Source organism: Culex pipiens, chromosome 3 (assembly GCF_016801865.2).
Source record: "Culex pipiens pallens isolate TS chromosome 3, TS_CPP_V2, whole genome shotgun sequence".
NCBI lineage: Eukaryota > Metazoa > Arthropoda > Insecta > Diptera > Culicidae > Culex > Culex pipiens.
The window spans coordinates 122,849,522-122,917,941 of record NC_068939.1 but is presented as its reverse complement, the minus strand read 5'-3'; the positions used below and the strand labels follow the sequence as shown (position 1 = coordinate 122,917,941).

Here is a 68,420-nt window from a genome sequence, read left to right as displayed (position 1 = left end):
CATCGACGACTTGGGCACATAGGCATGAGAAGTATAAACCATATGGTGAAGAAAGGTATGGTAACCGGCATTAAACCAAACATTACAGACACTCTGGGCGTATGCGAACCGTGTGTTATGGGCAAACACAGTCGAGCCACCTTTCACCGGTGTGAACGCAGAGCTTCCAGACCACTCGAGCTAGTGCATACGGACGTGTGCGGTCCGATAACTCCAACAACGTGGGACGGCAAGAGGTACTTCGTGACGTTTATTGATGATTACACTCACTTTACCATTGCCTATTTGATCAGCACGAAGGATGAGGTCTACGAATGCTTGAAGGAGTACTACTCGATGGTCTGTGCTGGATTTGGCTCGTCCGTGGCTCGAATGAGATGTGACAACGGTGGTGAATACATCTCCCGGCGATGTAAGGAGTTCTGCAAGGAGAAAGGAGTTGTTTTGGAGTATACAGCTGCTTATACACCGGAGCAAAATGGCAGAGCCGAACGAATGAATAGAACGCTAGTAGAGAAGGCAAGGTCGCTGATCTACGAAAGTCAACTGCCGAAGGAGATGTGGGGCGAAGCGATTATGACAGCATTGTACCTGACGAACCGCAGCTGCACAGTTGCGCTGGATGACCTAACCCCGACTGAGCTGTGGTACGGGAAAAAGCCAGTTGTGTCGAACCTCAGAGTGTTTGGATGCCGTGCCTACGCCCATTTGCCCAAGTGCAAGCGCCGCAAGATGGACGCCAAGAGCGAAAAGTTGATCATGGTCGGTTACTCTGGCAACGGGTACCGGCTCTGGAACCCAGAGGAAAGGAAGGTAAAGCTGTCCCGAGACGTCATTTTTGATGAAGCGGTTCTCCCGGGAAAAGAACGTGAGCCTGATCAAGATCCAGTGAGTGAGCAAATCGTTGGGGAACCGGTTCCAGAGGAGAATGCTGTTGAGCACGAGATGACAGATGACGAAGAGGCCGCTACGAGTGACGACGAACCTGAAGGTGCGTCTGAAGCAGGTGCACCAGAAGCAGTTGAACGCGAAGCAGCCGCGCGCGAAGCGGACACGCGCGAGGCAGACACGCGAGGAGCAGACGCGCGAGGAGCAAACGCGCGAGGAGCAGACGTACAAGAAGCAGACGCGCGAGAAGCAGAAGCGAGCGAGGCAGGACGTCGCAAGTCCGAACGCAACAAGAAGAGACCTGTTTGGCACAAGGACTACCAAATGGACTCCACGGCACTGTTGACTAACGGTATCGAAGATGTTCCAGAATCGTACAACTCCATCGAAGGAAGACGGGACGCAGCTGACTGGTACGCTGCAGTTCGTGATGAGCTTAACTCGCTGACAGAAAACCAAACGTGGGATGTTGTCGATCTGCCAAGAGGAGCCAAAGTGATTACGTCCAAGTGGGTGTTCAAGAAGAAAGTCGACAAGAACGGAGATTTAGAACGCTTGAAGGCACGGTTGGTGGCAAGAGGCTTCCAGCAAACCGCTGGTGTTGATTACCACGACACTTTTGCACCAGTGGCCAAGCTGTCAACGGTGCGTTTCCTGCTGGCAGTTGGGATACAGAGGAGTTTCGAGTTCTGGCATATGGACGTAACCACCGCATTCTTGTACGGTGAGCTCGACGAGACGATCTTCATGAAACCGCCACCTGGTCTGGACGTCGAAGCTGGTAAGGTTTGCGAACTGAAACGATCGTTGTACGGTTTGAAACAGTCACCGAAGTGCTGGAACAACAGACTCCACTCCTTCTTGAGCAGTTTGAACTTCGAGCGGTCTGATGCTGATTATTGCCTGTATGTCCGTATCGCCCACACTGAACGCTTGTACATTTTACTGTACGTTGACGACCTCCTCATTTGTGGCAACAACAGCAGTGAGATAGCGGTTTTGAAGCAACAACTTTCCGCCGAGTTCCGCATGAAAGATCTTGGCCAGCTGGAATATTTCATGGGAATGCGTATCAGGATCGACGATGCGGCTGGAACGGTAACTATTGATCAGACAGCGTTTGCCGAAAGAATCCTGGAAAGATTCGGCATGGAAGCGTGCAATGCAGTGGCGACCCCACTGGAGCCGGGAGTCAAGTTTGATTCAGCCGAGAGCTCAGATGAAGTTCGAACAAACTTTCGGCAGCTGATTGGAAGTTTGATGTATCTGATGCTCGGAACCAGACCAGACTTGTGCTTCGCGATCAATCTGTTTAGTCGCTACCAGGACAAAGCAACGTGTGAACACTGGAACTGCGTGAAACGAGTGCTACGGTACATCAAAGGGACGACCGGAATGCATCTGATGTACACACGGAAGGACGAAGCAACCCCCCTGGTTGGATACGTGGATTCCGACTGGGCGAACGATCCAGATGACCGTAGATCAACGAGTGGCTACTTGTTCGAAGTTTACGGCAACTTGATATCCTGGACAACCAAGAAACAAGGCCTGGTGACCTTGTCGACTGCAGAAGCGGAGTATGTGGCAGCGTCGCAAGCTGTCTGTGAAGCAATCTGGTTTAAGAAGCTGTTCCAGGACGTTGGATATCCAGTTGATCATCCCATCCCGGTCTACGAAGACAATCAAGCTTGTATTTTCATCTCGAAGAACCCGGAATCAAAGCGGACGAAGCATGTGGAGGTTAAATATCACTACGTGCGAGAAAAGGTTTGGCGGAAGGAGGTTGAACTGCGGTACATCTCGACGAAGGAACAGAAGGCGGATATCCTTACGAAGCCCTTGGCCCGTGTGGCTTTCGAGAAGATGCGGTTGGAGCTGGGATTGGAAAGAGGAGGAGTGTAGGAGAAGGCTTTCCAATTTAACGTGTAACCCTATTTTGATTTAAGTTGGCACCCCTGTTAACGGAAGAGCAACTGTCAGTCTGGAAAATTCTACGAGCAAAACAACACGCAAAATATATTTGCTCTCACACCTTAAAGTATCGCGTTTTATTACGACTACACTCCTCTGCTTTGACCATTTGACATTTCCTTCTTCTTTTTACAAAACTCTTTCCCTTACCTCATCGATCATCTCAGAAATGGAGTACGCTAACGCGGTGCGTCAACAACCGACAATCCCCCTAGTCTCCGTTACCGGAAGTAGAATTCAGCAACGATACATCCATCTCTCTGCCACTGGAGATTCGTGGCCTGATGTACTGCCTGGAACTGATGCAGATACCGGTGGAGAATTCGTTGGTCTGCACGTCCCAGGAGTGCACCAATACGCCGATCAGGGTTGACGATTGCGCGGTATGGACGGTGGAGAATGAGCATCGGAAGCGGTGGCCCTGAAAAGGCAGCCCAACTTGCAGGTCGTGTCCCACATCATGCAAACTTTCGGCAACATTGTCCAACTCGCGCCCCTTATTCCCGTGGTTCCCCAGCTACGAAGTGAGCGGCCAATATTTTGGTCATTGAAGGATGACCTGTGTGAGCTGGGCCATTAAGTCGGCTTTAATTTAGCCAGCGTTCAATCTCTTGTAATAAAATGAAATGAAATAGCAACTTAATTTAGTTTTATGTTATAATTAAAATGTTATGAATTTGATGCCATTTGCTAAATGTCATGTCCAGGATCAAAAACCATGAATTTTGATACCCATATTGCCTCAAGTCAAATGGTTCGATAAAGTGGAACCTTCCCCAGTGTACTGGCCGCTCCAGGCTGTGGCAAATATACTACCAGTTTGGTCCCAACCCCATTGCCCCAAATCATTCTGGTTTCCCGGTGACCGTCCTAACAATCTTCATTATAACAGAATTCCTCCCAAGTTGGTGCAAAACCTGTGTCTTTCAATGTGTGCATGTGTGTATGTGTGTATTATTGCTCAAACACACACATACACACATTGAAAGACACAGGTTGTGCACCAACTTGGGAGGAATTCTGTTCTAATGAAGATTGAAGATTGTTAGGACGGTCACCCGAAAACCAAAATGATTTGGGGCAATGGGTTTGGGCCCAACTGGTAGGATATTGGCCACACCCGGAGTGGCCATGGCCCTGAGGGAAGGTTCTACCGGGAGGACATTTACGGAACCATACAAATTGGGGCAATATGGGTATCAAAATTCATGGTTTTTGATACTGGTAATGAAAATGTCAATTTTGACAGGATTGGTCATACCCGAAGTGGTTGTCCGGTAGGAACTTCTTCAGAACCTTCCCCCAGGGCAATGGCCACTCCGGGTGTGGCCAATACTGTCAATATGGCCATTTTCATCATTTTATTTCCAGTTTCAAAAACCATGAATTTTGATGCCCATATTGCCCCAATTTGTATGGTTCCGTAAATGTCCTCCCGAGAGAACCTTCCCCGGGGCAATGGCCATTCCGGGTGTGGCCAATCCTGTCAAAATGGCCATTTTCATTACCAGTATCAAAAACCATGAATTTTGATACCCATATTGCCCAAATTTGTATGGTTCGATAAATGTCCCCGGTAGAACCTTCCCTCAGGGCACTGGCCACTCCGGGTGTGGCCGATATCCTACCAATTTGTTCCCAATCATTTCGTAATTCCGGTGACCGTTCTGGCAACCGTCAATAACTTCTTGGACCTCCTCTCAAGTTCCAACGTAAGGTCCGTTTTTGATGAAAGTCTGATGGACACTAAATTCTCCAGAGGCTAACTTTTAGCTTAAATAGTTGGCACGGCATCCACGCAACAGAAACAGAATGTCACGCCGAGGGCATGCGACGGTAACGCTACATTTTCGAAAAAATTTGCATTGACACCGCAGATAGAGCTTTAAGACAAAGTCCTTTGTCAAAAGTTACACAAAATCGGTGCATCCATGTTGGTATCACTGAAATTTCTTACGCATATGCCTTGGGGACTCTAACCAACAATATTTGACCAATACTTGACCTCCAATAAAAAAAATCGAGCAAAATTTATCAGATTTCTAGCTTTCTTTGAAATTACCCCAAAATCCCCAAAAGCTGGAAACCCCGATACGACCAAAAATAAATCTTTTCTTTGTACAATTTGTTATGAAAATACAGCAATACATTGCCTGAATACGAATTTGAGCAATAAACAAGGCAAAACATTTTTTTTATAAATAGGCTGTTTATTACCCAATAGGTTCTAACATTATTTTTTCAATCCTCTGCCACATTACACCATTACATTTTAAATCATTTAAGAGTCAATCACATTGTAGTTTTCTGAACAAGTTCCATAAAAAATAGCAGTTTTGGTTCAATATATTGATATACCAAATTTCCTTAAATAAACATTGGTCAAATATAGTTGGTTATAGTCCCCAAGGCATATTCATAAGAAATGTGAGTGATACCAAGATGAATGCACCGATTTTCTGTGACTCTTTTGAACAAATATAGGGGAAAGTGGGGCAAGTGTAAAAAGCTAAGGAAAAGCTCGTTATAACCCATTAAAAACGTTAAAAAATCTGTCGGATTTTTTAGAATCATCTTATTCCAGGTCTTGACTGAGACTTTGATAGAACAAGTTTTTAAAAAATTCTGTTTTTTAATGTAAAAAATTGATTTTAATTTTTTTGATTTTTCGTGCATTCTACTCAACTAGTGGGGCAAGACGAACAACCCGTTGGGGCAAGAGGAACAATGCATGAAAAAAAACATGCTAATTTACTAACAATTAAACTATTATCACTTAGATACATCAGATTAGGATGTATTTGAAACGTTTCTTTCACTTTTAGATTAAAAAATAATATTTTACTAAAAATTTGTCCGTTTTTACGAAAAAAAAATATTACTTAGATGATAAATAGTAAATTTTCATGATATTATTATATCGTATATGGACAATTTTTTAAACAATTGTTTATCAGTTTTTAAGAACTTTTATGTTTTTTTTTTCACAATAAAATATGTTGCTGCAGCAATTCGTATTTTTTTCCATACTAAAAATCCATATGGTACACTTGCCCCACCTAAAAAAAAAAATTTAAAAGCTCTCTACAAAAATAACCAAAACATAAATAAATCATACTTTTTAATACGTGCAAGTCATTGGTAGGGACACTACTGATCTAGGAAAAATAGCATTTTGATAAAATGAGCCTTAAAACGAACCCTACCCGAACAGACGGTAATAACTAAATTATGCTATTTCAATAACAAATACTGTTAAAATAACAAAAAGTGTTATGGAATATTCTTACAAAATCCATTTTTGCATAAAAAATCAATAACAGTTTATGTTATCATAACAAAATCTGTTATCGGTCTGATATTGATTGAAAGCCAGAACAACTTGAGAATAACATTTTTTGTTATGGAAGAATACCGCCAACTGTTATTGGGATGATCGGATTAGTTGTTAAAATAACAAAAAATAATAACAAAGATTTATTCGAAGAATAACATAAAATGTTATTAGTCTGTTATTACAATAACAATCCAATAACAAAAAAAAATCATAACGGCGAATAACAAATCTTGTTATAAATAACATAAAATGTTATTGGCCTAGTATTTTCAAATATCAAAAAATGTTATTCCCGCGATTCCCGTCTGCTCGGGTAAGCCTTAATTTCTTGACTTTTTTTTGATAAGGTCCTATAAACAAATGTAAACATTGAGTGTATCCCGCTTACTCCGATGGACTTTGACATAAGGTGTGAAAGGGATAAACTCAATGTTTACATTTGTTTATAGGACCTTATCAAAAAAAAGTCAAGATTTGTACTTTCCAAATATTATAAGGAAACAAAGGTTTTGAAAAAACGCCATTAAATCTTATGCCCCGTGGCGTTTACGTCGTTTTGGCGGTTATGTGGTAGTAGAATCAGCTAATTGCATTGCTAGCAACAATTCCTCATACTGGAAATAATCAAAATTGTAAAAATTACGGCCTTACGAGCGATTGTTCCTCTTTCCCCATATGGTCGTCTTGCCCCACCTTCCCCTACCATAAAATCGAAAAATAATCTTCAAAACAAAAAGTTGCTCTAGACCCCCCGACGAAATATTTCGGTATAGGTACCTCGCAAAATGTCAGAAAGAGCCCTTCTTTCAAGGTGCCAATTTTCAGACATACCGATTTTTTTATCATCAGTTTGTTCTACAAAACACACCGTGAGAATAATGGAACTGTTTTTTACGATTATTTTTGTTTTCTGATTATATTAAGACTATCGAATAATCGCATTTTGTAATTTGGCGGAGGCTAATTAGTCTTACACTGAAATAAAAAAAAGTACAAAATTCCTTTATTCTAGAATTTTGCCTCATTTGCCTCCTTTCCTTTCTTTAATTCCTTTCGGGCTTTTCGGATTACTAAATAAGGAAAGGAGGCAAAATTCCTAGAATATAGGAATTTTGTATTTTTTTTCATTTCAGTTTAAGAATTGGTAAGTAAAAAGAGAAAACGTTTTCGTTCCATTCCATTCTCCAAAAAAAAAACCCAAAAAATTATTTTATTATTTTTCGTGTGTAAGAAAACATTGCTCCCAACATCATAATCTATCATTTAAGAAGTGAGCACCTAGAATTCCTTGGCATGACCTCAAAATGGAACAGGCTAATGTAGATTTCATTATTGAAGGTGGTCAATACTGATAAAGTTTCATATACTGTATTTTGTAAACTAAGAGTTTACATGTCTGAAAGAGAGTAAATTAACTGTATCAATATACAAAGCAAAGCTGAACCAAAATTTTACGGGCAAAGTGAGGAAGACAAAATGCGGTTTAAGGGAGTTCCTTCATTCTTGATCGGACCACCGAAGAGAGTGTTTCGCACCAGGCGATCTAATCGGACTAATTCGTAGTCCCCATCAAACTCTGGAACCAGCCTTTGAAATATGCTTCGATGTTCACTGGCATTGCCTAAACCAACTTAACGACGGTGTTCTGAACAATGTAAGGCTCTTCAACCTCAAAAAGGTTTTCGAAACAAGAGGAAAAGCTTCACAGCAATTCTGAATAGTGCGATAACCATGGTTCTTGCCTATGCAGACGATCTACTGGTTCCTAGGCGGAAGTATTGCAGTTATTCCTGTTGCGTGCCATGCCAATGCTTCAAACTTAAGCGCCACATACTCATGGTTTGACAACAGATCAAAAATGCTCATGCTGCTAAAACAGGCCATCATTGACTTAGAACTTAGAATGTGCTGATAGCATGATTTGTTCTTTCAATATTCATTTCGTTTAGGTTTTGCGAACGTAGAGCGATGAAGTCCGTTTTAGAAGCGACATTTCAATAAAATATTTGGTTTTTGCAATTGGGTCCTAAAATGAAGCTTAGATTGCTGATATTATTGTTTACAGCGATAAAGCTTATTTTTCTGAGTACAATGACCCTTTGTACGAGCACAAAGAGTTTAAAATGGATTTTTAAATCAATTTTGAAAAATTAACCTCACGGTCCTTCTTGACAGAAAAGGTCCTACTTGACAGCTCGTTCCAAGGGGACCATAGTTGATCCATCGAAAAAATGTTGTCTTGTTAATATTTTTTTTTGCATTAAAATAAAAAAAGTGATCAGATATGGTTTTCAATCATGTTTTTTTTATCTTTGTACATAAAAATTGACATGGGGCTTTAGTACCCAATTAAAATCCCACTAAATCTATGAACTGATCCTTCATTAGAATCAAGACGTAATCCAAGTAATTATTAAAACAATTATCACACACCCGGTCGGAAAAAAATCTGGAAAATTTGAGTGTCTGGCGCAGGCGGACGTTTGTCGTGCAGTTCAGACACACTTGGCACATTTCTTTTAGCCAGGTTTTGCGTGACGCCCGACGAATCTGGCGAAAATCTGGCGGGATAACTCACAGCTGTCTGGCACAAAAACCAATCGGTTCAATCGGTTGAACCGTGCACGACCGGTTTGTTGCATATTCGCCAGAATTCTGGCAACATTCTTGGGCCAGTCGGGGGGAAAATCTGCCAGACGTCTTGCGCAGCTAAGTGCAGCGCCCAAGACAAAACGCCCGCCAGGCGCCCCCCTTTTCCGTCTGGGCAGTTAACGGCAACAACCAACACCATCTAATTACATTTCAAATTAGTTGCCTACATTCGTAGTTAAACTAATCTCGCTATAAATTATAGCTAACAAAACTCAGAACCCTAGCATAGACTCAAACCATCTTTGCCCTGTGGTAAAATATCATTATTCGCGCAGACGGTCTGTCATTGCTGGGAAACGTCAATGCGGCATGGTTAACAAAAACATAAACAAAACATCATAACAAACAACTTAGCAGTGCCGATCGCGAGAACCGTGCTCAGGAACACTTAAATTATTTTACCAAATTTATATACTAGATTTGCGCATTTTAAGACAATGACCAGCTTAGAGGAAGTCACCTGGGCCGATCTGGCCAACATTCCGGCCGATCCCCCGACAATGCGCGAGCTGTGCAAAAAGTGCGAGTGAGTATTTTCAAATCTTACTATCTTCTGTAACACTAAAACAATTCTAATACAATTTTAGACGTCCCGTTCAGGTGTGCTGGTGTTCGGCGTTGCCTCCAAAGCCGCTTGAGCCGCGGGGGCGAATCATCATCCTGCAGCATCCGGCCGAAGAGAAGCGATCCCTGCGGACGGCACCGATGCTTTCCGTCGGGCTGGCCCCAGGGAAGTGTCTCATTTATAAAGGTATGCAACTTATAATTTTGTTGAAGATTACACAGTTAAAAAATCATTGTAATATTGCTTCTGAAAAATAGTACTTTTTTATATTTTTCAATGTTTATGATAAACAGAAAAAAATAATGTAAATTTGGAAGCTTTTATTTTGGAAGGTTGAATATTACCTCTTTTATGATGTAATTTTACCTCAATTCAGACTGAAAAAGTGACATTACACCAGAAAAGTGGTAAAATTACACATTTTCAGAGGTACAATTACACCTTTTTTCTGACATAAAAGATGTACCCCTTCCCAGATGTAATATTACCATGATTTTTTTTTCTGTGTATGTTATTTGAAATTTATTCATAGCAAACCCGAGCAGACGGAAATAACGTGGAGAAAACATTTTATTATATTTAAAAATAGGGGAAATTCTCGTATGTTTGGCAGGTTAAGCACTCGCTCCTAACTCCATCCAATTTGCTGATATTCACTATTTAAACAACTAATTTTGCAAAACTTTTGATAGAAACTTGCTTGCTTACTTCTCATTGAGCTATTTATCACTCGATTTCAGTTGAAAACGCTTTTTTTTCTAATTGAATGTCAATGTTCTGATCTGCCAACATTAGAGGCATGCTGGAATTAGATACTGTTCCCCTACTAGGCCAATAACATTTTATGTTATTTATAACAAGAATTGTTATTCGCCGTTATGATTTGTTTGTTATTGAATTGTTATTCTAATAACAGACTAATAACATTTTTAGTTATTCTTCGAACAAATCTTTCCCGGGCAGACGGTAATAACAAAATTCATGCCATTTCAATAACAAATACTGTTAAAATAACAGAAAGTGTTATGGAATCTTGTTAAAACAGGGATGCTCAAAGTTTTTGGAGGCCGGGCCAAATTTGAAGCTCAAATGAGCTTGCGGGCCAAATAAGATATTTAAAAAAAAATTACGTTATTTTAATGTATTAGGCTGGAAAATACATCTATCATCTGAAGTTTTTTTTGTATTTGTTCAAAGTTTTCGTTAATTAAAAATAATAGAAAACATATTATGGCATTTTTCTATAGGTATTGTCGATTTTATTGTTTTTTGTATTTGAAAAAAAAAATGTTTTTATCTGAATTTACTTGTGTTCGCAATACAATCTTAAAGTTTTTTTTTATATTTCGAAAATAGCGACATGTAATCTGCCTTATTAATGTAGTGGCGTAATTTTATCTTTAGATTTAGTGTGAATAATAAAAAATCGTTTGAAAGCCACAATTTCAACATTTCAACGAAAAAAATGTTAGAACATGTTTTAAGCACCCGTAAAGTTGAATTGCAATAATTATTTTCAAAAAATGTAAGATTCAGCAAAAATCATTTAAGCCAAAATACATTTATTCATCGAAAATTCACTAACATATTTTTTTCATAAACCAGAGCATGCTCAAAATGATTCTAAACGCAGAGGAATGCATTTTATTTTGAAATTTTTTGAAATAATATTTTTGTCCGTGATTTTTCCAGTCAATTTTTCCAGACTTGCAACAGCAATATTTCTTCCTTTAGTCTGCCTAAGTCATGAAAGCCTGAATTTACAAAAATGTTTGATGAATATTTACAAGTTTCACTATTATCACACATTATCAACAAAAAATAAAAAGATTAGCAAAAATTTTGAAATACCTTAATTTTGAAAAAATATAAAATCACTTTACAAGAGTACAACGGGCCATTTTACATGATTATTCAAAATGGGTCCGCGGGCCACAAAAAATCACCTCGCGGGCCACGTTTGGCCCGCGGGCCATACTTTGGTCACCCCTGTGTTAAAACATCAATTTTCACATAAGAGTTGAATAACAGTTTATGTTATCATAACAAAATTTGTTATTGGTCTGATATTGGTTGAAAGCCAAAACAACTTTGGAATAACATTTTTTGTTATGGAAGAATACCGCCAACTGTTATTGGGATGATCGGATTAGTTTTTAAAATAACAAAACATAATAACAAAGATTTGTTCGAAGAATAACTAAAAACGTTATTAGTCTGTTATTAAAATAACAATCCAATAACAAAAAAATCATAACGATGAATAACAAATCTTGTTATAAATAACATAAAATGTGATTGGAACAGTATTTAAAAATATCAACAAATGTTATTCCTAAGTTATTTCCGTCTGCTCGGGTTGTTATTATTTTTTGTTATTTTAACAACTAATCCGATCATCCCAATAAGATTTGGAGATATTCTTCCATAACAAAAAATGTTATTCCAAAGTTGTTTTTGCTTTCAATCAATATCAGACCAATAACAAAATTTGTTATGATAACATAAACTGTTATGCAACTCTTATGCAAAAATGGATTTTTCAAGAAGAATCCATAATACTTTCTGGGAGAGAGAGCTGCACTGCTACGGGTCGGTCGTGTGTGCTGTCACGGGCATAATTTTTTTACGATTTCTATGTGAAAAATATTAAGTTTAACAGTGAAAAGTTATCCATCCGTCGCGGAAAATGTTTCTACGTACGAATAATGTGGAATTCAAGTGATTCTTGAGAAAAAAGTGCAATTTTTTGTGATTTTTGTTTCAATTTGGAGCAGGAGGAAAATGGCGTCATGTTTTAGCACTTGTTGGGCTACGCCATCCGGAGAGAGAAAACTTAGTGGTGTTAGTGTATCTATAATTTTCTCTCGCGAAAATGGTTGTGAAAAAGCAGAGTACAGAGAGAAACAGTTTTTTTTGCCGCGCGCTCCTGGCTCCTCGCTCTTCCCGGAAAAGAAGGCACATGAGAGCCGAGAGAACATGCTGGCGTGTATGATGGTGTTGGTGCTGGTGTAACGAAGGCGGCCAACAACAGCAGCTTGACTTGGCGGCGTGATTGCGGAGGAAGTTGCAGCTTGAAACCCGCATGGCGCTACTGCTCCGGACCCGGTGAGAGCGTTCTTTTTATGTTTTGTTTTGTTTCTCGTCTTGAATGGTGTTAGTGTGAGCAAGCGAATGATCGTGATTACGCTGTGAGAGAATGAGTGATTGGCTGTATGTGTGTGTGCTTCTCTTCCCGAATACCACAGTTGACTCACAGTAGAGGTCACAAACTCACAGATCAGCACTCTGTGGCGCGTTGCGAGGGCCATGCGTAGAGGTTCCGTTCCGAACGAGAGTGTGGAAAAATCGGACAAGTGGATATTGGATTTCGCCAAGAAGGTGTGCCCGGACTCGGTGCCGACACAACCATCATTCGACGTTGTTGATGGGAGCGATGCTAATCCTCCCTTCTCGATGGTAGAGCTCTCCATAGCACTATTGACGGGCAACAACACTGCTCCTGGTCCGGACAAGATCAAGTTCAGCTTGCTGAAGAATCTTCCGGACGTCGCCAAGCAGCGTCTGTTGAATCTGTTCAACACGTTGGTGGAGCAGAACATAATTCCACACGAATGGCGACAGGTCCGGGTGGTTGCCATTCAAAAGCCCGGTAAGCCGGCGTCCGACCACAACTCGTATCGTCCAATCAGCTTGCTGTCGTGTCTACGCAAGCTGCTGGAGAAGATGATCCTCGACCGCCTCGAACCATGGATGGAACGAGAGCACTTGCTGTCTGACACGCAGTATGGCTTCCGGAGAGGCAAGGGAACAAGCGACTGTCTAGCCTTGCTGGCCACAGGGATCGACATAGCCCGTGGTAAAAAACAGCAAATGGCTTCTGTCTTCCTAGACATCAAGGGTGCATTCGATTCAGTCTCCATCGATGTGTTGGGAGTAAAGCTGCGGCGGAGCGGTCTCAATCCGACGATGTGCAACTTCCTCATCAACCTGTTGTCAGAAAAACACATGCACTTTGTGCAAGGTGATCTGGCAATCACCCGGATAAGTTACATGGGTTTGGCACAAGGCTCACGCCTTAGTCCATCCATGTATAACTTCTACGTCAGCGACATCGATGATTGCTTGACCGGAGACTGCACCCTTATACAGTACGCAGATGACGCAGTGGTTTCAATCGCTGCCAAGAAAGAAGTCGATCTGCTAGAACCCTTGCAAGATACTCTGAACAACTTGGCCCATTGGGCAGTGGGAAAGGGTATTGAATTCTCTCCGGAGAAGACGGAACTGGTCGTTTTTACGGGGAAGCATGAACCGCCGCAGCTCAATCTTTCTCTCTCGGGAAAGACTATCGAGCAGTCGGACCACTTCATGTACATGGGTACCATCTTCGATCAAAAGGGAACATGGGGGAAGCACATTAACTACCTGAAGCAAAAGTGCCTGCAAAGAACTAATTTTCTGCGCAGTGTCTCTGGCAACCGGTGGGGTGCTCATCCTTCTGACCTGCTTCGACTGTACAAGACAACGATACTCTCGGTGCTGGAATATGGCAATTTCTGCTTCCAAACAGCTGCGAAATCACGCTTGTTGGTTCTCCAGCGGATACAGTACCGAAGTCTTCGCATTGTCTTGGGATGCATGCACTCAACTCACAACATGACCCTCGAGGTCTTGGCGGGAGTGTTGCCTCTGCGAACTCGTTACTACGAACTGTCTTACCGGTTCCTGATCCGGTGTGATTACAGGAATAAACTGGTAATTGACAACTTTGAAACGTTGCTGAACCTTCACGTTGAGTCTCGGCGCATGCTTCTATATTATGACTTTATGTCATCGTGGGAGTGGAGCCCGAGCACAACGGTACAGCGCACGCCTCCGTTAACCAGCAGCACCCTGATTGGCTTCGACACGTCCATGAAAGCCGATACTCGCGGTATCCCAAACCATCTTCTGCGGGGAGTTGTACCGTCGATCTTCGCATCAAAGTACAGCCATGTTCCTCCAAACAACAGATTCTTCACCGATGGCTCCAAGCTCGACGGCTGTACGGGCTTCGGTGTTCATCATGAATCTCATCAGCTGTTCTTTAAGCTGAAGGACCCGAGTTCGGTTTACGTCGCAGAGTTAGCCGCGGTTTACTGCGCACTGCGAATCATCGAGACCATGCCACCTGACCACTACTTCATCTTCACCGATAGCTTTAGCTCTGTTGAGGCTATCCGGTCTCTGAAGCCGACCAGGGAGTCTGCGTTTTTCCTCACGGAAATACGCAAGACTTTAAACAACCTGGCGGCTCAGTCCTTCAGCATCACGGTGGTATGGGTCCGCGCTCATTGCTCGATTCCGGGTAATGAGAAAGCGGACTTGCTCGCCAAGAAGGGTGCTGAGAGTGGAGACATTTTTGAAAGGCCAATTAGCCTACAAGAATGCTACGGTTTTCCGAGGCAGCGTGCGCTTCTGGATTGGCAAAATCAATGGGACGACGACACCAAAGGACGTTGGATGTATTCCATACGACCTAAGGTGCAAAGAAAAGCCTGGTTCAAGGGAATGGACTTGACGCGTGGATTCATCAGAACGATGTCCCGCCTTATGTCGAACCATTACTCGTTCAAGGCTCATCTTTACCGTATCAACATGAGTGATACGAAGTTATGCGACTGTGGGCAGGGTTATCAGGACATCGACCATCTCGTATGGGCGTGTCCAGATCACCATGTTCACAGAATTAAGTTGAAAGATACCCTCAGGGCCCGAGGAAGACCACCAGAAATTCCGATGCGAGACGCGTTATCTCAACTAGACCTTGATGTTCTCTATCCGATCTATCAGTTCCTCTTAGATTCCAAAATATCTATTTAGTTTTTCTTCCAGTTAGTTTTCCTTCAGTTAGTTTTCCTTCTGTTAGTATAACTCGCCTTCGCACAAAGCCGTCGTTTCTGGTTGCACCGGAAGCAAAGCAAGATCGCCCCAGCAGCTGGACACCGAGTTGCGGCTGAGGACAAAACGCAAAGGCCAGCAGAGCCAACCAAGACCCCTACACAATCCCCCTTCCCTTCCCACGCCTTGTCCTTAACATCAATCCCTTCCCTACTAACCCCGAGTAGGCCGCGGGTAATCGGCTCCCCTCCCACTAACATTTACACACAAGATCCTCTGTAATTATTAAGTCAAATGTAATTACAAAAGCCGACTCGGTCCTAACCAGGTCCCAGTACCAAAAAGGACCTAATAAAAATAATTTTATGAAAAAAAAAAAAAAAAAAAAACTCACAGATCGAATTCGTGTCAAATTCAATTTTTGTATTTTGAAGTAGAAATACGCCGCGTCTTTTGTATTTTAACAGTTCACGTCGCGTTCGTCGCGAAAGGTTTCCGTTGTCGTCGTTCGTTTTGCCTCGTTTTGTTTGTTTTTTGCTTTTCTTCGGTTAATTGTTCGGCTAGAGACACCAATGTAGATATTGCTGAATATAGGGGGAGAGGGGGTAATATGCACCCCCGGGGCAAAATGCACCCCCTGCTTTTCTCGGTATTTGGAAGAATTTACGGGGAAAAAATCATAGAAATTGGAAGCTTAACGTTGCTAAAACATGCTGGAAAAATTTGAGCATCGTAGTATAAAAACAGCTTGAGTTATTTGCAAAACTTTAAAATGTTGTGTTTTCATCTAATTTTCATTGAACTTTCATTATGATTTTTGGACATTATAAAAAGCATTTATTGTTATTGTAAGTGTTGAGGTGTATAGTTTTTGCCATAATCTTCACAATTCTGTAGATAGATGAGTCCAAAAACATCAAAAAATGCATTTTTATTAAATTTTCTGCAAAAAACGTGGTCGGGGCAAAATGCACCGCTGTGAAGCTCCTTTGTAAAAACAGCGGTGTCATCTAGTGGTGACTAGTGAAAACTGCTTTTACTCGGTGCATTTTGCCCCATGTTGTGGTGCATTTTGCCCCGTTGTTGTAGTGCATTTTGCCCCATTGTTGCGGTGCATATTGCCCCGCATGGTTGTTTGAAATGAATCAAAAATGTTTTTAGAAATTTGATATTTTCGAACAATTTTGAGGTTTTTTAAGACTTCTTTCTCATGGATGACGAAGAATAATAGTTGTTTTAGAACATCGAACAAAATTCTTCCACAGTAATGCTGTAATGGTTGAGAAATCACAGTTTTCCCTTAGGGGGTGCATATTACCCCCTCTCCCCCTAATAAATGCACAGTATATTTTCCCGGCGATTCAGTCTTTCCACAGCCGGCTGTCTAAGAATGAATCGATTTTAATTTAACACCAAATTTTCTCTTACTATTTACTCGATACAGCCGGCTGTATGAGTTTAAAACCTACTTAAACTTAAAATTGAAAATATATAAATCATTATTTTCCTCAGTACAGCAGGCTGACTGAGTATAATAATCTATTATTATAAACTTATAAATCATAAATCTTTAAATCATCCACATTACTCATTACAGCCGGCTGTATGAGTTTAATATCATAAAACATAAACCACTTTTTATCAACCCGCAATACCTTTCGAGGTATATCCTAGGGTCCTACCTTTCTACTAACATTGAGTCCAAAACCTCCCTACAAACATCTATACCACTAAGGTGACGCAGGGATCCTTGCGCACTTTAGATAGGTGTTTACTAACATTCCTTCCGCTCCCCAAAGGATAGCTTAGACCCGGCAAGGACCCCCTTATGCCCTGGGCTGTATTACACACTCATCAAAAGATGAAGACATGGTATCTCCCGTGTTGGATTATTGTTCCGGATGAGGGTCTAACACAACTACACCAAACAGTGGGATAAGCGTTGTGGAGCCATCCGTGGATAGGGCGTCCTAAAATGCTAATGCTAATGCTAAGAATCCATAATACTTTCTGTTATTTTAACAGTATTTGTTATTGAAATGGCATGAATTTAGTTATTACCGTCTGTTCGGGAACAGCGAAAAGCCAGAGTATTTTCAAGAAAGATGGCGACATCAAGCGAAAAATTCTGGCCACAAATAAGTGATGTACTGAGAGGTTTCAAGGTGCAGAAAAATGCAGCGCAAGAGAATAAAAGCAAAGATTTTGAAAATCTTTGCGGCAAATTTGACTCATAAAAGCTAGAAGATTTTTTTGACACGAGTAGCTTTGATACTAGCAACAGACAAATGAGTGTCCCTTCGAGGTATTGTTTATTCGACCTTATGCACATGATCTTATCTACGAAATCGGCCAATTTTGACCATTTTCATTTTTTTTAATTGGTTCAAAATTTGTAGAGGCCTTCCCTATGACAAAAGATGCCATTTTGTGTCATTGGAAATTGTCTGCACGGTTTCTTCTTTAAAAAAAAATACATTTTTTAAATCATAACTCGGCGGCAAAATTGTTGTCCATACTTCTCTATAGCTCAATAGTTGCGGTTTTGTCTCCTAGAACATATCAAAAAGTTTCAAAAATCAAAAAAATATGGATATTGGGAAATTGATTTTTTTGGGAAAAACAGTTATTTAATTTAAAATACCGACAACTTTGCCGAAGACACCAAATCGATCAGAAAATTACAGATTATCGAATATTTACGTACCATTTTTGTATGAACAGCTGCCAAAATCGTTGGCCCTTTTTCTAAACCTTTCATTTGGTTTCTTTTCTTTTAAATGAACACTCAACACCAAATCAAGATTTAATTTTTTTCAAAAACACAAATGGCCGACCGGGAACCTTTTACAGCCTTACGTAAGATCTTCCAAAATTTTGAGATAATATTATACTCGAGTAGGTGGAAATAGCTGGAAAAGTTCAAGTTCTGTAATTGCCAGGAGGTCAGAACTTGTTATTAAACCCAGATTTGCTGTTATAATAACACAATATAATATCAGAGATTTGTTAGAAAAATGAATCATTCGGTTTTCAAAAATTATTACAAGAAAATTTAATAACACAAAAAAGTGGTCCCGATAACTTCATTTGGTATTGGTGAGACATGTTTTCTGCGCAAGAAAATAACTGAATTTAATATTTATTTATTTCTTATTATTGGCTAATTAAAAAATTTCAATCTTATTGCTTGGTTCCAATTTAATCTTACATATTTTCAAATGCTTGGCTGAAAGCTTACAAATTTTGTTCAACATTTCAAAAATTGAGAAATTTAACAGAGACCCGGCAAAATATCCAAGTGAGCGAATAACCAAAATGTTTGAAAATTCTAGCGATAAATAAAAATATTTCGCTATGCTCAAAATTTTTGATCAAGCTGTTGATTTTTTTTTAAATTACGGTCATCTGGGGCGTATCGGGACACATGGGGCGAATTGGGACAGTTGTTTTAGCCAGGTTCTTGCACTACATTTTGATATTTTTAATTGATTTCGGTTAGAACAGATAAAGATCAACTAAATGTGTGCATCAATCAAGGGTCCTGATTGCTCCAAAAAGACTCAGTCACTCGCGAGCACAAATCTAGAGCGACGAAGAACTGCTCTGATGTTGTGGTTTGGTTGAGCGTTTTAGCAGAATGTATTACTGTGAATACAAAGAGACGAGTTGTTCCTTTTAATTCCGCTATATATCGCGGAATTAAAAGGAACAACTCGTCTCTTTGTATGCTCTGATGTATTCCTACCATTTGTCACTTCCAAACCAATCGCTACCGAACACTCTCCCTTGGCTCGGGTAGTACAGCGAATGGTTCGGAGAGACCGATTTCGTTAAGTCGCTCAATGCTGACTGAGAATACTTTGCGATCGGTTTAGCTTTGATCATTCAAGAAATTGCCTAAAATCAATGATATCAATATTATTTTTTGCAATTTTGTAGTTTACACAACATCATATTGTTTCGCTGAGTGAAGAGATTGAACAAGCCGCTGGCAGAGAGCGAGTAGTGTTCGCTCGCGAATGGTTGCCTGCTCCAGTCGTCAAAGATTCATTCGGTGATGAGTGAGTGATTTCTGATCTTTGAACTGAAAATCAGGACCCTTGGCATCAATTTCCTAATTTGAAGCTTTTGAATGCTTTAAAAACTGCTGCCCCTATTCAGAAATTTTTCACTTTTACAATAAGTTAAAAAAAAATAATGTCCTTGACAAAATTCGTAAAAAATTTCCCATAGTTCTGACCATATTTTGCAAAATAAAAAAAATAACACATTGGGTTGTGTAAAATTGGTCAAATGTTCCCATACTTAAAGTATCAATAAAAAATAATAACAAATAAGGTTATGACTGATGATTGTTTTGCCTTCCTCACCTTGCTGTGGATCAAAAATTTTCAAGATCTGACTTTCCTATCTAAAATTACAAGCATTTTAAAATATGATCTGAATTTACATAACCTCAATGTATTTCCTCACGGCGGTGTATTTACAATTTTGACAAAAAGTCTGTAGGCAGTCTGTTTTTTTTTTACTCATAACTTATTTTCATTATGACCTCTTTGGTGCTGCGATCACGTTAGAGGCGTTCCATAAACCATGTAGACATGTGTAGGTTGGAATCACGCTATAAATGAGAGGAAGGCACCAAGTAACGTTATTTTTAAATTGGAATATCACATGAATAACGCGATCAATGATTGAATGATTTTTCATATTCCATACTTTGAATTGTTATTGTCTTACTCTCTCATAAGATCTGATCAATAACAATTTTTAGTCTAAGTGTTGAGGATCCCGAGCTTTGGAAAAACATTTTTTGATATTTGAAAATACAAGGCCAATACCATTTTATGTTATTTATAACATGTTTTGTTATTCGCCGTTATATTTTATTTGCTATTGGATTGTTATTATAATAACAGACTAATAACGTTTTGAGTTATTCTTCGAACAATTCTTTGTTATATTTTTTTGTTATTATTTGAACAGTTTTTGTTATCGAAATAGCATGAATTTAGTTATTACCGTCTGTTCGAGATGTTATTATTTTTTCTTCTCATTACCGATGATCATGACTTTCTGATAACTAAATTAGATACTCTACCAGCACTTGTTATTGAAATGACCTCCGTTTTGTTATTCCCACCTGTCCGGGTAGTTGTCAAAAAAGTTGACCTATTCCGTATGTTTTAACATATCAAAGGCGTAAACCAAACAATAATTATTCAAAATCCCCTCTCAATCTCCATACTTCCAGGCAAACGTTTCCCCAAACTCGACTCCGACCTCGAGTCCATCCTCGCCGACGAAAAGTCACTCCTGCTCTACCCCAGCGCCAGCTCCGTCCCACTCGAACAGGTCGCCGCTTCGGACAGCGGTCCGTTCAACCTGATCCTCATCGACGGTACCTGGCCCCAGGCCAAGGCCATCTACCACTGCTCGACGGCGCTGCACACGATGCGCCAGGTCAAGCTGGTCAGCACCGGCAACAGCAACTACGTCATCCGAACCCAACCTAGCGATGGTTGTTTGAGCACGCTGGAAACGGCCATCGAGGCGTTGAGCGTGCTGGAGCGGGACAATTCGTACCGGGAGCAGCTGCTGCGGCCACTGCACGCGTTGTGTCAGTTCCAGCTGGACAACGGGGCCGTCACGCACCAGTCGAAGGAGTTTCTGATCAAACATAACCAGTATCCGAAGCTGATTGGGAAGAGGTTGAATAAATTGTTGCGAAACGCCGACAATTTGAAGGAGGAGAAGGAAGTGAAACACTGACACGGGGGTTTTGGAGATTTTATTCGTTTTTATTACCTCTTTATATATGAGTAATTCATATAACATAAAATATAGAGAGAATAATGGTTTTTTGTTTGTTTTATATATGATATATACATTTACACTACGCATTTCAGTGTTTTGCTGTAAATAAACTCACTATCGAAAATTAAATATGCGGCGGTTGTTGTTTTCTTTCACTTTGTTAATCCAATTCAGCAGTAGAAACTCTTATCGGCGTCCTTCGTTTGACAGTTTACGTTACCTCAATATTGATTCACATTGACCTGTTTCGATTCAAGGTACATCAACAATGAGGTAACGCAAATTTTCAAGCTGTCATTTGGAACACGCCGACAACGTTTTGAACAAAGTGTTTTGTTTTGTTTTCTTTTAATCTTTTAATTTCTCTTTTCAATTAAATTATATTTTTGGTAACGTAAAATTCATCAGATAACAGGCGTGTAACAAGTTTCTCTCAGGTTATATAAAGTGTTTAGCTTCCTTGTTTTTCTTTGGAATTTCCCCTTCTCTCCTCTAAATATCTAACACAATTTAATTTAATCATCTCAAGCCAGCTCGTTTTGTGCAGTTAAACTAATGCGCCGATTCGAAACAGTTAATGTTAGGGGGTGGTGCACGGTGTGTGTGTGGTGAATTTTATAGTGCAGGTTCAAACTTAAACTTAGTCGCTAGTACTTTTTTCTTTTCTTAATTTTGTTTCTTTCAAAGAGAGCACATGTTGCGCGAGAGGTTTTGCTACACTGGCTTAGAAAGTTACATGGTTTTTTGGTTACTTTTTTTTGTTGGGTGTTTGTTTCTACGGGTACATTTAAAACACGGTTTTTTTTTGTTATTATTTTTGTGTTTCGTTTGTTGTTTAATTTGAATTTTGCAGCTGATTTGCACGTCTTCTAGTTTGGTTTCATAGAATATTACCATTTTCAAGCTGTTTTTGTTTGGTCTTGAGTATATCAGAGATCTTTATCTATGTTTTTCCAATTGGTTTTCAATAAGATTTAATCTTATAATTATCAGTATTATTTTTACATTTTTTTCTTAAGCTTACCATCTTTATTATCCTTTCCGCTACCTTCATAACTTCTCACGCAATAAAAAGCACATTTCCAAAAATAATCTCTGCGTTGACTCTATGTAAAATGATGATCCATCTTATGGAATATTTTTGGTATTTTTCGTATTTTTTCCTCGTTTTTCTTCATTTCAATTTAATTTACGTATAGCTTCATTGAAGATGCAATCGGCTAATTAAGATATAATTTGTTGAAATGAACAAATAAAAACGATCTGATAGAACACTTCTTTCAATTCGTTATTTGAATGTTAAAATCAAAATTCATATTTAGTTTTTAGATTTCCTTTACAATTCTCGTTCAAATCATAATCAGTTTATTTTTTTAGCAGACATTTTCGATGCTTTTTAAACTTGATTTCTTTCCATCATTTAGATCTTGAGATTTTCCCCTTTTTTTGTTGACACTGTAAACATAGCCATTTTGTGGCGAAATGACGTATTGACAAACCTGACAAACAACGATGGAATTATTTCAAAATTGACATGGCATTAAAAGTTTGATTATTTAAACATTGTTTACAAACATTGAACGTTTGTAACCAGTGACAACCCATTTGGCGGCATCTGACGTTTCACCGATTGTCTGAGAGCCGTCAGGAAAACCAAAACATAAACAAAGTCAGTGACAGTAGATTGACAGAGTCAGAGATAGCGATTTCAACAACCGCACCACTGAATCGTGGTGTCAGAAATCATTTGAATGCGATCATGGGAGAGATGATCGGAATCTCGGTAGAATGTCACAGGACCGTTCCCGAGTGGACGGAAATAACTTGGGAATAACATTTTTTGATATTTGAAAATACTGGGTCAATAACATTCTATGTTATTTATAACAAGATTTGTTATTCTCTGTTATGATTTTTTTGTTATTGGATTGTTATTGTAATAACAGACTAATAACATTTTACGTTATTCTTCGAACAAATCTTTGTTATTATTTTTTGTTATTTTAACAACTAATCCGATCATCCCAATAACAGTTTGAGATATTCTTCCATAGCAAAAAATGTTATTCTCAAGTTGTTCTGGCTTTCAATCAATATCAAACCGATTACAAATTTTGTTATGATAACATAAACTGTTATTAAACTCTTATACAAAAATTGATTTTTGAAGAATATTCCATAACACTTTCTGTTATTTTAACAGTATTTGTTACTGAAATGGCATGAATTTAGTTATTACCGTCTGTTTATTTCTAGAGGCAAGTCAATGACTGTACGAGTGACTTTGCACAGCACTTATTCATTTGTGTGTGAAACGAATTGAAGTAGAATGTCAAAATCAGGTTGTCGTGGTGAAGACGATTGGAGTGTTCTGTCACCTATCACAAACAAACTCGAAATTTCGTAAGCACTCTTTTGACGTTTGGATCTAGATAAAGAAGTTGCAATGAGCACTCACTTAGAGAGAAATTTGAAAGAAGTCGAGAAACTTTTCTCTCATTTACTGGAACATATGCTTAAAATAACAATAATTATTGTTCAAAGATTTTCGTGTCGATTCGTGATCTCACAGCAAAGTGGATTCGAATTGAAAAGCACTCAAACGTTAAAACTGATTTGTCAAACTAATGTTTACGTTTCGACCCCTTTGTTCGTGGATTACCGAGCATGTGGTTTCATGCTTTTGAAAGCTGTCAGTCGAATTAACGAATTTGTATTCGCTCAATCGAATGCAATTCCATCCGAATTAGAGACTCCGCTCTGTTTATTGATCACATCAATATGTTTGAAGTTTGTAACTGTATGGCGAAGTTCCAATAAGCACTTTTCGCCGGTGAAAATTGTTTACTCGTGAAAAATGACATTTTGAGATTATTTCATCACTGTCAAAAACAAATGATTCCTTTTTCTCATTCGGACGATAACCCTTCCTTTCTTATCTTCTAATTAGCCACACTACCTTACTACTAGTGTGCACATCTATGCATTGAGTGTGTGTGTCAGTATTATTCGTTCGTCAAACACAATTTCTCCCAAATTTGCGAAAAATTCCCCAAGTCCGAAAATCCAATCAAAACACCCTGTAAAAAGTGATCCGGAATCAGTCCCCCCACTCCCATTTTATAAATGTTTCTTGTTTTGTTGTCAAAGCTTCAAGCCTTCCAAAGGTGTGTTTCTTTAGTTCTTTGGTTATACTTTAATAATTTGTTTGGTTTACCTTTATTTACAACGACACAACTGTGAGTTTGGGTGTTGTTTTGTGTGTTCTCTTTTTAATGTTGAAAGCATTTTTTCCTTCTCATACTTTTTTTTTGCAATAGGCTGGCACATATTTTTATCTTTGTTTTTGCTACGTTGTTTAGTTTCAGCGGTGCACTTGTTCGATCTAGTTGCCTGTGAGTGTGTTTTTTAAAGCAATTGCTTTGACATTTTCTTTCTGTCGCAACATTCTGAAATGGCTTTACTCATTTTGTATTATTATTCTGCAGTCAGTGATGGTTAAATATGGCTCTAAAATTTTGTTATTTTTTCTCATTCATTATCATGTTTTGTTTTGTATATTTGTATTTCGCTCAAAGGTGCGTTTTTAGCGTTGTTTTTTGTCATTACTGTTCTAGCACTGATTAAATGTGGTTAAATTTCTGTTTAGATGAAGAAGTTAGAGCTGTTGCTTGGTTATGATGTTTCGTGCTGACGCGTGTTTGTGTGTGTTTTCATATATAAGTTGCTTTGAAAGTGCTACTGTTTTTTTGTGTTTTTTCATTTATATTATTTCTGAGATATTCCGCACAAAATCAGAAACTCTAGTCGCTGTTTTTGTAAGAATTTCATTCGATTCAACATTTTCACAAAATGGCGCATTCGATTTGTCAGTTTGACAACTATCAATGGTGGCCATTTTGTTTCAAATGGGATCCATCTTGTATTCGAAAGTTGGGCTGAAATGTCTTTACAAAGCTAGAATTAACTTATCGTAACAGTCAGATCATTTCGTAAGAAAGTCATCTTTTCAAATACTAAATAAAGTTTCCTTGTTTTTTATGTTGCATCCATTCACAAAACATAACCTCACTTGTCAGTTCAAAACTCAAAAAACCCCAATCCCAACTTACTCCCTCAGCTTGTGCCAGTCGGCAATCTGTCGGCGCGGCGAGTTGCACACCTCCTTCCAGTGGTTCAACGCCGACCCTGTGCTGCGGGGTCCGCCCAGCTCCAAACGCCCAATGACCTCATTCTTCGTAACCCGGTCCCAGTCCAGCAGCATCAGCTCGAGCGAAACGCCCTCCAGCGTGGCCCCGGTGCCCTCCGTGGACGGGATATCGAACGCGAAGCTCTCGTTAAACACCGGACTCAGCGTTCGCTTCTTGACGTGGGTCTTCTTCTTGGCGATCCGCTGCCCGTTGTACAGCAGGTAGATCTTGACGTACGGATCGGCCAACCCGGTCACGTCCATCCGCGGTAGATTGCGCGCCTTCAGCAGGACCACCGTGAGCCGGGCCGCGGCCGGTTGCCAGCACAGCGAAATCAGCAGCTCTCCACGGCCTTGGGCACGGATCTTCAGGCTGCGCGGTTGAATCTCGCGGCTCAGCGCCACCTGTTGGTTCTCGATCTGCTGCAGGTCGATTCCGGCCAGCGGGCACACCACCTCGCCGATCACGTCATCCCGGCTGTACCGGTCGAAGCTGAGCACGACAAAGTGCAGCGACATGCCGGCCAGCTCTGTCAGCGTCAGCCCGTAGAAGGTAAAGTCCTCGTCGTAGACCGGGTTGCGCGTGTTGCGGACCACTCTGGAAAAGAGGGAGGAAAAATCATGGTTAGCAACAGTCCTCATGAAAATATTCGTAAAAATCATTTAATTTAAAAATAAATAAATAATAAGCTTTTCTAAAATGTGATTCTTGGATTTCATTTGAGCGAGACGGAAACTTTTTTGTCTTCATTGTCGATATGCCCTGATAAAATGTAACGACTGATTTGTGCCCAAACTCAGTCGAATTCAAAGAATCATCTTTGCTTTAAAATTTAGGCAGTAGGCCTAGCCATTTAAAAGAGGATGTTGAGAGTAATTGGCCTACACAGAAAAAAAATGATGGTAATATTCATCAGGAAATGGTGACAGATTTTGTGGCAAAAAAAAATGATTAATTTTACCCCAGAAAATGATGAATTTTCATCAGTTTTTGATGAGTATTCATCAGGTTCACATTTTTACACATTTTTTATGTAATATTACTCAAAAATAGAGTTAATATTCAACATACCAAATTTTCAACATTCCAAAATTCAACTTTTTTTTTCTGTGTAGTATTCTACAGGATACTTTTGAAATACTATCGGGATCGTGAAAAAAAATCTGTTCGCAAAGTCATGAATAAGTTCCGTTCAACCTTTTTTGTAACGTAAATGGAAATGTCTTGGTGAATCTCAGTTTTATGAACGAGTATTGTTATTTTGAAAAGGTTTTGTTTGTCCCAGAATTAGTTTTTTGTTCTATTGTTTTTTTATCTTTTTAATCAGGTTTATTATGCTTTATTAAAATAGAGACAAAAATCGATATCAACACCGATTAGGGAGAATTTAGTCGTGTCGAAGAATTAACTAACGAAGCATTACACCTTCTAACTAGCTAAGAGTTGTTCTAATCCCGGCGTCGAGATGAAGTCCATTTCAACTTTTCCGTAATTACTTGTTGACCCAACTCGATTAATTAGTATGCACGAGCTGGTTCCAAACATTCAATATTACGCCCATTTGAAATGTTAGTCTTGATTTTAAATTTTTGAAAATATTTTTTTCGAAAAGATCAGAAAATTTCACGAATGTTTCATGTTTTAACATTGTAAATCGGACCTATAGTTGCTGAGATATCGACATTAGAAAATGTTGGGTTATTTGGGTGAGACTTAGAAAACATCAATTTTCCTGTTTTTTAACCTTTGCATGGCAATATCTCAGCAACTATGGGTCGTATCGACAAAGTTCAATAAAGCAAAATATAGAGAATTTTCTCAGCTCTTCAAAAATATTTTTTTCAAAGATAAGCAAACATGGGCACTAATTTTAAAAAATGAAAAACTGCGACTATTTTCAAAAAAGTTACCTAAAATTGGTTATAACTTGAAAACGGTGCACTTTATCAAAAAATCACTAAAGTACTTTTTGATTGCAAATTTGATTTTCCATCGAAAAATGAAGTTGAAAAATTTTTGCGACTAATATTTCGATTTTTTGAAAAAATCTGTATTGATTCAAAAAATCATAACTCGGTCAAAGATTTTTTGCCCATTCTGGAAATTTCTGAAAAGTTGGCATTTTATGTCCTCTAAAACATATCAAAAAATAAAAAAAATTAAAAATAGTGTTTTTTTGCAAATCAAGTTTTAGTGACAAAAAGTTAAATAAAAAATCACCAAATTTTTTTTTACCGTGTACCATTTTTTTTCAGTGTAGTCCATATCCATACCTACAACTTTGCCGAAGACACCAAATCGATCAAAAAATTCCTTCAAAAGATACAGATTTTTGAATTTTCACATATCATTTTTGTATGGACAGCTGCCAAATTTGTATGGAAAATTATATGGACAAACTAATGATGCAAAATGGCTTCTTTGGGCATACCGAAGGCACCAAAAAAGTTTCAGCCGGATTAAAAAATACAGAAAAAATCGAATGACCGAAATCTCAGAGAATTGCTCACACGCGAAGCATTTGCAACCCACATTGACACACGTATACAGTCATCCCACATATTCGGAACACCCACAAATTCGGAACACTTTTGTGATAATTTATCAATAACATGGCAAATGCAGCTTTTCTGTCGACCCTACTTTTTTTAGGACCTTCATTTGGACATTCTCTTGATATTTCACTAGTAAAATTAGTGCTTTTTGAACAAAAAACCTCATTTCAAGACAATTTTATCCAGAGCAGAAAAACACTGCCTCCAAATTGCCTGTTCCATAATTGTGGGATGTTATTGTGCCTCCCACAATTGTGGAACACCTGAATTTAACTGATATTTTCACAAAAAAAGTTATCAGACCATTCATAAAACATAACTAAGCTTGAGTTTCGTTGGTTTCAGTGCGTGAAGTAATTATTTTGTTGAAAATTATTTACTCATGGAGAGAACCAAAGTTTGTTTACATCCGTAAGAAAAAAGTGTTCCGAATTTGTGGATTTCAAGGGTCAAAATTTTTCTTCAAAAACTTGATATAAAAGTAAAATTTGCAGTTGTTCGATACATCATTCGAAAGATCGCAAGAAAAACTTTCAAATGAGATAAAGGGAATCATTAAGTTCAATTATCGATTTGCTATGATTGTTTGGGCATTGGCCGATCTGTAAACCGTTCCGAATATGTGGGATGACTGTAGTCACACTTTGTCGTGAATTTCTTGAATCCAAAGAAATGCTCGGGTTCGCAGAATGTCATAGAAAGGTTGAAGTTACCGAATTTGAATTTGTGACCTTAGTAAGGTCAAAGGTTTTCAATTTTCCCATTTTACAATTTTATTTATGTGTCAGTTTTTTTCAATGCACAGAAAAGTTCCATTCAAAATCAAAATTCATATTGTTTGCTCTACACGGAGGAAAAAGATTTCCCAAAATCGTGAACAAGCGTTCATGAAAATCGGAACAACGAACAAAGTATTTAAATTGCATGGTACGCAAAAATGGTCCTTTTCGGAAGCTTATAACTATTCAGCATAAAATATTAAAAATATGGTGTCTTCGGGAAAGTTGTTCCAAATTCAACAAAGGTCCTGCATTTATTTCCTGCTTTTCTCTATACATTTTGGCGGTTTTTCCCATACAAACTTCAACGACTTAGAGGGAGGTGATCCCGTGGTCAGAATGAGCTCAAATTACCGTATTTTTTCGAAAATACTGAAATTTTCAAAATATGCAATATGGGTATCAAACGACGCGAAATTTGACTCGCTCTTTCACATTAATGGAGTTTTTGTTGGAAAATATATTTTTTTTGAAAATTTTCTTTTTTTTCACAATGAGTTTGAGTCAATTTCGCGCAACTTTCTAAAACAATGCTATTTTTTTTACGAGATACAGGCCAGCGATCAAGGGTCCCCGGGGATCGAGTCTCTCCACTTTCCCTTATTTATGCTTGGAAACTTACTGCATTTTCAAAAAAATATTCTAAGTGAAAGCATTGCAAATTCAAAATGATATGGTTACATTAATCAATTTTATAAAGATTTAAAAAATGAGTTATCGTCCATTATCGGCGATAAGATTTTCGAAATAACGAAATAATCGTCAGAAGAGAATATTATCGACGATAATTTTATCGATTAAAAATCGCGAAAACTCGCAAACCTCTTTTACCGTTTTTTAATACCTGAGCAAAAAGTAAGTTTGATCCACGAAAACAAAAATTACGAAGGTCCTTACATTTTTGGCAGGCTGCTCAAACGAAACCATAACAACGTTTTTACCTAGGTATTTAAACGTGGGTTTTATAGAAAACCTAGATGTTTGGTTATCAAAAGATCGGAAATTGTATACCCTTTCCGATGCCACATAGGTCGACTTGTGAATCGTGGACCGGTTTGGATGCCGACGGTTTTTCCGACGGCGTAATTCCGGGTTGGTATGAAATTCCAACGAAAAATCTATTCTATCGATACAAAGACCCCCAGAATGGTGTTATATCCACTCCAAAATGTTATTATTTAGCAATTCTACACCCAAACGGCGGTCGCATGATTGTGATACATGGCAGCATGAAAGTATATCAGAATCTGCATGAAATCTGTCCTCATGCATTTTTTGCGATATAGGAGTATGAATTTTTTGCCCGTTACCAACAATTATCGACATTACCGACGGCCTTTTGGTTGTATTTAACAAAAATAAAACACTTAGAAGAACGAGGATTGAACCACCAACTTCTTGGTTATTGATTCGATACGCTACCACCGCGCCGTGGACGCTTGATGAAAAGCGAGTGAAAGAGCACCAACATATGCTTCTCTTTGAAGTGTTGCTCGGGGACGGATCAGCATTATATGTGTTGGTGAGAACTGCAGATCGCTGAAATGTTTACACGCGGGCAAAAATGATCTACGGGCTTGCTGCAAAAAAATTAATAAAATGTGACATTTTCTGCAGTAAATCCACTGTTGCAGATTTTGAGATATATGTTTCCTTTGGGTGGTAATATATTGACATTTAGTTGAATTAAAAGTTTGCAAAATTAAGTTTAGATAAGTTTTATATAGAATTTTCAGAGTTATATAATCTTTTATACTAACTAGTTAGTAAACTTTATATTCAATCCAAATTATTTTTTTAATCAGTCAAGGATGTCTATTTGGACTTCGGAGACTGGATTTATGGTGATTTGTCAACACATTAATTTTTCGAAAGGCGTACAAACTTTTTTTGCACCTTTTTTTTATTTTTGTAATAGTATTTGTTATAAAACTTTTTATAGAAATCATCTTTTCATGAGCTTTTTGTAGCAAAATGTTTGGCATGAGTATCTGAACGAAACGTAGTACTAGGTTTCTGTCAACATTATATTTTTTAGATGTTTCATCACAATATGTGCATAGTGCCCAAGGGGTGTAAATACTTTTTTTACATACTGTAGATTCGAAAAGTACATTAAATTTCCCTTAAAATTACATGTTCCAAAAAATTTTACAGTTGAGAAACGGAAATGGCAGAGTTTTTAAAACATTTTTGCAATTCCGTTGTGAAACTACTTACTTTTCCTGTCATTCTTGAACGACGAAATTGACGACTTTTCTGTACCAAAAATAACAGAATCGAATAGCAACACTTTTCAAAATAAATGCTGACTTTACTAGCACTGAAATGGGTGCTGAAAAGTTGAACTTTTCAGCACTTGTTTCGAAAAGTAACACTTTTCAAAAAAAAATATTTAAACGATTTATTGACAAATACATGAAAATTCGACTTAAAATTTCACTCAATGGGTGTTTTTCGAAATTGCAAAAAATGTTGTATGGAACTCGTTGCAAAACTTGATTTTTTCAGCACTCTCGTGTTTATCCAACTCGGTGAATCTCGTTGGATAAATGTACGACTCGTGCTGAAAAAATCCTCTTTTTGCAACTTGTTGCATAAACTTCTATTTTAGCGTTTTTTCGATGAAAAACACGGTTTTTAGCGAAATTGAGCCACTCCATCACGAGATATCAAAAAACGGACCTCGGATTCGTGATTAGGGACAAAAGTTACCCCTCAGGACAAAGTTTCACGCAAATCGAAGAGGGGTCGGGGCAATTTTTCCCAATTTCGTGTGAGTTGGTAGAGAATTACTTAAAAATAAAATAACAAATAAAATTTTGTTTATCGCAATGTTTTATCAACGCCATTTTGGATATTAAATTTTTAACTCATTTTAGAGCATTTTTGGGCTCAACGACCCGAAACAAGGCAGCTTTTTTTGTAATTCGATAATCTATGTGAAAATTTTCTGTTGACTGTATGCCGAAATCTGGGGCGAATCGGGAAACATGGGGTGAATTGGGATAGCTGTTTAAGCCTTTTAATGTACAATTTTTGAATATTTTTTTGCTGATTTCGGAGAGAACAGACACATTGTTCCAAATTTCATGCTTTTGATTGCTCTTAATACTGCTGTCCCTATTCAGACTGTAGTCCCGATTTGCCCAAGTTGACAGTCGTTTTAAAAAATACATTTCTTGACTTTTTTTTGATAAGGTCCTATAAACAAATGTAAACATTGAGTGTATCCCTTTCACACCTTATGTCAAAGTCGATCGGAGTAAGCGGGATACACTCAATGTTTACATTTGTTTATAGGACCTTATCAAAAAAAAGTCAAGATTTCAATTCCAATCCAACCAACGGTGTCAAGAAAAGCGAAAAATTATTTTAAAAAAGACATTCAAAAGCTCTGCGGAAAAGGCACATTCCTCAATGAACCGGATTCTTGGAAAAGTGGGAAAGGCATGAGTCAAGGTGGTACAGTAACTTGACAGCAATGCTGCTTTTTGTACCCCGAAAAGAATTCATCATAATATTTTTGCGTGCTTTCAGATCCTTTTCAAAGTTCCCAGACTTCTTTTTCGTCTGCCTCTTTTGGAAGTGGAAGTCCGCCACCCACTCAGAGCTTGGTGCTGCACGATGAATTTATTTTTGGATTACGAACACACTTCCACCTGGATTACCTCTGGTGGATGGTTCCAGGTGGGGTGGTTCCGTTGATGCTGACAGGAGAAAAAAAAGGCTCAGGTGGGAAACGGCGCAGAATGTAACGAATGACGCGACGGGACGTGACCAAGTGGAGGACGCTTTTTTTCTCGTTTTTTTTTTTTGGAAATGGACCTAGAGGAAAAATATGTCCAAAATCCACCGAATGAATGATAGAGGGAAAAGGTTCCTGTCGGAGATAATTTCGACCGTTGGAAGATTAATGCGTTATGTTTATTCGCAAACATAAGACAATAACAGAAGGTGAGCTTCAGTGCGCATTAAGCTTATGTTGTATTTTTTGAAAAGGTTCTATCAAGGGATATATCATATATAAAAATCGATCAGCATTTTCGGCAACAATGTCTTCACATAACCTCGAAAAATTTGGCTCACATCCACCAACTAAAAAGACGTGACCCACGACAGTTTTTCGCTTCCGCTTCCGCTGATGCACATTATATTCCCATAAGTTGCCATTTTCTGGCTCTTATCACTCCCCCCACTCTTCCCAAGTACATCCGGCATGTAGTGCAAATTGAAAAGTTACAACGCTCTACAGGCGCGTGGGAGTTGGGAAAATGCTTTGACAGTTTCCAGGTTAAACTTCCTTTCCTTCCTTTTGCTTTCACCATCTTTTGATAGAAACACACAAGATAGCATTAATCTGGGACAACTTTCAACGTGGGAGAAAAGTCAAGCGAAAAGTCGCTCCCCCTTTTATGTATCAAAGCAAGCCGGAGTTGAAATAAGGTGTGCGACTATTTTTATCGCTTCGCCAACCGGGTTTCGCCACAATCGTAGCAACCGCCGGTGCTAACGAGAGGATGTCCTCAGCAAAACAAAACTTGGCAGGACGAACGGATTCCCCTTCAAAGTTGGCACAACATCCGGGTTGGCCTTGGCCCTTGGTGGGGAAGAAAATAATCAAGGATTATACACCAGAGCAAATCGGCTGGAAAAGAAGGTTGCTCCTGCATACACGGGGGACCGGTACTAATTGATTGGGTTTTCCTTTGCTGGGGTTCAAGATCAATCCACCTACCTGGTCTTAACCTTGTGCTGCTTGTCGGGCAGCAGCTGCAGCTTCACGTACGGATCGGTCGCATTCTGTTTGACGTTTCCATTTCCGTTGCACAGCGGGCCGGCTGGCAGTGCTGTCAGATCGGTGGTCGTGGAGTTGTGGTTCTTTCCCGGAAGTCCACGACAGCGCACCACCGAAACTACCAGCGCACTTCGATCGGCCAGGAAGCGCAACTTGAACACGATCGATCCAAGGCGGCCGTACTCGGTGAGGTCGGAGTTTTCGTTCCCATCCACGACGGAGCTGTCCCCGTCAGCGGGGGATTTCGGTTCCAGCTGGACCTTCCGGGACGGGGTCAGTTCGTTCTCTTCGCTGTACTTGGTGGTGGTCGTGTTGATTGGGGCCGGAATTGAGTTCGTTGAGATGCAGCTCTGCTGTTCCGTTGGGGATTGCGCCGGAAGGTGACCGCCGGGGGGTGGTTTGATTCCGGTTGGCGACGGGGACTTCTTCAGATATTGGGGTGGCTGACCGCTCGGGGATCGTACGGCTCGCGGGGGTCTTGGCGGCTGGAACGGCAATCCGGACACTTCGAGACTGCCGGACTTTTTCTTCTGGCGGCGGATTCGCCGGGCACAGAAGCAGGCCGTCACGGCGAGGATGGCTGCCGCCGTCAGGCCCAGTACGGCCGGAACGACTGAAATTAGAACAACGTAATCTACGATCAATATGGTACAGGCCTCGGGGCGGCGGAGTCGTTGCATACATTTAGGCGGGGATAGAAAGGACTCCGTGACAGAATAACATTGCCACGATTCCATCCTTTCAATATTAGGTGGGTGGGAACGGTTCAATGTGTAAATTACATGAACTTGCTTCCGCCGGTTATAACCGAAGTATGAAATGTTGCAATAGCGAGAGAGACTATTTTTAGAATGCTAAACTAATTCCTTCCCCGGGAGCAAACTTAGTAGACGGAACCAAAATAGACGACAACAGAGGTCATCAATGAAACGTGTCTTGAGATCGATTCAACTATTCATATTAAAGCAACTTTTATTGAAAATATAAATCATTTAGTTATTTGGTTTACGTTTACTTATTGTTATGTAGACTATATAATCTCGAGTCCTATTAAATAAAAGTCCCTTTTCGAATAATCGAACTGTGAGTTTTTGGAAAGCTTTGGAACCCCTGCAACTTTAAATAGTTGAACGCTCCAAAGTGGCGCTTAATACTAATTAATCTAATAAGTAAGACCGATAGAATGATTCCAGACCACTAAGCCACGTAGAACACGAGCATTTTAAGGCGTTCAAATTTGAGTAGTTGATTGCACTTTAAACTCCCAACATAAAATATTTGAACGTGCCTTCTGTACTTAGTTGAGTTGATTCTTTATGAAATCCACGAACCACGATCTTAAACAACTTAAATTGTAAATGCATTGATCAGATATTTCGTTATTTTAAATCAATTTGAGTGCTCAGAAAAAATGCCGCCCTGCTCCACAATCAGAAAGTTATTTCAAGCATCTGTGCTAATTTTGAGCGAAATTGGTTGAGATTAACACGTTAATATCCGAGCCTGACGTTGGTTAAAGAATATTTTTCATACAAAAATGACAATATTAAATCACTAATAACTTTTCAGGATCGAATTTTACAGGCTTCGTCTCATTCTTGGAAATATTTGGATGAAATTTGTGTACCTTGTAGACGTAACCGTAAAAGGATCGCAGATGAGCAATTCTCTACGGTATCGGTTTTTTTATTTTAATTTTTGTATTTTTTAATCCGGCTGAAACTTTTATGGTGCTTTCGATATGTCCAAAGAAGCCATTTTTTATCATATATTTGTCCATATAATTTTCCATACAAATTTGACAGCTGTCCATACAAAAATGATATATGTAAATTCAAAGTAGAATTTTTAGATCGATTTGGTATCTTCGGCAAAGTTGTAGGTATGGATAAGGACTACACTAAAAAAAATATACACGGTAATAAAAAAAGGTGATTTTTAAATTTACTTTTTGTCACTAAAACTTGATTCGCAAAAAAAAAAAAAAAGACCTGAGCCAAAGGCAGCTGGCAAACTGGCTGGAAGCAAGAGCTTCGAGTACCGTAAAAAGTGTTGAAATTTACAGTGTTTTAAGTAACAAGCGAATATTTTGTCGTCGGAATATGGCTTCGAACGTCGCGTGTGTGTTGCAAATAGTGAACGATTAATAAAATGAACATTTAAAGAACCTTAAAAGTGAAAAAAAACTGGTGACTTCGGCTGCTTTTTCGTCGAGTGTGTTGCAACAAAACACACATGCATCAGCCGCGAGCCTCCAGAACGAAAACGGAGCGGCGCTTTCCTGCAGGGATGCTGATTTTGGTGCTGCCATTACATAGCGTTACAGACGTATCGAGGACTCAAACCGAAACCGTTTGAGATGCGGCAGCTTCCACTGAGAAATTTAACGCTTTGATCGACCTTACATCAGCCTTATGTTATTCAGCCATCAGACTGATCGGGGCTTTACATTTTTCAGAGGGCTGGTTTAATTTGGTGAGATCAATCCGATACTATATTCTAATCAAAATAACCATTTCATATTTAATACGCACTGGGTCTTTGTGAGACGATCTTGTCAACCCATCAATTGAAATCTTGTGTTTATAAGAGTTTTAATAATGTTCTTTCTGTCACCAACAGTGAGCGAGTTGTGGCGCTATAACCACGGCAAATAGTGTCCAGGGCATTTGTGGAAATACAGTGTCCCATCCATGAGGGTCCCGGAGCACCAAAACTTCTTAGCATGGTGCTCCCAACGATTAATTGCTCTAACAAACAGGAACGTGAGCGGGGGATCCCCACGTTTCTTCCTCCCCTGTAGATTCAGAACTGAATTGTTGTTTGATCATTTATGCTCAAATTCAATCCAATTCAATGAATCATCTTTGCGGTAAACTTTACGCAGTTGGCCTGGCCGCTTTAACGTTTGCGATGTTTCAATGCAATTTAATGTAATGGGGCACTGCAAATGTTAATAATGACAAGAAGATGCTAGGCGTTAATCAACCTAAGGCATTCTCCAGGATGCTCCGAAAGACTGGCTGCGATAGGGTTAGATTAGATTAGATTAGATTAAAACTTGATTCGCAAAAAAAAAACTATTTTTATTTTTTTTATTTTTTTATGTTTTAGGGGACATTGAATGCCAACTTTTCAGAAATTTCCAGGTTGTGCAAAAAATCTTTGACCGAGTTTTGAATTTGAATCAATACTGTTTTTTTTTTTTTTCAAAAAATCGGGGTATTAGCCGCAACAATTTTTCGACTTCATTTTTCGATGTAAAATCAAATTTGCAATCAAAAAGTACTTTAGTGAAATTTTGATAAAGTGCACCGTTTTCAAGTTTAAGCTATTTTTAAGTAACTTTTTTGAAAGTAGTCGCAGTTTTTTTTTGATTAGTGCACATGTTTGCCCATTTTTGAAAAAAATATTTTTGAAAAGCTGAGAAAATTCTCTACATTTTTCTTTTTTGAACTTTGTTGATACGACCCTTAGTTGCTGAGATATTGCCATGCAAAGGTTTAAAAACAGGAAAATTGATGTTTTCTTAGTCTCACCCAAACAACCCACCATTTTTCTAATGTCGATATCTCGGCAACTAATGGCCCGATTTTCAATGCTAAAATATGAAACATTCGTGAAATTTTCCGATCATTTCGAAAAGAAATTTTTCAATATTTAAAATAAGATTAACATTTCAAAAGGGCCAAACATTCAATATTGCGCACTTTTGAATTGTTAAAGTGTATTGTAAAAAGTGAAATTTAAAATCATTTGCTGAATTATGATATTTTGAGATATTCTACATGTATGTAACTTGGTTCTTGGTTGGTTCAACAAATTTCTTAAAAGCTCAATGAAAAATACTCAAATTTAAGGAATATTGAAAAATTACAAAGAAGCGCTTAATATTAATTAATCTAATAAGTATGACCGATAGAATGATTCCATGCTGAGATCTAGTAAATATTATTGAACGAGGAATTCCAGTATTATGCAGAATTATCAATTTTGTAAAAAAAACATACATTTTAATTGAATTAACAAGCAAACTTATTTTGAAAGTACATAATACTTGTTAAGATATTCGATCTCATGCATTTTTGGATCCGTTTAAAACATCACCTTTTTCATGAGTTTCACAGTCAAAATCGTACCAAAAGCAACAAACAAATCCATCCGGGAGAAATTCATTACCCTAAGATATCTTCCCCGAACTCATCCAGCAGCAACTGATAGGCCATAGAACCGACGTGAAAAACGATGCTCTTTCGCCGGCTAGCAGCCGGCGTTGGTCGGAATGACGTCAAACGAAGGAAAACAAGCCCACAGTTTTGCTGTGGTGGCACCTCCCTCTAGAAGAACATGGGGGGGGGAGGGGGTGCTATGAATCCGAAGGCCGGCCGAATGGACCAACATCTCATCGCATTTTATTACCCACGAGCACCACGATGGACGATGTAACTACCTTTTTTCGTGAAAATATCAGGGTACTTGCACTACAGTGGCTCTCGAGGGGCACCCTGATGCTCATTTGGACAAGCCGCGGGGGTCACGTGGTACGTGTAAAGGGACTATCAAGGGTTTTTTTTGTAGTGGAAATTTTATTTAAATTTAACAGAAATTTCCAGCGGACCACCCTACAAGCTACCTTGAAATCCGAAACTTTTTCTTTGCAAAACCGTTGAACTACAGCTGCTCAACAAGCACATTTCTGAGCAAGAGAAAAAAGAAACATTTTAAATTTAACTTTTCCAACGAGTTTTCATCATCAGAGTCCGACCACCTTCTGCCATTCGGCTGTGCAAACAGAGCAGTCAGTGGCCATGCTGCTAGAACTATGGCGCGTGGGAGTGGTCATAAATCAAACTCCGGTATCCTGGCGAAAGGACGCAACCCGCGCAAATCCTACACTTGAAGGTTGGGTTTGCTGCTTGATGGGGGTGCTCCGAAGCTAGCTACCTTACCTCGATACGGGATAATAAGGCGTGTAGGCCTACAAGATCTGATTGGATACATTGATTGCGAAAATATTAGCTGGAATCGTGTAGGCTTGGTTGATAAGAATACATGTGTTTCGTTCTGTAATTGATAATTTTTTACATCTTAGAATTCCTGAGTTTTTTTTAAAGGTCCTATAAACATATGAAACACAACAGCTTATAGGACCTTTTCAAAAAAAAAATTATAGAATTGTTAATGTCCGTTGCTTAAAGAATGAAGAAAATTTACAGAATCATCCATGAATCTTGCAGTTACATTGTGAAATATTATCACAGCTTAAACCGGTCGTAACGCCCGATGTTTTATGTGTGGGAGTTGCAAATTGCAACTTGCAGTACACCATATGCTATTGTCGTAAAAGAGGATCTAATATGGAATGTATAGCAAAAAAAAAAAATGAGTCTTTGTTAGTTGTCGGAGCATTAATACGATAAAAATGTGAAAACAGACAGTGAAGAACTCATTTTATTCATTGATTGGGTGACTTGGTTTCGAATTCTGCAGCAATTTTAAGGATTTCGTAACATTTAATTCAAGAAAAATAATTGCAATTAAAACCAAGTTTCAAATCCATGAAAAAAAGTTTGTTTTAAACCGAATCATCAACTGCGACGAAAGGAATAGACTTGCAGTAAGTAAATCTTTCCCAGTTCCTGAGGGGAACACCCTTGAAGAGTATCGGGGCCGGCATTTACAAAGCGGATTCAGTGGCAGTTTCATTCTCAACTTAATGTTAACATGTTAAGGTTAATGTTAACCAGTGTTGCAAATGAGTGATAGAAAAGCTATCAATTGATTATCTCTGCACCAAAAATATCCGAGAGTATAGCGGCTGTCACTATAGCTTGTGAGATCTCTCCTTGTGTCTCGTGATTCCCAGCGATTTCATTCTCTCTCTATCACTCCTCCCCTTTTCCTCGACTATGCGCTTTCACCGCTGAGTCTCTCAATCTCTCCGAAAACTGCAATGAGAGAACGTGAGATGGCGATTAGGAGCCGACCACGCATGACGTCCCGTTAAACTGCGTTTGCGAAATTGGTTTTATGACGACTTTTGTGATTAAACGCTGTTGCGGTATGATGATCGTGGAAGCGAGAATGAGAGAGAAAAGGAAAATGTCAATCACGAATGTGTAAATATGAAAACGTGTTCGCTATGTTCGGCACTGAGAGTTTCAATAAGGAGAGAAAAGCAGTTGTTTTTTAGGCATGGATATTCAGGCGGGATAATTGTAGTTGCTGAGAGCTGATATTTTGATATTTTAACAACCCTGATGTTAACATTCCATAGGTCGCCTCCCTAAGGTGTCGTGATAAGGTCCAGTTTGTGACGATACACTACCTTCCCTTTACTAAGCAATCGATTCCAGAAGGTAAAAGATCACCAGTTGTGTTGATCCGAGCCGGGATTTGAACCCCGATCTACCGCTTATGAGGCGGAAGCGTTACCACTGGGCTACGTGGCTCGTATATATAACAAATAATATTATATTATAACTAAACTAATAAGCGTTGCCTAAAGAGTTTATGTTTATGACCGGGTTTTGGAAACAAATGCAATCACAAAACAGCTTACAAGTCTGTGTTCATGTTCATAGTATTCAAAGACCGATTTACATGTCAAAAACTAGACTTTTGTAAAATTTGGCTCACTTTGTAATAAAAATAACCTAAACAAATTGAAGTCTAACTTTTGAAAAGGTTTACAAATGTGTTTTTGAATTCTTTGGCAAAATAAAATGAATAATTATATAATTGGTTCAATTTTAGAATTTCGTTAGGGTGGCCCCGTGCACTTGTCCCTTGAAAATTTGACATTTCTAATGACGTTATCTCAAGTTTTAAGAAAAATACACCTGAGATTTCAACAAGGCGCATAAAAATTTGGCCTGCGCTTTTTCGAGATATTTAAGTTTTAAATTTGCATCTTTTTTACCTTGAAAAAGGCTTTAACTTTTGACCCTTAAGGCTCTGAAAGACATCATTCCTGATCGGCCATTTGGCGGCCATGTTTGTTTTAGAAATACATTCAAATCTTGATTCAGAATGTTTCAAACAAAACATAGTTTTCTTTATGTTGTTTGTAGAAGCATTTTACATATTGTGATATTTTTTTACATTTCAATTTACTTTTTACCCAAAAGTGAAAGACACCATCTACGACCTTAACTCCAAATTGACTTGTCAAAATAAAAGTTGTTTTTAGAGCTCAAAAATTGCCTTGATCATTAGTTTTCTCTAAAATTTAATCTTAAATTGCTAAGTCCAAAAACTGATTTTTGAAGGTTTGCTCAGATGCTTTCTCTGAATTTGGTCGATACAGAAAACAAATGATAACAATCTTTCAAAAATAATTCTTGAAAAGCATTGCTTGAAATTAATATTTTTACTAAGCAATTCCGTTATAAAATACTTGCTTTCTCTGACATTCTAAAATGGCACAATTTTAATTTTTGAGTTGACCATACACACGGAAACCAAGTAAGAAGGAAAAAGTACCAGTCGTGCTGAAAAAATCCTAAATTTGGAACTCGTTGCAACTCGCCTGTTGGAGTGAGCAAGTGCTGCCAGGAAACTTTCGCTATAAATGCTACTTTTCGTGAGTGTTCGCTTAATATTTCATCAATTTTGGCAGCTCAAAGCAGACCCAAAAGAGCGCTGGAAGAAAAAAAGAACTAAGCTGAAAATAGAAAAATGGGCGTAACCCAATGCACTCGACTGATTAGAATGCATTTTTGAAATATTTTTGCCTTCCTCACCTCAATGAGGAAAGGCTATAAAATCACTCGAAAAATGAACTTCTTAATTCGAACCCGTAGACCCACCTTCACGTATACCTATCGACTCAGAGTCAAATTCTGAACAAATGTCTGTGCAAATATGCACACGATTATCTCCGGACTGGCTGAACCGATTTGGACCGTTTTGGTCTCATTCGATCCGTCTTGGGGTCCCACAAAACCCTAGTTAATATTATGAAGTTTAGAAAAGTACTTCAAAAGTTATGCTAAAAAAACGATTTTGGCGTACGTCCGGAAGATTGTAAAAAGGGTGGTTTTTGCAAGAAAACCTATCATGTTATACATTTTCAGAAAGGTATTAAAAAGACCTTTCCAACGAGCCCAAAACATTGAAGATCTGACAACTCTATCAAAAGTTATTAGCACTTAAGTGTTATTTATACACTTTTTGGAGGCCGGATTTCAGATATTGTGATAGAAATAATATTGTCTGAATCTTCCATGCGAACTATCGTTGGATAGGTTTTTTATCAGAACATGCCGATGAGCCAGAAATATTGAAGGTCTGCGAAAAAAAAGTTGATTTGTTAAACATGTTAAGGTGGAATCTCGGGGGGAATGTTGCTATTTTTACTGAATGTATTGACTTTATGAATGTGAGGAAGGCACCAACCACCTAAAGGCAGATTAAGTAACGTTTTTATAAATGCTTGTAAAAGGAAAAACATAACTTTTAATAAAAGTGAAAATAAACAGAAATGTTCACAAAAAGTTGCTCTACTCGTTGGTCTTGGTTTTAGTGAATTTCAAGGAACAATCCAGATTATCCAGCATCATTCAAACACGACCGCTTATTAGGTTTAAAATGGGCATATTTCCCCTATGCTTTGATCTATTCTTTCCTGAATGCCACTTGATCGCTGAGTGTGGCAGAGACGAATAAAAATTTGAATGATTGGGTTTAGTCGTCAACTTGCTGCGATCTGATTAGGGGAAGGTGGGGCAAGACGACCATATGGGGCAAGAGGAACAACTTATAAACAATTGTTTAAAAAAATTGTCCATATAAAATATAGTGATATTATGAAAATTTACTATTTATCATCTAAGTAATATTTTTTTTTCCTAAAAACGATAAATTTTTTAGTAAAAAAATATTATTTAATCTAAAAATGAAAGAAACCTTTCAAATACCTTCTAATCTGATGTATCTAAGTGATAACAGTTCAATTGATAGCAAATTATCATGTTTTTTCATGCATTGTTCCTCTTGCCTCAACGGGTTGTTCGTCTTGCCCCACTAGTTAAGTAGAACGTACGGAAAATCAAATATTTTAAAACCCATTTTTACATTAAAAAACTGGATTTTTAAAAACTTGTTCTATCAAAGTCTTAGTCAAGACCTGAAATAAGATGATTATAAAAAAATCCAACAGATTTTTTAACGTTTTTAATGGGTTATAACGAGCATTTCCTTAGCTTGTTACACTTACCTCACCTTCCCCTATAATTTTCCCCGTTTAACACCAGCAGGTTGTTAAGCTAAGAACAAGATTGTCCGTTCGACGCAGTGGTGAACGCAGAACGCTGTGCCAGTTTGATTTTTCCATCAACTGTCAGTCGAACAATCTGCAGGGGTTGCTTTGTTCAATGGTCGATGACAGGCAGGCTATGATGACAGGCGAAAAATTTTGCGTTTGCGTTCAGGCCTGACGGACAATCTTGTTCTTACCTTTACAATCAGCGATTGTAATGTACACTTCTCGACTGTTTTTTGATTAGGTCCTATAAACAAAAGTAAACATTGAGTGCATCCCTTTCACACCTTATGTCAAAGTCCGTCGGAGTAAGCGGGTTACACTCAATGTTTGCATTTGTTTATGAGACCTAATAAAAAAAAAGTCTAGACTTGACGAATGACAGCTAGTCGTAGCAATTTGAGAATCAAGATTAAGATATTTAATATTAACAAAACTTCATTTGACTACCGTAAACTGGGGTCAATCGGGACACATGGGGCGAATTGGGACAGTAGTTTTAACCTGGGTGATGAAAAGAGAGAATGCGTAACGTGATTTTCGAATGATCCCAAATTGTTTACATCTGCAAAGTAGGATACTGTTCAAGCACAAGCATGACTTTTTTCTTGCTGGTAAATGAGCTGTTTTATAATCGATTGTATGTGATTTATTTTCTCTAGTTTTTTACTTTTTTGCTGGAAAATTGTGTGTGCTTTCGATTTCGATCGGTAAGAAGAGGTTTTTCTATTTTACGTGTGACGAAGAACTGCTGCGAGAGTGTCATTCTGCGATGTCGCAGATAAATTTCCTGGCTGATTTTGGAATCCTGCAGCACTTCCTGGTCCAGCGAAAAAACATCGCTAATTCTAGCGAAGCTGATCCAACAAACAGGGAAGATTTTCACTAAACCAGTAGGTTTTCAAACGAAATCAAACAATTAATCAAACAGCTTCTAGATGGATACTACCGCATCGACTCCCTAAACAACTTCTATTCATAATTATCAAAAATGACGATCTGGCCTTCAACTTTCTTAAGATATCTTAAATTCAACTCCAGGTCCTTAAAAGCCACAAATTTTCATTCATTCGAAAAATAAACAATAAAATAATTATAATGATCGATAACAATACTCTCTATTTTTGGCGAACAGTAAATTGGTTCCACTTTGACAGTTCAAAATTGAGGCCGTTTTGCGAACCACTATTCAGCACCCAGGTTTTAACCATGTTGGAGCACAATATTTTGATTTTTCTGGTTGGTTTCGGTTAGAACAGACTCAGGCCAACAAAATGTGTACATCCATTTCCAAATTTAAAAGCTTTTTAAGTGCTCTGAAAACTGCTGTCCCTATTCAGACTGTAGCCCCGATTCACCCCAGATTACGGTACTTTGACTTAGAAAAACAATTCCAAAAAGCTGACGTCAAACTGTTCTAATAAACTGAACAAATTTACCCAAATAAGCTCACATTTCATACCAAAGTCACGTTCTCCGAAAAACTCCTCTTCTAGTTAATCCACCTTTGCGTGTAATCGCGTGTGAGTGTGTATCTCTTCCAGATCACCTCCTCAGGCAAGATCACTCTGTTTTAGCCAGACATAACATAAACATACCCGTCAGGCAGACAGTTTGACGCCAGGACTCGTGGTTTTTTTTGCGTGATGACGCTCTCAGACCAGAATAAACGACTCTACTTGTTTCGTGAAGTCGTCAGTGCTTTGAACGGTACACGCGTGACTCACGGCAGTTTGACGTTGCTAACCCTCTACTGATTTTATTTCGTTTTTCATGTTAGGAAGTTGAATTTCATTGTACATGAGGTTTTTTTGTTAAAGGTTTTTAGAGCTCCACTTTACATTTTTAGGATCAAATATATTTAGAAATTGTGCAATTATGATGTACTGTAGAGGGTTAACGAAGGACGAGCAAGAAGAGACCTTTCAGAGGATGTTGGCAGAGGATGAGGATGTGGGTTGCGACGAGAGCAACATTACAATTTATGATCACGCGTCGCATTCGATTTGTTCGACACGTGTCTGTGCGTGACGTAATGGCGTTCTCGGCATATCAAGTGGTTTTGCACCACCCCCAACAACTTTCTCTCGCGCAACTGGGGATCAGAGTACGCAGGTTGATTGATATGTTTAATTCATGAGATGCCTCGGATCGGGAGGAAAGAACTTTCTCGTGTGGGATGATCTGGGTAGAAGAGTTGAACGAAGCGAGATATTTTTGCTGTGAATGACGGTTTCATATTTTCAAAAGCTAAGAAAGTTTCCTAGAATATTTATGTTTGGAATTTGAATTTACTTTACTTTTTCCGATGCCTTGTGAGTTGGTGGAGAATGACCAATCCCCAGAATTACGTTGAGTCACTGGAAAATGCAGACTCCAGTAGAAATTTACTACCACTTGCTCAGCTCTAACTCAGGCTTCAGAACAAACTCGATAAATTATGCACTTTTCCAAGGACCCGTTCTTCAATAAGCAGACGAAGAAGCTTGGAATGAGAGATGGAACAGTTCTGAACAAAAGCTAAATTATGTTATGACTTTGACCATCGGGGGTGAAATTCTCCCACGACACTGGTGGTGGAAAGAATTCAATCTCCCTGGTTTGGCCAACGTCCAGCTTTTCCGATCGAACAAACTCAAAGCGCTTTCGTCCCACTGGGCACATGTGGACACTAGGTTAGGGTGACTGTAAGTTTAAAACTTGAAATTTTTATCCGAGAAGTATTTTTTTCACCCATACCTATTTGAAATTTATGCTAAGCCAGTTTTAAACAAAACTAAATAAATAATTTTTGAAAAAGACCACCCCATCAAGCCACCAAGTGCTGCAGCAAGGTGGTGACGTCCGTAATCCTTGAAACATTATGGCTCCTCTGAACGTGCGCTCTCAACGTGACATCGGCAGAGAAAGCATCCTTGGTTGATCTTCTTCTGCTTCTTCTTGCTCCCGATATTGTTCTTATCCTTTTGTTATCACAAAGTTCAGGACGCTGTAGAGTACCCTCCCTGCCGCACCCTCTTTCCTGTCACATAAAAAACGACCAAGTCCGATTATGGCGCAGTTGACAGAAAAGCAGAAGCAAGCAGCGGGCAGGAGTTTGTTGTTGTTTTTTGATGTCTTTACATCGTCGTGATTGTGCTATCTTGTCAAAATTCGATTTCAACTCTGAGATACTCAACAAAACCCAAAAAAAAACTCCGTGCATTGTTCTCACTTTTCATATGAAAGAAGTTTTAATCTTTTCGTGCTTTCTTGACACACCCTGAAAATTGCTGTCAGTCAGATTTCAGGTCAGAACGCGTTTGACACACGTACATGCCCGACTACCGTAAACGTTTTGCCTTCCTCACTGAGGTAAGGCTATAATCCTGCTCGAAAAATGAACTTTTGAAAAACAACTCGTAGACCTATATTCATGTATACCTATCGACTCAGAATCGAAAACTGAACAAATGTCTGTGTGTGTGTGTGTGTGTGTATGTGTGTGCGTATTCACTTTGGTGCTCAAAATACTTGCCAAGTTTTCTCGGCACTGGCTGATCCGATTTGAGTCAAACAAGTTGCATTCGATTTGTTTTGGTGCCCCATACTGCACTATTGAATTGTTTGAAGATCCGATAAGTAGTTCAAAAGTTATGTATAAAAAAGTGTCAGAATTGCGAATCAGGTGCTGGAATTTTGATGCCGGATCTCACTTATCTATATGAAAACTATGTCCGGATCTATCTTCCGACCCATCGTTGGTTAGGTAATCAAAAGACCTTTCCAATGAGTCCAAAACATTGAAGATCTGACAACCCTTTCTCGAGATATGACCACTTAAGTGATATTTATGTACTTTTTTGAAGCCGGATCTCACTTAAATGTATGTAAACTATGTCCGGATCCATCATCCGACCCATCGTTGGTTAGGTAATCAAAAGACCTTTTCAATGAGTCCAAAACATTGAAGATCTGGCAACCCTGTCTCAACTTATGACAATTTAACCCTCTACAACCCAACCCCGCCTCTAGACGGGCTTCGATTTAAAAAATCGCCAAAAATCCATTTTTCAACCAATTTTTGATCTTCAAAAAGCATTGGAAAGAAGAACTTTTAAAATTTTGGAAAATTTTAGGGTTTGAAGTTTGACTTGTTTTATGTGACTTTGCCAATGTTTTTAAAAATGTAATTTTTTTAGGGGTCAACTTTGGCTGTGTTTTTTACTAACATTTCCTATATTTTAAGTAAAAATAAGTATGCAGTAATTTTTCTAGTGCCCCAGACTATGCCTCTACGCATTTATTTACAATTTAAATGATAATGGTTCCATTTTATAGCAGAAAATGTGAAACACATGCAAAAAATTGAAAAAGCTACTGTAAAAACATGAAAAAATTAGATAGGCAAAATGTAATGATAGGAGGTAGTAGAGTAGGCCAAATACTACCAAAAACAAACATAAACTAAACAAGATAAATGCAAATTAAAAAACTAAAAATGAAACAAGAAAAACATAAAACAAGAGAAGTTAAGTTTTTCGTAGAACAAAAGTTGCTCAAAATGACCTCCTGAACACGGGAAAAATAAAAATTTTCGAAAAAAAAATTTTGGCGGTAGAGGGTTAAGTGATATTTATGTACTTTTTTGAAGCCGGATCTCACTTTAATGTTTGTAAACTATGTTCGGATCCATCATCCGACCCATCGTTGGTTAGGTTTGAAGATCTGGCAACGCTCAGTCTCAAGTTATGACCGCTTAAGTGACATTTGTGTATTTTTTTTATTGAGAAATTGGTGTCCAAACCCATCATATCACCAAATGTTTGTAAAAAGTGAGGAAGGCGCCAACCACATAGGTGGATTAAGTTAGTTTTTAATTATAACGCGAAAGTCCGGTGACCAAATTCAACCAAACAAATCGTGTCTATTGTTTACATTGCGTGCTCTAGTTTTTGTTTAATCAAGGTCAAACATTAAAACATCTCGGAACGTCAACATGCGACGTGCGACAAGATAGCACGAGCACGTCGACATGAGATTGCACAGACAGTTCAGTAGGATTTAGTGAGACATGAAGAAAGGGGGTCACTTGGATATGTTTTCGATGGAGACGCTTGATGTATTGTTCTGTCAGAGCTTTCACTGAGCCGCTTAAACGTCGGCAACAGATGAAAGCTTAGCACTCGTTTGACAAAGCATTCATCGCTGTTGATGTATAGTAAACTAGAAAAAAAAACATTCGAAAATGATTACATTTTGGCCAGGTAAAAAATCGCCTATAAAAAAAGCTTGATAAATTAATTAAAATCGAATATCCCTAAAATCTCTACGAAATCGGCTGTTTTCGACCATTTTTATTTTTTGTATTTTTTTATTTGGCTCAAAATTTGTTGGGGCCCTCCCAATGTCCAAAGAAGCTATTTTATGTCATTGGTTCACCCATACAAGTCTCCATACAGTTTTGGCAGCTGTCCATACAAAAATGGTACGTCAATATTCGAAAATCTGTTTCTTTTATATGCGTTTTCTTCTTTGTGATTTAGAGAACTATTAAAATTTTCGAAAATTTCAGGGTTGGAACCTTTCCAATGTTTTTAAAAAGATTTTTTTCTGGCGTCAACTTTGGCTGTGTTTTTTACTGACATTTTCAATATGTTAAGCAAAAATAAGTATTTTTTTATTGGTCCAGACTTTGAATCTACAAATTTTTTACTATTTCAATGGTAATGGTATCATTATATAGTTGAAAACGTGAAAAATTAGCAAAAAATTGAAAAAGGTGTCTGTAAAAACATGAAAAAACTCAAAAGGTAAAGATAGGTGTTGGTATAAAAAGCCAAAGACTATCAAAAACAAATATAAACTTAACAAGATAAATGCAAACAAAAATACTTAAAAAGCAAGAAACAAGAAAAACAAAAACCAGAAAAAACAAGAAAAGTTAAGTTTCTCGCAAAACAAAAGTTGCTTAAAACGACCTATAAACATGGGAAAAATACAAAGTTTTCGGAAAAAATTGGCCATTAGAGGGTTATTTTTTTTTTGCCTTTCTCACCTTACTGAGGAAAGGCTTTAAAATCACTTGGAAAATGAACTTCTTTTTTCGACATCCTACCCACATTGTAACTCAACTATCTCGGCACTGACTGAACCGATTTCAACCGTTTTGGTCTCATTCGATCCAACTTAGGGTGCCAGAAGTCTCTATTAAAAATTATGGAGATTAATTTCAAATTAAAAGTATTTCATTAGTTATGTTAAAAACCTTTTTAAAGAATGTCCGGCGTGATTTTTGTGTTTTTGAAAACCCATTAAGTATTTAAAGGACCTATTTAATGAGCCTAAAAGATTGAAAATCTGATAACCATACCTAAACTTATGAGCACTTAAGTGTTCATTAGAAGACCTTTCTGATAAGCCATTCAGATTGAATACCTGGCAACCCTATCAAAAGTTTTGAGCACCTAAGTTTATGCATTTTTTAAAGTAGGACCTCAGACATTTTGATGAAAAAACTGTCAAAACCTTGTCCAAGTTAGAAAACAAAAAATATATTAAAGAATGATTGAAAATTGATGATCCCTTCTTTATTGAGTTTTAAGTTTTCGAAAGTTATGCATAAAAATGACTGTGCATTTTTTTTATCGAATTATTTATATTTCATTAGGAATTACTATTTAAATGGGAGAAAGGTACCCTCTATTTTGATAGTTTTGATTGATTTCGGTTATAATAGTTACAGATCAACTAAATTAGTGTACTGATTTGGAACTTTTTAATGCTTTTAAAACTGCTGTCTGTGTTCCCAATTTGCCCCAGTTGACAGTATCATTTTTGTACCCATAGTCACCCCTACTCTGATGCTTCTTTTGAAATAATAATAATAATCTCCATCTACATGTATAGTTTAGTTTTTGAGAGCAAGCTTGTCCAAAACAAATCTTTTATTCGTTGCTAATACCAGCTCTGTCACTTTCCTCGGCAGTGCCAGCCATAACATAACGGGAGATAATCCAATCAACGGTGCGGTAAAGCAATTTTGCTAGATTTGCTAGAAGCTGCACGGTACTCATTGCGTATTTTTTTCCTGACCCGTACAATGTGTTAAGCAAAAGTGACGTATGTGCCAAATAAATTTATTAGGTTGCTTTAAAGTTACGATTACAATAGGGTCCTAAAGTCCTGTATAAATTTGTATGTACAGCGATTAAAAACACACTTAAAAACCATTTCGGATCACTTTTTTTTATTTTAATGCAAACTAAAGTTGAAGAGACAAATTTTTTTCGATGGATCAACTATGGTCCCCTTGGAAAGAGCTGTCAAGTAGGACCTTTTCTGTCAAGAAGGACCACGAGGTTAATTTTTTTGTGGTCGTACAAAGGAAAACAATAATATCAGCAATCTAAGCATCATTTTAGAACCCAATTGTAAAATCTGGTAAGATAAAGTTCAAACCATAAATCAGGGAGTTTTTTGTATGGTTCAATGTCCCAAATTTCCTTTTTTTTTTGGTTTTTGGATGTTTTGAAATAATTACAAAAGAAAGATTCGAAAAAAGTTAAAAAATGATAATTTTGGTTAATGGATATTTTCAATAAAACGATAACTTACTAATCGTACAGTAAGTATCCAACAGATCGAAAGTGATTGTTGTCAAACATAGATTCGTTTATTTAAATTGAGCATCAAATCAGAATCTATATTAAATTTCGTTTGATCAAACCCTAGCCATTCTGTCGAAAAATCGATCCCCGACATCACAAATGATAGGACTAATCATTTGCCATTGATGTCTCTCATGTACACTTGTGCCGTTCAACTCACAAAACCTAGGCTTATTCTGTCATCCTACAGAAAGGCCAATCACATCAAAGCCGGCGGCGGCGGCGGTGAAATGCTTCCCAATTTCTAGATAAACCTCCCCGCCAATAGACTCCGGCTTGCTTTGATGATGGCAATTGTGCGACTCCGTTGAATTGGCAACCGTTTCCCGGGGTAACCGAGTCCACGGTGTCTACCTGGATTTGCTGCGATGGTTTTCTTCCAGGTACGACGTAATTGGCCACAAACCGAGCAAAGGATGACAGATAACGCGATTTTAGAGGTTGGCGCACTTGAGGTAAAATTGGGTAACTAGAAGAAATGGTATAATCTAAGAAGGTCGTCGGGATCGATATTGGCACACGGCAAAACTTGAAAGAAACCATCAACGGTGCCAAAAATTACCAATAAGTGTCGAATGAGGCTAAATTTACCACGGCGTCTCGGCGTAATTCGCCGTAATGTGGTAGGTTGGGCAAGACCTTGGCGGTGAATGCTATTTTTGACCTTAACAATTCTGAACAAAATGGTTTTTAAAATGCCTGCGATTTTTTTAATAAAAACGTCACATATTCCAAATAATTTAAAAACTGTTATGATTGAATAGGTCGAAAATAGGTACACCCTCACTTTCTTTGTTGCCCGTGTTCTACCTCCCGCAGAAGAGGCCCATTTTTGGCAGCGATTTTCGGTGGCAATGTTATCGGAACGGTAATTTTCGTCGTTCTCGAGCATGAACCGGGTGAAAATTAGATTACGGGCTTTTTTTTACTTGTTTTCATGACCGTACTTTACGATGCACGCGTCACGGTACTACACGTTTATTAATTTACGCAGGAGTTTATGTGTGTGTGTGTGTGTGTGTGTGTGTGTGTGTGTGTGTGTGTGTGTGTGTGTGTGTGTTTGCATGTGGCCATACCAACGTAACGTGTTAATTCGCCGGGTGACCTTTTCGAAGATTGGCATTAGGTAAAATGAGCATAAAATGTGGCGGATCATGTTATGGTTTTGGCATTTTAGGAGAGAATAAGCTGCTAAGAAGGGTTTGCTGATAAAATGCGTAATTATTATGATTTTTATTATTTGAGAATCTCAAAAATATGTTCACGCATTTACTGTAACATTCAACCATGGACAAACAGACATAATTTATGGAACAACTCGAAAATCAACAATCACTCCTCACAAGAGACTTCTATAGTCACGAATGCACGCACCGCATTTTATAATTATTTATTTAACATTAAAATGCAGTTTCAGGCAATTCAGACATTCAAAATAACCGTTAAATTTCTGATTGGTGGTTTTTGAAAAGGGGACAGGTCTGTTTGTCTGTGACTCAACCTTTAACTGCATTAAATAAGAGCAAATTTTAAAGATTTCAGTTTTTTCTGCATGAGATTTTTATTCATTGTCAAATTCATGCCTTTTCCATACAAAAAAATGCAATCGTCTTACACTAGGACCGACTGGGCAAAGCAATTTTTCAAAAACATGATTTACTTCAAACTCAAACGAAAATCGAACCAATGATTTTTATCAAGTTGATTTCTGTAACAGACCGTATCTTAGCAACCCCAGTTGAATGGCCATCTAAATTCAAACAGAAAAATTATTATTATTAAATTGTTGCTTTTTTTTCTTCGAGAAATATGTTTAAACATAAAAATCAACTACCTAAGCCTAACATTCTACTAATTGACTAAAAATACATAAAAATTGAATACACAATCTTTGTAATAAATAACAATCCATTGATAAAGTGCATCCATTTTTTTGCCCCTTAATTTTCGGGAAATTTTGAAGAAATGTCATAAAAATTTGTGGAAAAGTAAATGAATAGTTAGAATTATGTCCTTAATCATAAGAAACATATTTTTTCATGAAAATTTGAATTTGCATTAGAGTTGGAACTGATTTTTCTCATTACTAAATTTGTTGTACTGAAAATTGCCAAAATTTTAAAATATTTTTTAAATCTTAATTCAATCACACAAACTTCTCGTTAAGAAAGAAATTTTATCTGCTCTTTGTAGAAAATTGTCCAAAGATTTAGTCTATTCATTTCCATTGAGCTAATTTTATCATTTTATAAGTATTTAAGTAATACTATTTTTACCATTTACCAAACCCAAAAGATTTAAAATGTCAAAACCGAGATGGGTTCCGAGAACATTAAAATAAAAAATTCGGCAAGTCTATTATTTGGCACCATGAAAGAAGGGCTCTTTCCCGACATTTTGCGGGGTCCAGCGAAATATTTCGTCGGGGGATCTAGAGCAACTTTTTTTAAAGATTTTTTTTCGATTTATAAGGATTTTTCCTCAGAAAAGTCGATGGAAATCGATGGGTTCATGTTTATTCAATTCCAATTCAATTAGTGTTTATTAGTAAATAATCAATTTACAATTTTGTGTTTCTTATAACCTAATAGAGTTTTGGAGTTCCTTTCAACTATGGTTTACACTATAATTCATTTAGATGTAATTAGATATTCTAACAACAGATTTGGCAAGAGAAGGAAAAATAAAAAAAAAACCTTCGAGATTTGCTAAGGAAAAGGATAGAAATAGAAAAAACTTAAAACTAAATCACAGTTTGTGTTGTCTGTTGACGTCGAAAAACTTCGCTGCACAATACAGCTTATCCGTTGTAGATGTACTTCATCATCAGCTCACTGAGAGCTTGGAATTGTTCTGCCTTGTTTCGGCAGGCACGAAAGCGCGTGAGCATCTCTCCAGCAAGGGCGAAAAACTCAGGAAGCGTGAAGAGATCATCACCGGTAACATCAGCTTGTCCCGGGGGAGTACCGATGCCAGAAGCGGCTACTCTAGCGTACGTACCTCCCCAACCGGGAGGGAACGCTGGTTTGGTTGATGGAACCGCTCCGCCGCCAGCTGCTGCAGCGTTCGAGTTCGAAGTCTTCGGAGGTTGGCGGGACGCTAGCGCTTTCTTCTTCTTGTCCTTCTCTTCGAGGTATTTTTTCCGCGCGGCACAGCCACGGAAATTTGCCGTGTGGTTTCCACCACAGTTCGCGCACTTGACGCGCGCTTTGTGCTGCTGGGCGTTTTCCCCCAGCTGGTCTTTCCGCGGAAGATTGCACCTTTCGGTGAAGTGGGTCTCACCGCACTTTACGCACCGGGGCGGAAGATTGCAATTTCTTGAACCGTGTCCGAACTTTTGACAGCGGTGGCATTGGGCTGCGTCGGCGGGATTCTTCATGTAGAATCGCCACGTCTCAAAGAAGCCGTCCAGTGCTTTGATCCGCCGTAGGTCCTGGATTTTGACGGACCCGCAATCGAAGTACAGGAGGTACAAGGTGTACGTACCTGTCACCGTAGTCGATTTTGAGAGCACCTCTATCTCTCGAGGCTTTACCTTGACGCCCGTCAGGTGTTCTTCCAGGTCGGAGGTCGGGCGGTCCGGCTATCCCTGAAGGACGATCTTCACTGGGACCTTCTCCGCAGGGTCAAATGTGAAGAATTTGAAGTTTCGCAACTTCAACTTCTTCACCACCAAGTCGAAATTTAGCTTCTTGTGTGTAATCACTTGCACTGAAGTTTTACTAATTTTAAGACAATATTGGAGTCCCTCAAGCAACTCGTCAACATCGTCCGCCAACGTATTCAAAACAAAAATTGGGTACTAAAGCCCTATGTCAATTTTTATGTACAACGGTAAAAAACACGATTAAAAACAATTTCTGATCACTTTTTTTCATTTTAATGCAAACAAATTTTTTGGACAAGACAACATTTTTTCGATGGATCAACTATGGTCCCCTTGGAACGAGCTGTCAAGTAGGAGCTTTTCTGTCAAGAAGGACCGCGAGGTTAATTTTTCAAAATTGATTCAAAAATCCATGTTAAACTCTTTGTGGTCGTACAAAGGGTCATTGTACTCAGAAAAATAAGCTTTATCGCTGTCAACAATAATATCAGCAATCTAAGTTTCATTTTAGGACCCAATTGGAGGTGGTCGTCGTTCCTTCGGAGAGTTACCGTTATTCTGCTTTCCTTGCTTGCGCGCAAGTTCATCATCGTCATCGTCGTCGCCAGCATTGCTGCTGTCACTGTCGGTGTTGTTTTCATCTCCACTCAGCATCTCAAATTCGTTGCTGGTGGGAACGTTGGACGTGGTTGTTGTCGTAGTGCTGGTGGACTGCTGCTGCTGCTGGCCGGAAGTGCTTCCGGATGCCCGGGTTGATTATCTCGTCCGTACTGGGGACTCACGTGGACGGTATGACACGTGTAAAAATGAAGGATCGGTGACGTCACCGGGCACGCTCCCGTGCGCGATGGCGGTCGATGCGGCGTTGGTGTGTTTACCTTTCTGCACTCTGCCGGTAGATGAGCTTCGCGGGTTTTTCGAGGCCGCACTCGAACTGCCACGGCCACGGCCGGCCCTTGGCATGCTAGAGCAGCAAACTCGCGGGTAATCACGGTAAATTACGGAGAAAAAATCGAAAAGTTTGAAGAGCTCCGAACACTTGACTGTTGCTGGCTGGTGTTGTTCATGTTTATATTCATCAAATTTCTTATGAATGTGCTGCAAGAAACTCTAAATTACATATTTGACCTCAAATAAAAAGTTTCCAGCTCAAATTGACCAAATTCTTAGCTTTCTTAGAAATAACTTTAAAATCCAAGCTGGAAACCTCCAAACGACCGAATAAAAATCGTTTCTTGTTCTAGAAAACACACCGTGCAAACATAATTGGTATTTTTCTTTCTGCAAAAAAAAACATTCATCAAAGTCACCCCGAGTTATGGTACCCGCTTTGTAGGACAGCCGGCAAAATTGTATGAACAACATGAAAAAGTTGCAGCTTTAAAAAAAAAATCAGGGTTGGTTTTCCTAGAATGTTCAAATTTCTGAAAATTATAACCTAAAAGCGACTAATACTCCAACAAAGTGACCTTAATCAAAATTTCGGTATTTTTTCGATTGCAAATTTTATTTAGGCTTCAAACAAAAATGTTTGACCTCATTTTCGATATTATTTGTCAATTTGTTAAAGTTCATTTCTTTGGAATTAGATTTTGCACAATGGCTATAATATGATTTTTAGTACCTTAAAACATATAATCAGCAATTCCCCACGAAAACAGCATGATCCTAAAAAAAAGTTCTCCGATCGTGCTCAAAATTTTTCTGGGGGTTCCGTAACTAAAATACGCAACTTTTGGACCCTAACATGTATAGGTCATCGCTGAAATTTCAAGTTATCGCAGTTTTAGTGAAAAAAGTAGTTTTTTCCCGTTTTCGTCATTATCCAATTTTTGCGCGTGGCGCGTCGAAAAATTCAGTTTTTATTTTCAAAAAATCGTATCTCAGAGTATCGAAAACATAACTTCTCCATTTTTTGATATGTTTATGTGAAATTTTCCGAGGAATCCGATAAAAATATTTTCAGACATAGGCTCTTTGGTCCCGAGACCTTCAAAACAGCATTTTAAGTTTTCATACGACCTTTTCATATGTAAAGCTAGATTTTTGAAAGTTCTTACTATTTTTCTTAAATAGCCAAACTAATCACCTTTCTTTTGCGTCTATGACAGCTAAAATCGGATGAAATGGTGCAGAGATATGATTTTTTGAAAAAAGTGTTTTTTGAGAAAATCGACGAAAATTGCCATTTTCGGACCACCCTAATACGGCGTAGGTCACCCTAATGGCCAAACAAAAAAAAAAGGGGTTTAATTATTTCAGCCAAACAACCCCTAGAAAAATTTTGAGCCCGATCGGAGAATTTTTTTTTTCGAACCATGCTGTTTTCGTGGGGAATTGCTGAATAACAAAAATAAAAAAATACGTTTTTTTTTATTCAACTTTTTGTAATAAAACAAGTTAACTTTAAAATCATGATTTTTTTCCGTGTTAACCATTTTTTTCGAAAAGTCCTAATCACATCCTACTACTTTGCTGAAGACACCAAATCGATCAGAAAATCCCATCTCAATATTTACGTACCTATTTTGTATGACCAAACCGCAAAATTGTATCGAGACTTGTATGGAGATTCTAATGATCCAAAATTGCTTATTTTGACATAGGGACTATATGGACATGTCGATTTTCGAAATCGTAGAGTACTACTCTAAATGGTTTGAGTTGAAAATAGTGGCGATTGAAAAAATACCGTTTCAGTACTTTTTGTGAAGATAACTTTCCTCAAGATCTACCAACGGGGCTCAGTTCTTCACACAATCTCACTATCATGATGACTTCAGTGGCCGCTTGTTGGTCACAAAAGGGGTGGTTGGTTGTTTCCAAATTATAGGTAGGGTTTTACGACCGCCGTCATCGAAATCATTATTGTGTCGTTAAAAAGTTTTCCCCCAAATCAGCACCGTTTTCTTGGTGTCGTGATTTTCTTGAAGCTTAAGGGTGGTTGAAGATTTTTGATTCCATGATTAGCTTTGACAAGTTCAAGACTTGTTGGTTCCCATTTAGAATCTTTGGGGTGATTGAAAAAAAAAAATCTTAAAGCTTCACAATTTTCTTGCAGTTAAACTATAATTTCCCTTTCTCACAAAATTGTTTATATCCTCCAAATTAATCCCTGTGGACCTTCAGGAGGCACGTTACAATCCCACCCAGAATAAGCCGGGGAAAAATGATGCTGGTCCTCCTCCCATGTGACCCAACGGGGAGATTAAGCCTATTAGGAAGCTTTCCCTACGTACGAGAGGCACCACGACGAGATCTGCTGGAGATTTACGGCCAACCATAAAACATAGAAATATGGTCCCTGCCTTGGAGGAAATTTATGTTGCCGGTTGGATTTTTTGGACCAGAAGGGAGCGTCATGCCGAAACTACTGGGGAGGGTTAGTACTTGCAGTGTGGTGCTGGTCTATGACCGTCTTCAGTGTGTGTGTTGGGGCTTGCAGGAAAATAAAAAATACGAGTGATTCACGAGGAGGAAACGCTTTTTCTCGGGAAAATGGAATCATCGGAAACATTGAAAACGAAATGTATCTATTGCAAGATTCCGCATGTATGATGGAGAAGTGGCTGCCAAAATGTCGAGACTGTCTGGCAAAAAGTGGTGCCAAAACACAACTGGAAGTTGATTTTGGAGGAGTTCATTGATCGGATTGTACTGACAAGCTTAACTTTTAGTAGTAAAGTTGTTGCCAACATGTTTTAAAGTTTATATTCCATTGGCTTTTCAATGCTAAAAGGATTGTAATGTGCATTTTACATTATTTGTTTCCAAAAACAAAGTTTCAGCTAAAATTGTTTTTTTTACAAAGAAAGTTTTGCGGTCTGTCTCCATAAGCTCACTATTAATAAAAGCCGGCGGCGAAATTATGGTAAAGTAAAGTTCGGGTCTCAATTGATTCAAGTAATTTTTTGTTCATATTATATGTTTCTTAGTCCAAATTTCAATGAACCTTCTGCTAAGTAGCTGGTTCTCCCAAAATCGTCCACCACCTGTGGTGAACTAAACTCATTGTCATACCGCCAGGTTAACCGTTCCAAAAAAAAACTGTCAACATAGTTTTCTTTATAGCTCAATCACGCTTTCGTGCTGCCAAACATTTAATTATAATCTGCTGCTCCATTTGGGGCTGGATGGATCTAATTTGCCGGGGCCAAGATAGTGGAAGGAAAGGTACTTTCAAAAATAAATGAGCTCGATAATGGCGGGGTCACAAAGCGAACGTGACTACGATGGGACAGATTATTATGGCACCTCATTTTCTCAAATTGATAACCTCACTTTCGTAAGGTTTCTCAGTCTTTAAGAGGTTAAACGTGGAACAATTCAAAGGATAAACTTGAAATGCTTGAAACTTAAAGTAATTTAAACAATTTTAAAGAAAACAACATTCCTAATAAGATTTACATCACTGAATTCCTACAAAAGGAGCAAAACAAGCAGAACAAATTATCTCCAGTTGTCGTCCCAACTGTGGAGAAAAGGTTCGGATCTGATCCTTTTTTACCCATCGGAGACGCCCCATAAAGGTTCATGGCCTGGAACTAAGTCTAATCAATTTGCTGATGCTGATTATTATTTATTATCTTTTGCGAAAAGGGTCTGACATTTGGCACCCCATTTGGAATAAAAATGCAACTTGATGATATTGACTTGAATTTCCTCGAAATTTTAAATGTATTGTAAGTTATTATATAGTTACAAATTGAGTCACCAACAAACTTTATAAAAAGCAAAATAAAGTAAGTTAAACTGTTCTTCTTTGAATCATTGAAATCGATATGAATCATCGCCGGAAACGACACCAGTAAGTCCGTGTTGTGGGTAAACAATTCTACACCTGGAGCCACAACCGTATCGGCGGCATCGGGCCATTAGCCTCGCTGGCTCCACACGGAATCGCCTGTTCTCGTAGAAAACCGACCTGCCAGAACGTGCCGATTGACTCAAAACTGGACGGAGGGTAGGTAGATGAATTGTGGTCGAAAATTTAACATTTTTTCTACACATGTTTTTGAACATGATTTTTGAAAATTTATCATATGAAATTAAATAAAAATAATTTCCAAAAAAAAAAGTGTCAAATGCCCATTTACCCTACACATTTTACCCCACTGGAAAAAAAAAAACAAACTATTAAAAAGCTGACTGTTGCGTGAGTTGGGGTGGTTCGGAATGAATAAGACCTAAATTGTTTCCCTCCCCTGCCATGTGCCTTGTTTGCCGGAACAGCAAAAAGGTGGTTGTTGTTCGCCCCATGCAGCCCCCCTCCTCTGGGACAGACTGGAGCCATCCGCCCGGAAAGCAGCCGCCACAAATGAGACATTTTGGGGCCATTTGAAAGTGGAGTATGTCGAGAAAAAAGGAGTAGCGTGGCATTTAGCAGTTTTTATGATTTCAGCTCTTCAAAATAATGGTTGGTTCTGTTATAAAACAATAAACAATAAACAATAAACAATAAACAATAAACAATAAACAATAAACAATAAACAATAAACAATAAACAATAAACAATAAACAATAAACAATAAACAATAAACAATAAACAATAAACAATAAACAATAAACAATAAACAATAAACAATAAACAATAAACAATAAACAATAAACAATAAACAATAAACAATAAACAATAAACAATAAACAATAAACAATAAACAATAAACAATAAACAATAAACAATAAACAATAAACAATAAACAATAAACAATAAACAATAAACAATAAACAATAAACAATAAACAATAAACAATAAACAATAAACAATAAACAATAAACAATAAACAATAAACAATAAACAATAAACAATAAACAATAAACAATAAACAATAAACAATAAACAATAAACAATAAACAATAAACAATAAACAATAAACAATAAACAATAAACAATAAACAATTATTTTCTAAGGTTTTGTGAGTTTTCCAGTCAATAGAATATGAGCAGATCTTCATTTCTAATTGTTTCAGTAATATTTTTGTATTTTTTTCCAGTTTTTCCAACATGAAAAAGATTTTGAAGATTTTTCACTTTATGCGTCATCTCATATATTTTTTCAAATTAATTTATTTTTATTTCAGTAAAGCCGTTGCAAAGTTTTTGACCTCCGACTTTGGCCAAAATCAAGAGGGAGCAGGAAATGGAGGAGGCAACAAATCTACACTGAAAAAAAATAAAAGTACCAAATTCCTAAATTCTAGGAATTTTGGCTCCTTTCCTTATTAAGTAATCCAAAAAACCCGATTACTAAACATGGAAAAGACGCAAAATTCCTAGAATAAAGGAATTGGGTACTATTTTTTTATTTCAGTGTAAGTATTGACGAATTTTCGCTTGAAAAAAATGTTTAGTAGAACTGACCGGAAATTCATGTAAAGTAAAAGTAAATCTTTCCCTGTTCCTGAGAGGAAAACCCGTGAAGAGTATCGGGGCCGGCATTTACAAAGCGGATTCAGTGGCAGTTTTAAACTCAACTAATGTTAACATGTTGAGGTTAATGTTGACATTCCATAGGTCGCCTCCCTAAGGTGTCGTAATAAGGTCCAGCTTGTGACGATGCACTACCTTCCCTTTACTACACAGCAAAAATCCGATGGTAAAATCGCATGCAAAAGGATGCACATCACCTTCGTAAAAACAGACACTTAATATTACACGCTGCATGTACAATTTTTGTAAAATAAATTGCAACCGACGGGACTCAAACCCAGCACTTACAGTAAGGACTGGCGCCTTAGCCCGCTCGGCCATCAGACCGATGAAAAATGAAAAAGGAAAAACGTATATGTGAGCTTGACATTTCGGTCAAGTAGGTTTCCCATACTGATGGGCTACATATTTCAGGGTGTAATATTACACAGAACTTCATAAAATAATGCAAAATTTATTTTACACCCAGGCCTTTTTACACGCAGCTGGATTACTACTTTATTTGCTGTGTAAGCAATCGAATCCAGAAGAGAAACGATCACCAGTTGTGTTGGTCCGAGCCGGGATTTGAACCCCGATCTACCGCTTACTAGGCGGAAGCGTTACCACTAGGCTACGTGACTCGGTCCGGAAATTCATGGAAGTTCAAAATATTTTTGATCGATCCCACACACAGATGCTAAATATGATTTTGAACGCAGGAAAATGCATTTCAAATTAGGTTCAGTTGATTAGACTTCTATTTCCATTACAATTTTGAAGTTTTTTGAAAATATTTTTTATCCCTCATTTTTGGGACCAATTTTGGGAGGGCGACATAATATTTGAAAAATATTTGCAACGGCCTAAAAATCGTTGGATAAGGATCGACAAGTTTTTTCAAAAATATTTTGCATTTGACTTTTTTTAGAACAGAGATCATAATATGCTTATTAGAAAATCACTAATTTTCAATCTTTTGTCCTTTCAACATTTTATCCATTCAACACTGTGTTTTTCGACTTTTGTCATACATTTTTTTGCACTGTTTCACAAATGCATAAATGTCCCAATTGCAATTTAAATCAATTTAGAAAAACGTGTTAATTTCACTATCGCGTACTTGTCATTATAATCCTTATTAAACAAAGTTAAATACAATGGTACAATTTTCTTATTATTCTATGTAATTGGGACGATTTGGCCTGCTCATCTTCGACCCAATCGAGTAATCAAAAGAAAACATCGCATTCTGGCTAAATTTTGACAGAATGCTTCATCATCTCAAAATGATTGATGTAACAAAATCTTATTAAAAGTTCCCGAAACCGCATAATTTCATCAGTATTCACCGTCTCCTGATCAAATCAGCATCCTTCAACTTCATAAATATTAATAACCCTTGCACTACTCTCGCACTCGTGAATATTCAACGAAAACCCCCTTTTTCCTCCAAGCAATTCTCGCTCTAAAATCACTTCATTTTTTCATTGCAAATGCATCAGCTGGAAAAGAACGAGGGGGTAAGGACAAAATAAAACAAAAACCTGTGACCCCATCAGATTTCCACCGGGACTAAGTTTCACTAGTAGTATAAGTTGCACTTCCCCCGAGGGATTGGGCAACAACACTCTGCGACTGCATGGCGTCGGCGCCATTTATACCACGTTCAAGCCTCGTGTTCGCTGCAGGCGGTCCACCACCCCTCCTGGCGTTAAGAAAATCGGTGACGTTGCGGGGAAATTCAAATTACGTTCCGATGCGAAGTTGTGCTCTTCTTTTGTGGAAGAATCTGGTAGATGCCTAACTTCAGGCGCGCACATGCTTTGAAATTGTTCGAAATGTTCGCGTTGCCTACTTACAGGCGAAATAATTTTTCAATATTGGAATTGTTCGCGTTACATTTCACTGAGTTCGCAATTTGTATCCAAGTTACGAATGAATGAACTCGAAGAAACAAAAAATGGATGCTCATTTTTCCGCAAATCGCAAACAAAGTGCTCGAATCCGTCAGTAATTTATGGGGGTGCATCATTCATTCTGCCTACGCTGGAAAATTCAAACCACTGCTCGCTTGCAAAATCCCGGGGCTGACCTTAACCTTCCCCATCTTGGTTCAAATCTTCCATTGTGGATGCCCTTCCTTTACCCCTGGTGTCTTTCAAGGGCGAAATCTGTCAAACTTGCTGACTACGACGGGTTCGACCAAAGGAATTACCGTAATTTTACGTCGAAAGTTATTTTCTTCTGATTCATTTCCTGAAAATCATCGAATCAATCCCACCCCATCGTACGGTGCAAAAAATCTGGGCAACAAACAACGCAGCATAAATCGCAATATGGGTTCTGCTGCTGCGCTTGTTCGGAAAGAGCATTTTGTGGTTTGGGAAAACCATTACACAACAGCACGTGCGGAAAAGCGTTTATCGGTTATACTCTGTTGAACATAACCCGGAATGATCCGGCAGATCCGGAAAGAGTGATGAAGGGTCAATAAATCAATAACAAGTGGTAACAAGAGTATCGAAATAAAAGAATATTATATACAAAAACTTCTAAAAAAACTGCATCTTTGAAGATCGTCATCAAAGTTCATGGAAACTGCACTGTCTCAATCTAAAATTAAATTAATTCTTCCAAATTGAAATTTGCTCCCACGTTTAGTTGCAAGACCCGGGCAATAATTCAGATAAGCTCTCGTGGGTGTGTTAAACCAGGTGGAAATTTAAACGACTGAGCTGACAGTGCACTCAGCATCCGAAAGCTGTAGGTGTGACTATCAAAGAGTTGTTGACCGGGACAACGAAAAGTGACGAACTACACAGAAAGATTAGAATTTTTGTGCGGAGTTTGATCCAAATTCAGTCAAGTTTTGCTCCGATTTAATTTTCGGAGGTTCCCGGGGGACATTACGAGCTGGTTCCAGAGTGGCCAGTGGATTCAAAAACATTTGGGACTTGGGTCATACAAAAATGCAAAAATTTGTATTTGTATTGAACCATTTAAATCAAAAATATGTTGAAAAGTATTACTTTTCTGAACAACTGCTGAAAAGTTCCACAGTTCAACATCCATTTCAGTGCTGAAAAGTAGAGCTTTTCAGCATTTATTTTGAAAATTGCTACTATTCGATTCTGTAATTTTTGGTACAGAAAAGTAGGCTATTTCGTCAGAAACGTCATTTCCTACAAAACTTGCAAAATACCCTCCCAACCAAAATCCATTTGCTCCAACTTGCTTGCTGTTGGCCTATTTTACGTCTTTTAACACCCATGGTATTTTCCATAAAAGTGCAGATACAAACTAGACCCCAGCTGGTTAGTGTTTTTCAGCCAGCGAGGGATTTTCAAAAAAATCGAAATCTTTTAGTTACTCAATTCACGAATTATTCATACTTACATATATATCATAATCATTTTGAATAATATCTCTGTTGAATGAATATGTAGGGGAGAGTGGGGAGACTTGATCCCCTTTTTTTGTATCGCACATAACTCTATCAATTTCTCACAAAACTATAAACTTTTTGCATGAATTGAAAGCTTAAACATTCATCTATGTTTGGCTAATAAGGGTATTGCATCGGATGAACTCTTCGAATCATGCCAAGCGTTTTAAAAAAATATTTTAAACCGGCATTTTAAAAATGTTAGGGGTTACTTGATTCCCCTTTCAACATTTTGAAGAAATCTTAAGCAAAATGTTTCTTATTCATCCAAACTTTTAATTTTCTATAAGTTACAGTAATTTCACATAAAACCTGTACGTTTGTGTTCAAACTATAACAAGTTTAGTATGTAAAATATTTAAAAACTTATAATATTATTTTTTAAACCAAAATTAAGCATGTTTACAAAAGCTGGAAATTTTTGTTTACAAAACTTTTGAAAAAAGGTTCAAACTGCAGTAAGTTATTACAACTATACTAAAGGAAACTATGTATGAAAACCCAGCCCAATTAATTAATCTTGAGGCTGATTCCAGTGACTGTAAAAATGCAGGGATCGAGTCTCCCTAAACGCTCTTTTTTAAACAATTGATTGTAAAAATAGTATGACGATTAGTTTAACATCAAATGCGTAAGGGTTTTTGAGTTGATAAGTTTATCAAACAATTCATAAATAAAAAATATTTTTTTGAAAATTTTTGTAGTGTTTTCTATGCATATCAAAAAAAGAAAAAAAGATCTTTTGGAAGTTTTTTGCAGCTCGTTTTAGAAAAATGTGTGTAACTCAATCTAAATACTTTTTAATTTTTTTCTTTGTTTTCTACAATGAGTTTTAGTTAATTTCGCACAAATTTCTAGAACAAAGCTAATTGTTTTACCCACATGCTGACGAGATACTAATGGAATGATTGAGTATTGAAAATAAATGGGAAAAAAGTTCTTTGAATAATTATAAAGTTTCAAAAAATACATTTTTGCAATCCCGTCGTGTACTATTAAGTTTCAAAATTAACAGATTCGAATAGTTATACTTTTTAAAATAAATGCTGAAAAGTTCTAGTTTTCAGCACTGTTGATGCTGAAAAGTTGAACTTTTCAGCACTTGTTTCGAAAAGTAATACTTTTCAACATTGTTTTGATTTAAACGGTTTATCAACAAAATACATGCACATTTGACTTCTAATTCCACTCAAAGGGTGTTTTTCAGAATTTCAAAAAATGTTGTATGGAACTCGGTGCAAAACTTGATTTTTTCAGCACTCGTCGTATTTATACAACTCGGTGAACCTAGTTGGATAAATGTACGACTCGTGCTGAAAAAATCCTCTTTTTGCAACTTGTTGCATAAACTACTATTATGGCACTCATTTGTGTCCTAAAAAAACACATTTCTCTGCAGAGCTTTGTTGGTTAAATGTACGACTCGTTCTGAAAAAATCATTATTTTGCAACTTTAAGCGTAAACTACCATTTTATTTATTGAATACGATCGGTTCAGAATAATTTCTGTAATTAAAAATTAGCTTGATTAGCTTAAATACATATTTAAATTAAAAAAAATGTTTGTATTATTATTTTTTGAAACAGTCGGTATTTTTTTGAATAATTTTTCAAATAAGGCCGTTGCAAATATTTTTTAAAGTTTATATCGCCCCATCCCTCCTTCAAAATTTTTCCGATATTTTTTTTTTAAAACACTTGAAAATTTCAATTGAAATATAGGTCAAATCAACTGAAAACCATCTAAAATGTCCTATTCTGTATTGATAATCATATTTAGCATGGTTGGGATAGTTTAACAATATTTTGACCTTTTATGAAATTCCAATGTACATCACCGCAAAAACTTTATTTTCTCGCAAAAAATAAATTTTCTTTTATCTTTAGAAATTTTGGAAACTTATGATTGCAAAATAAATGCATTTTAAAACACTTTTTTCATTAAAATGTTGAAACCGTGACCTGTAATTTCATTTTTTTTAACATTTTTTTAACGTCAACAACGGTTGAGTGCTTTTTAATTCGAATACATTCGAATTAGCGAGCATTCAAATTAGCGGACATTCGAAGTAGCGAAATTCAAAATAATGAATCTGCTTTGTTTTCAAACAACGCATGATTTGATGAATTATAAATATATTACTTTCCAAAACATTTCGCACAACCAAAATAATAAAATAAAATTCCGGCATGTGTGGATGATTCTTTAAAAAAAGATTTTCAAATTCTGAGAAGAGTTTAAGACTAGGTTTGGGATCAAATTGTAAGTATTTTAAATGTTCAGATAAATTTAAAATAGAGCTGATAAGTTTACCACACACAAAACATAAGTTGTGAAAGCTTCTGTATTTAAATCAAAATATACAGTAGTAATTTATTTCAATCCTTTCAAAATAAAAGAAAGGGGCGGGGAGAGGGAGGGGGGACAAATTCTTTAAAATAAGTCAAGGGTTGAGTGAAACGAAAGAGGTTAAGAACCACCTCACCTCAAGTGAGTATCTAATTATGATTTAAGTGCTCAAAACATTGGATTAGGATCACAATTCACACTTCTCCACTTTCATCATACAATAAGATTTACTGAAATACTTATATCTGCTGAAAAGTTGTTTAGTTCAGACTCTTCCGAAGCCTCGATTAAGTGAACCTCAGAATACAATTTATGTGGTTGATTTCCTGTTTTAATACCAAATCAAGATTCTTAATAACCCATCGTCGCCATATTAGCTGCCATCTTGGATTCTATTGCATATTCCCAAATTACTATGGAATATTTAGGTTCCATATTTGAGCTCAACTACCCAACATATGATGACACATTCTTCGGCCTGGTATACCAATGGAATAATTTTAAAACTTAATTCATAGGCAAAATGGATTTTATGATTGGATTCTACAATGTCTTCTAAAACCAACATTCACAAACTTTCAACGATTTACCTTTGACGCAATTGAAGTATTAACTCCAATAAACTGAAATATCATGTTTTCAAGCACCTCAAAATCCCTTCCGGAAAACCAGAAATATCTCCTGTGGTCAGAAACAATTTTTCCAAGTTAACGTTGTAACTTCTCGAAATGTAAAGCGGATGCTTATTTTTGATTCTCGAGTCTGAACTGTTTTCAAACTTATTTATAAAATAAACTTATTCGTTAAGATTGTCCGACAAGTTCTTGTAGGGCAATTTAAGTTTTAAATTTGGTATTGACCAACCTAACCTAATAAAGTTGCTGATATATTAGTGTAATTACTTCTGCGTTGAATTAAACCGTGCTTAAAAAGAAAATATTTTATGAATTTTAAACAAAGTCATCATGAAATGTAAATGAATGCTATCTACATTAGTTCAGAATAATTTTACACCTTGAACCTCTCAGGACTCTTCAACATAAATCAACTCACATCTCGCTTCCACAAAACTCTCAGTCGTGTCTCTTTGCATTACAATGTAGGCCCTAATTACAAAGCTCCACAAACAGCAGCAGCAGTAGCGGCAGCATCATGTGCAAGATAACCCAGGGCCCCCACATAAACTGCGAACTCAGATCAGTAAATTAGTCAGACAAACATTCTCTCTCAAAAGTAGATAGCGCTGTATGTTGTGTGGGGAAAACCCCTCCAAGAGCGTTCTAGTGTGTGGGTGGATGATTCTCGCATCTCCCTCTCCACCTTCCTCTCCCACAATTTCGTTCCGGATCATTTATGTAACCGCTCAATTTGGTCCACCCGGTGGCCAAGTACCACCTTCCTTCAACCCCTCAAACCCGTTTCGCTCCCCTTATGCCAACAGATGGCGTTGCTGTCACCCCCGCCAAACTCCTAAATGTATGCAAAGAGAAGCTGTGGGTGACGTTCGAGCCAGCACAAATTTGTCTTATTTTACCAGTTTCGAGGGTGGCCATATCCGGGCTGGTACCGCCGTCGATGATTCCGCCACCGTGGTCTCCCATGGTGGTCGATCCGAGTGAGAGTTACGGGAACTGCGCCGCGTCCGGTCGGTTAAGTGTCCACTTCCGACTTAAGGTTGGCAAGCAGCTGGACTTGGAACACTCTTCTTCTATTGGAGACTGCTGTTTTCCAAACACACCACTGATTCACCAAATCGATAACTTTCTTCCCTTCCCTTGTTACAAAGGTTGAACTCACGCTTCACTTCGAGAAGGGTTTTCCTCTCCTCAAATTTGAGGTATCAATTTTTGAAGGACTATTTTCTCCAAATCAAGCACTTTTCTTCAAGTTTATCCGAGTTATTCTGTCTCCAAACACCTTAAACTCCACAAACTTGCACTAATTTCCACTCAAAAGGTTAGAAAGCTCGCGAAAACTCACTCCGGAAAAGCCCGTCGTCTTACATCAACCTGGTCATTGATACCGTTCGATGAAGAGTGACCGATGCTGGGAAGAAACCACGGCCAGGCTTCTTCAGCTTGAAAGCTCGTCCCAAAACAATCAATAGGAGCTTACGGCGCAAGCGCTCTCTCCGTTTTGTGTAATGCCGCGCGTAGGACGAAAGCTTCCGGAAAGCTCTCTCGTGAGAGGCACGATCCCGCTCTCAGTCGTCATTACAAAATGTCAAACACGGCGCGCAGCATTGTTTTGT

At 38.0% G+C, this 68,420-nt stretch overlaps 2 protein-coding genes across 3 annotated transcripts; one reads left to right on the top strand and one right to left on the bottom strand.

The window, feature by feature from the left end:
• Window positions 1–9,174: 9,174 nt before the first annotated feature.
• Window positions 9,175–21,417, top strand: LOC120423274 (tRNA-uridine aminocarboxypropyltransferase 2). The gene is made up of 3 exons (XM_039587014.2): window positions 9,175–9,377; window positions 9,439–9,602; window positions 20,557–21,417. The coding sequence occupies exons 1-3, from the start codon at window positions 9,289–9,291 to the stop codon at window positions 21,072–21,074; spliced, it is 771 nt and encodes a 256-aa protein (XP_039442948.1). The 5' UTR covers window positions 9,175–9,288; the 3' UTR covers window positions 21,075–21,417.
• A 166-nt stretch (window positions 21,418–21,583) lies between these two features.
• On the bottom strand, window positions 21,584–68,212 carry LOC120423272 (synaptotagmin-11). Of its 2 annotated transcripts, none has more exons than XM_039587011.2 (3): window positions 67,704–68,212; window positions 33,382–34,075; window positions 21,584–25,906 (listed from the first exon to the last, which is right to left on the bottom strand). In XM_039587011.2, exons 1-3 carry the CDS (start codon window positions 67,768–67,770, stop codon window positions 25,228–25,230), a joined length of 1,440 nt encoding a protein of 479 aa, XP_039442945.1. In that variant the 5' UTR covers window positions 67,771–68,212; the 3' UTR covers window positions 21,584–25,227. The 2 variants fall into 2 exon arrangements, with proteins under 2 accessions (XP_039442945.1, XP_039442946.1); XM_039587012.2 differs by having other exon boundaries at window positions 33,382–34,054; window positions 67,704–68,211.
• Between the last annotated feature and the right edge of the window lie 208 nt (window positions 68,213–68,420).

What these genes read in the sequence shown, in the direction of transcription:
- LOC120423274 (XM_039587014.2), top strand. Translation starts at nt 9,289, where the DNA reads ATGACCAGCTTAGAGGAAGTCACCTGGGCCGATCTGGCCAACATTCCG. An exon ending in GAGCTGTGCAAAAAGTGCGA is followed by an intron (nt 9,378 to 9,438) that starts GTGAGTATTTTC and finishes ATACAATTTTAG; the next exon opens with ACGTCCCGTTCAGGTGTGCT. An exon ending in GAAGTGTCTCATTTATAAAG is followed by an intron (nt 9,603 to 20,556) that starts GTATGCAACTTA and finishes CCATACTTCCAG; the next exon opens with GCAAACGTTTCCCCAAACTC.
- LOC120423272 (XM_039587011.2), bottom strand. Translation starts at nt 67,770, where the DNA reads ATGGGAGACCACGGTGGCGGAATCATCGACGGCGGTACCAGCCCGGAT. An exon ending in TATGGCCACCCTCGAAACTG is followed by an intron (nt 34,076 to 67,703) that starts GTAAAATAAGAC and finishes TATTGATCGTAG; the next exon opens with ATTACGTTGTTCTAATTTCA. An exon ending in CAGCACAAGGTTAAGACCAG is followed by an intron (nt 25,907 to 33,381) that starts GTAGGTGGATTG and finishes CCTCTTTTCCAG; the next exon opens with AGTGGTCCGCAACACGCGCA.